At 37.4% G+C, this 72,089-nt stretch overlaps 1 pseudogene; it reads right to left on the bottom strand.

The window, feature by feature from the left end:
- Nucleotides 1-12,532: 12,532 nt before the first annotated feature.
- LOC145572366 (syntaxin-132-like) lies at nucleotides 12,533-60,765 on the bottom strand (annotated as a pseudogene).
- Nucleotides 60,766-72,089: the final 11,324 nt, after the last annotated feature.

The following is a 72,089-nucleotide window of genomic DNA, read 5'->3' as shown; positions in this document are numbered from 1 at the left end:
TGCCTGTCTGGTTTGTGCAGGCTGATCTGGTGATACCCTGAGAAGGCATCCATGAAGCTCAGCAGGGGATGACCGCTGGTTGAATCTACCAACTGATCAATTCGTGGCAACGGGTAGTAGTCTTTTGGACATGCTTTGTTAAGATCTGTGAAATGAATGCACATACTCCACTGGCCATTACTTATTTTTACCATGACCATGTTGGCTAATCACTTTAGATAATCACAAGGCTCAATGAACTTAGCTTCCAGCAGCTTGTCCACCTCTTCCTAGATGGCCTGATTTTTCTCCGTGGAGAAGCTTCGTTTTTTCTATTTGACTGGTCTGGTAACTTCTTTCACATTCAGCCTATGAACCATAACCTCCGGGTCAATTTCTGGCATTTCATCCGCTGAGAATGCAAAGATATCCTTCTTCTCTCTTAACAGCTCTATAAGGTGCACCTCCACTCCAAGGTCAATTTCTTTTCCAATTTTCATTGTTCTTGAGCTATTACCCTCTGTGAGCTCAACCGTTATATTCTCTCCGCTTGGTAAAACCTGGCTACCTCTTCTTTTGCGGGCACAAAATTCTCCATTGCTAGCTTCTGCTTGTCTTTCTCCTTATGGTACTCTTCTTACTTCCTTTTTCTTGACTTCCTCTCAGCCTGGTCCTTGGACTTTGGCTCTAGGCTAGGTTGTTGCCTAGTCCTGGCTGGTTGCTTCAAAGCTATGATATAGCATTATGGGGCTGTTATTTGGTTTCCCCTAAGCTTTGCAGATCTTCCATCATTGGCCGTGTATGCCATGGCCAAGGTGATAGGTGAAGACCACCTATAGGGAATATTTCAAGCATCCCACACTTGAGCCCCACTGTGATCATACACTTAAGCATGGTGGCGTCCAAAGGGAAGGAAGCTAGAGCAAAAGATTCGCCAACAAGTTTTAGGAACTTGTAAATCGTTCACAAGGTGAAGGTTACACCCCTTCACGATCCATGAGATCGCTAACTCCATAGTGGTCTTGAACCATGAGTGGATATTCGGGGATGAAGGTACAAATCCAACCTAAAAGAGATTGAACCTATCCTAAAATAGGCCTCTACCTTATTCTTCTCATATTAATGTGCGCTTTCTGACTAACATACAATCAATATATTAATCCTAAACCTGTTTAATCTATGTTGGCTAAATATTAATGCACAAACAAATCTATTATTGACGATCACTTAAATTAAAATCATATTTGCCTAAATAAAATTATTAATTATCTTATTAAGCGTGATTTCAAGTACAAATTACCTTTAAACCTGCGAGAGAGGGCGTGATCAAGCAATAACAATAATATCAAGTAACATAATAGTATTGATACAACAAATCATCATCATAATCACAATCTCATCAAAGCATAATAATAATAGCAAGATCATAGGCATGATACTAACCAGATTAATAACAAATCCTAGCATGTCACTAAACAATAAAAATCAAATCTTTATTCCTAAAATGATACTAAGATAATAGAAGAAATAGGAAACAACCTAAGAAAGATACTAGAAAGTAATAAAAGCATCCTAACATGATATTATGAATTAAAATAATCTAAGCATGCTTCCGATAAAAATATAACAATAAAACAACTTACTTTGTTGCCTCATATCTCTTTCTATCAAAACAATACACACGTTAGTAACTTCAATGAAAATATTAAATCAAACAGTTAATTTAAATAATTGAAAAAGGAATTTAGGACCAAACCCTCAGAAATTATCAACCTTTCACGTCTAGGGCGAAGGTAACTTCGAGCTTGGCTATGTGTGTCTAAGTCTCGTGATGGACATATGGTGTTTTGAAAATGGAAGGCTTGGAAAGAGGGAGAAAGAATAAGCTTCTAGCTTTTAGAAAGAGAATATAGTAGATGATTGTTGATGATTGTTTGTGATTAAAAACGGGGAAATATCGATCCTATTTATAGAGAAAAACGACCGAAAACAATTAGAAAAGAGCTAGAATTTGAATGGGATTAAAATTCCTTTTGACGCGGAAAGATGAAAAGTATCACGACGCGATAGGATAATTGAGGCGCGATAAGATTATCGCGGCGCGATAGGATTAATTTGTCGCGATAAAAACAGTTTTTAGCGGATTTTGATTTTATCATAACTTTTGATCAAGAAGTCCAAATAAGGAATATAATATGTCGTTGGAAAGCTCTTGAAGTATAATTTCCATCCCAATTGTAATCGGATTAAAATATTTTTTAGAATAAAATATATGGCTGAAATAGTGGTAGGATGTCAGTTTTGGATATAGTTTCGTATTTCTTTCATATCTTTTTCGTTATAGCTCAGAATTAATATTATAATATATCATTGGAAAGATAATTTCAAGATATATACAACCATATAATATTTGGATAAAAATTATGAGGAACGAAAATAATATCTGGACATATTCCATTTCTCACAGAAGAAGGACTCTAAAAAAGAGGAGTTTTATTCAATTTCAAACTCTTTGATCTTATCTTTTCAAAAAAGGATAATTAAAATCGCTTAGAGACTTGTAGAAGATTTTAATTAATCCTAATTGGTTTAGGAATATAATTAATATTAATGGACTCTCCACATGATCATTGGGTCGCAACAAAAAACTCGTTTAGACCCTGTTTAGTATTTTGACCATAACTTCCTCGTTATAACTCGGAATTGAGCTTATAATATATCGTTGGAAAGTTCTTTTCTATCCCCATCAAACTACACAATTATTGGACCCTGATTATGGACTATAATAAACTAGATTGGACGTTTTTCATAAATAGGATACGAAAAATATGATTTTCGAAAACAGAAATGAGTATTTTTATTAAAAACAAAGAGATTCACGAGACTCTTTCGCATTTCACTTTGTTTAATAATCAATGACGTGAAAGATATTCATCACTGGATTTGGTTTTTGGGGAGACACAATCAAGTGTCTACACCACCCCACCTATCTTATGGATGAGCGGCCTTCTAACAATCGCATTGTAGGGTGACGAGGAGTCTATTACTAAAAATTCAACTCGGTCATCCCGCCGCCTTGACCCCTCTCCAACATGGACTAACAGCTCCATTATGCCCTCAAGGACCAATCCGGACCCATTAAACACGGTGACTTCGTAGCTCACTTTTTCATGTCTCTCTTATCTAGTTTTAGCTCTTTGAACGCGCTGATGTATATTATGTTAGCTGAGCTACCACCGTCAATTAGTACTCTATCCACGTCCCAGTTTGCAATTCTCATTATGACTACTAGGGGGTCGTCATAAGGGTAGATTATGCATTTTTGATCGTATTTGTCCAAAATAGCTCGTGGCGGCCATTTGCACCATTCATTGTAACCTATCTGATGGATCTTTGCTCGCAAGTCAGCGCTTGCCCTATTCACGCTTCCTCCGTGCACCGGTCCGCAATTGATTACATAAACCCTGCCCTCTAGCTTACTGCCTCGATCTCTGCCCTCGGTTGGGCCCCTATGACCTCCTCTGCGGTAGTGACCTGACATATCCTCTTCCCTTCGGCTAGAGGAGTCAAAATGTTACTTGAATAGGTTCAGGTACCCTCTCCGGATTAAGTCCTCAATATTATCCTTCAAGTGTGTACACTCATCGGTGGTATGTCCATGGTCCTTGTGAAAGTCACACCACTTTCTAGGGTCATAGTTTCTATTCACCATTCTGGGTGGCCTCTGCCATTTGTCATTAGCTTTGTTCACGCTGAAAATATGAGACCTTGAATGAGTGAGCGGAGTATATTGATCATACCTTCTAGCCCTGACTCCACGCTTCTAGTATGATCTTCTTACTCCCACTGGCCTGTCTGCATCCTTGCGACCTTGTTCAGCTCTACCGGGCTAGTCCTTGCGACCTTCCGCCTTGACTATATTTTCTGCCGGGTGAATTCAGCCCGCTTGACTGGGTCACTTGGTGGTTTTTTGTTCAGCATGGCTCTGTTAGTTTCGTTTGCTATTATGAACTCATGCGCTTTGCGCAGCGCTTCAGGCAATGTTTTGAGGCTCTTTCACCCCATGTACGCTTTAAATTGTGAGCCCTGTAGTAGGCTGCTCTGCATTGCTAGCAGCGCTACTTTCTTACTCATATTTGGGATGTTGGTTGCTTCTTTGTTGAACCTGGTAATAAACTCCCGCAGGGGCTCATCCTTTCCTTGAACCAATGACATCAGCTCGGTGGTCATTTTTGTACGATCCACCAGCGTGACGAAGTGTTCCATGAACATTCTCTTCAGCTGATTATAGGAATAAACAGATCCCTTCAGGATGGCCCCATACCATTTGGCAGTCAGCCGTTCTAAGGTCGGTGGAAATGCATTCCACCAGACTTAGTATGTTATAGTGTATAATACCATGTGATTCTCAAAAGGTGAGACATTATTCTTAGGTGTTGTGGTATAGTTGTACTTGCAAAATGGGGAGTCATCTGGAATTACCTGGATTCGCGCTCGCTTCTCCCTGTCCAGACTAAGTCCCCGCTCAGAGGCTGATGACCTGCTGCGAGCGACTCGAGTCTCCGGGCTGCCCTTATCTTGGGATGCCTCCTCCACACTTAACTCTCGATTTAGATTTCGAGCTTCCAGTTCCAGCACCTTTTTTCTCAACTGGACTAACTCCTTCTTCTCCGGGGTGAAAGTCACAGGCGTTGCCGTCTTCACGGCTAAGTACGTAGCTTCAGATACTAGTGTAGAGCTCGTTCCTTTACCGAAATTGGTGAGGACAGCTGTCATGGTTTCCAGTTGCTCCTTGCTACACTTAGAGAGGTTTTGCAGGATGGCTTGTAATACCCCGTATTTTTGAAACGTATTTCTAATTATTTAATTAATTATTATTCTCTTAAAAAGGGTATTTTAGTAATTTATTTTACTATTTGAATTTTGGAGCCAAAATGATATTTGAATTTTGGAGCCAAAAGTATTTTAAAAACTCAATTATTATTTTTGGATTTTGGATAAGATTTATTTATATATATTTCGGATATTTTAACTAATCAAAATGATATTTTATTTATTTAATTAGGAGGTCTGAATTTCCTAAATAATAAGCTATGATTTTTGTATTTTCTAAGTGTAGAAAATCTGATTTTCTTAGTGAATTTATTTAGTGAATAATTTGTATTTTCTTAATTAGTTATTTTATACAATAAATATTATTTACACAATTATTTTTAATTCCTTAAAACTATCAAATTAATTCCCTAAATATCTAAAGGGAGGTCCGAAAATATGAGCTTAGGAAAGATCAAATTTTCGGCCACCATGATGGATTATTGGGTGATTTATTTTGGTAGATTGTATTTTCAATTATCTCCTCAAAATCTCTTATTTTCCTTACTTTTATTTTCCTATCTCACAAAGATTTGATCATCTTATTTTCCTACCTTATTTCATCTTTGATTATTCCCCAAGTAATCTCTTCTGCCATATTATTTTCATGACAAACACACTTTCCTAAATTCTATTATTCTTAATTACCATAATATCAAAAGTTTTCATATTTCTTTATTCACTTCTCCAAGTAATTCCTTAATTCTTTTTACCATAATTCTACCTACATTCTCCTACCATAATTCCCTCATTCATGAGCCTATAAATATCCCTTCATACCTCTCATATTCTTCACACCAAAAATCCAATTCTCTTCTTCTCTCTTCTTCTTCTTTTCCCTAAACCTTTTCATACTTTTCTTCTCCTCTTTTTATACAAATCATCCCGTTTATCTTTGAAACCATTTTTAGGGGACTTCTAGTTAGTTTTTGGGGTATTGACATTTCCCAAAAGATTGTTCCTCTCGAAAAATGCTTGAGGTTAGGCTCAAGAATCACCCAATTCGAAGTTATATTGAAGGATTTATGACCTCGGCAAATTCTGCCTATTCTTTCCAACGAAAATTCAATTCTCTTTAATCATATTCCTTTATCTTCTTCATGGTTAGTTTTCTAAAATACAAATACCTATTTTAAAGCTATAATTTTATATTAAAGTATTATTTTAAAAGAGTTTTATAGTCCATGCACATTAGATTTGAGTTTATGTTGTGATAACCTTATGGTTATATTATATAGCAAGGTGTATTCGTGATTGAACTTTGAAAGTGCGAAGTGTTGATTGATATTCGGAATCAAGGTTCTTGAGGTTCTTTTTGTGTGGTTTTTCTAGCACGGATCAAGGTATGTTTAGGTGGCTAGATACCTTTGAAAGTGATTGGTTTGAATAACATGTTTTGAATGATTTTATGATGATTGAATTAAATTGATTTGAATTATGATTTATAAAATAAATTTTATTTGGAGGTATTGACTTTAATATTTGTTCTAATAAAAGTATTTTGAATGATTGAGTTTTTAAATCATGTTTTGAATGGTTTGAGTTATTTATCATGTCTAAATAAAGGATTTGATTTGAAAAGTTTGTTGAAATAAATAAAAAGGGTTTTCAAAGGACGAATTATTGATTTTGAAAAGTTATTAATAGGAGATTTTATTCTGAAGTATTTATTAAAAGGTTGATTTTGAAAGCATGATTTAATTGGATAATAAGGAGTTTTGATTTAACCTATTATAAAGGTTTATTTTATATTAGGAGGAATTATTGAATTATTATTGAATTAAAGCTTTACAAGCATGTTAGTAATCCCACTATGCAGATTTGGTTTGATAAGGCCATAGACTTTGTATGACCGTGTCTTTCCCCAAGAATAGCCTTGTAATATAAGGAGACTAGCTTGGGGGGTGTGCACACTTGGGTGAGGAATTGGATTTAAAAGGAATTGGTTTTAATAATTATTTTGATTATTGAATCATTGGAATTGATTTTGGAATAATGAGTTTGGAATTATTTGATTAATTATTGGAATTGGTTTTGAAAGCATGTTTGCAAATAAATTGAGTTTACATTATCTTGCACTTATCATACTTAGCATATTTTGCTAATCCGTATTTTCTATTTGTTTTGGTTCGCCCTGTTTACTGTAATGGTAAGCAGTGTTGACTATTTTCAGGTGGAGTCATGAATGAGCATATGGGAGTCCCGGGATATGCTTCATCTAGTTTAGGAATGTTGGTTTCGTCTTTATTTTACGTACTCATAACAATGTTACTATTTTTATAAGTATTAATAAAAGAAAGTTGAGTTTCCGCTACAAGTTTTGTTATTGAGTTAAGTATTTTGAGTAGCCTTGCGTAATTACGCGGCGGTAATACGCCCAAGTCTATCTCTACGGTATAATTATACGTATTATACTAGTACTTTCGCAGAGGGAGCTTTGGGGGTGTTACATGGCTGGCATGTTGACAGGCTGAGGTCTCTAGGTTATTGGTGTTTAGATAATGGGTTCATTGTTCGCACCTGTCATTGACATTCCGAACATAAAGGAAGAACTAGATCCTACCGGATCTACTAGTTTCGTCACCGCTTTGATCGCAGCTAATGTCAACCCAGTGGGACTAGTTTTCTGAAAGATACCGGATGTGGGTTTTTCGGTTGATCCTTTGGGATCGATGGTTACTGAAGGTGTTTTCTGTGGTGTTTGATTAGTGTCGATAGCCTTGGAGACTGGTTTTTTTATAGCTTCCTCTCCGGCCGTGGTGATATACCAACTAGTCCTTTGCTTAGCTGGCGAACCTCAGGTCAGATGATCATTCCCTCCTTCTAACGCTAATTGTTCCAGATGTGGATCCAAGGGTTCTTGCTGCCACGAGCTGGGTTCAGTTGATGACCTACGCAAGGCAACACACGTGAACTGCCCTCGGAGGTGGCTCGAGGAACCCCCCCTCCGATGCCTAAGTTAGAATGTGTTTTTGAGAGAGAAAGTGTACTTAGAGAGATAGATAATGTAATAGATTAGGCATCTAACCTCTTTTCCGTTGTACTTTATACCTTATTTATAGGTGTACGATCTCGTTTGTGGAGAGTCTTACTTGGTCAGCCTGCTGGCTGACTCTGTCGGGTTGGTGAGCCCCTTAAGGCACTCTTCTAACAATGATTGCGCACCCTGAGAGTGGAGCTGGGAGCCCGGTGATAGCTCAGAGGGAGCTATCCCGTACAGGGTTGTTAGTTGGTTTGAATTTAGGGATGTTATTGGCATTGAAGTTCTGCGGAAGAAGTTCTTTGTCCACTAAGACCCCTTGTGAGCTAATCCCATGGAACTTGTAGTCATTGGATATTTGGTTAAGGATTTCCTCCATGCGCTTGATAGTATCAAGCTGTAGTTGTCTGCTCGGGTCATTGACTTGGAGAGCGAGAGTCTTGATCATCTCAGTAAGTCCAATGATGTTTTACTTGATCTCATCAACTTCCTATTGGGTAGCCATTATCACGAACTTTTTTCTTTACCGGTTAAGTTTGTCAAAAAGTAAAACTTGGACGAAAGTGTTGTCATTGATTAAGCGGCCTTCCCTTCTTGACCAAGTGCTTTCATATTAAACCATTGACTCTTTTAATGACTTGACTCAAATTGACTTTGAATTTTATTGGTTTTAAAAGAAAGACAAAAAGCAAAAAGTGGGCGCATTTGGAAGGCAAAACGATTATGTTGGGAGGATAATATTCAACTTACCCCCCCTAAAAATATGACGGAAGAAACGCGCACACAAGACTCTTAAACATGGTCGTGGTGACATATATACAAAGTGTACGTGTGCTTATATATTGATTAGTGAGTGAGAGTAGCATACTGGACACTTGTGTAAGACCATCGGACTAAGTGACTAGACTTTATTAATGACCGAATTACAACTTTGGTTATTAATTAATTAATAAACTAGACTTTATGCGAAGACCTGAACAGAAAACCGGACCATCGCGTGACCAATGGCACTGTCGCGTTGCGTCAGAACCATCGCTGCGTGATATCGCTATCGCGTCGTGATAGGCGGTGATGCTTTGCGTCACAAGCCAAACCTCTGCGTCAATATTGAAACGTTAGTTTTAACTTGTTTCCAGTGTTCTGTTTGAAAAAGGTGAGCCTATAGTCGTGTTAAGTCAAATTTTTTTTATACATTAATAAGTCGAATTAATGAAGCAAAGTCCTTTAGTCATTTAATCAATTTATTAAAACTTAATTTTTTAGTCACAAGTCAAACAAATGGTTAGTTTAATTTTAATCACACATAGATTATGTACAAACAAAAGATGCACAAGTAGTCAAGTAGTCACAACATTATACAATGAGTTTGCAACCTAACTATTCCTCTAGCTCTCTAAAGTTCAAGGATTATGGTAGTCAAAGAGGGTCCATGGTTATGAATCCGGATGCATCGCTCGGAAGCCTCATCTTTAGAAGGGTTAGTGTGTATGGATGGGACCCCTCAAGTTAAACTTGCTTCCATAGTTTAGTGAATTCACAAACTCGGATGTACCCTTCGTTGCACAGAGCGTTAGATTGGGTAGATGGAGCGTGAATTCACAAGGGATAAAGCCATATGTAGAACACATATGGGTTTCAGAAAAGAAGAAAAACTCAATTAGGAATAAAAAAGGTAAAACAGTACATAAATCGATCAAAACAAGAAGGCAGATTTCTGGCTCGATATTGGAAGAACTCGGCATAAGAAATTAGTATCCATCGCGAGGAGATGGCTTTATCGCGACGCGATAGCACTATCGCGCCGCGATAAGGCCATCGCACTACGATGGAACATGCTGTCTCGCTTTCCAATTAACATAAAATTATTATATTAATCCTATACCTGTTTAATCTTTGTTGGTTGATTATCACTGCACAAATAAATCTATTATTGGCGATCACTTGAATTTAAATCATATTAGCCTAAATCAAATTATAAATTATCTTATTAAGCGTGATTTTAATTACAAATTCCCTTTAATCTTGCAAGAAAGGGAGTAATCAAGCAATAAAAATAATAATATCAAGCAACATATAATTATTAACACAACAATTATCATCATCATAACAATCTCATCAAAGCACAATAATATTAGAAAGATCCCAGGCATGATACTAACATGATAAATAACAAATCCTAGCATGTTACTAAACAATAAAAATCAAAGCTTAATCCTAAACATGAAACTTGGAAGAAATAATAGCACCCTAACATGATACTAGGAATTAATAAATAATCTAAGCATGATTTCTATATCAAAAGAATAGTTAAGTAATCAAATTACTTACTTTGATGTCATGTACCTCGCTCTTTCTATCAGAACAATACACACGTTAGTAAATTTAATGAAAGACATTAAACAATAAATCTAATCAAAGAATTGAAACAAGGATTTGGGACCAAACCCTCAAAACTATCAACTTTTCATGTCGAGGTCTAAGGCAACTTCGAGTTTGGCTAGGTGCTTCTAAGTCTCGCAAAGGACCTATGGTGTATTTTTGTGAAAAGGTGTAGAAAAGGCTTAGAAAAATCAAGAAAGAGAGAGAAAAAATAAGCTTTACCTTAAAGAGAGAAGATATGATAATTCCGGGTGAATTGAAAATAGGGAAATCGTCCCTGTTTATAGAGAAAAAACGACCAAAAACGATCAGAAAAGAGTCAGAATTTGACTCGAAGTAAAGTTGGCTTCATCATGGCGCGATAGGGTCATCGCGATGCGATGAGACTATTGCGGCTCGATAGAAGCTGCATAATAAAAATTCATACGGAGTCCGTCTTCCAATAAAATTGGGTTAGCCGGAGTCCGTACTTATCCTTTGTTAGATCAGATTTAATCTTTTTAAAACAATTGTTTTATCCGATGTAGAATTCTTTATCTTTTCAAAGTAAATAATAATTATAATCATCAATCCTAATCCCTTTAGAACTCAAAATAACCTCTATATAAACACTGAAAATTATGAAAAATCCTAATGACTTTAGGAATACAATTATAATTAATGGACCCTCCACATGATCATTGGGCCCGTACATAAAACCTGTTTTAAGCCCAGTTTAGTATTTTGGCTATAATTTCCTCGTTATAACTCGGAATTAGGCTTATAATATATCGTTGGAAATCTATTTTCAAGCCCCATCCAACCACAAAAATATTGGACCCATATTATGAACGAAACTAAACATGATTGGAAGTTTTCATAAATAGGACACGAAATGAATGATTTTCAAAATAAGAAATGAATATTTTTATTAAAACATTTTAGAAAGAAGAAAAGGTAACGAGACTTTTGAACATTTCACCTCGCTCGATATTCAATAACGTGAAAGATACTCATCACTGGGTTTGGTTTTTGGGGAGACACAATCAAGTGTCTATACTACCCTCAAGGGAAGACTATGTCATAAAAAATTCATAGTCTTATAAACCAAATCCACATAGTGGGATTACATAACATGCTTGTAAAGCTCTAAATATTTATTCAATAATTCCTCTTGATAAATCAACCTTAATTACGTATTTGCAAATTACATTTCATGTAAACAACTTTTCCAAAATCAATAATTCTTCATTTCAAAATCAAAACCTTTTATTTAATCAAAAAGTGATATTCAAATTGATTCCTCAAAACATGATATTCAAATTAACACTTTGAAATAATCAACATGGTATTCAAACATATTCTAAAATACATTTTCACATAACACGTTTTATCATTGGAAAGCACTTTAATAAATTGTATATAGACACCTAAATGCACCTAGATTCTAAATCTCAAATCAACACTTTGCATTTTCAAAGTTCAATCACGAATGTTCTTTGCAATTATTATAACCATAAAGTTTTCACAACATCTCTAGACATAAACCCTAATCTATATGTGCATGGCCTACAACACTCTTTGAAAATAATAATTTAATACAAAATATATATTACCACTTTGAAATAAGTATATTTATTTTAGAAAACTAACCATGAAGAATATAAACGTAAATGTTGTTAAAAACTAGCTAATAAGGGTTAGATGTTGTAAAAAAATTACATAATAAAAGGTAAAATGTGACCTTTTATTAGGTAGTTTCTTACAACATTTTTTTTATTAGGTAGTTTTTCACAAAATTTAGGTTTCTATTCGATAGTTTTTGACAAAAAAAACCTTACAAAAAAATATATATTTACAATCACAATTTAAAAAGTATTGCAAATAAATAAAACAAAGAAGATATTACTTGAGATAAATGATACAAAGTACTTCACGCACATTAGATTAAGAATGAGAAAAACAAAATTGATATTTCCTTTACTTTTATTTAGTTACAAGTTTCTATTTTTTTCGCATGTCAATACATAAATTCAACTATTAAGGAGTAATATCTTTAATTTAGCTATCATATAAAAGCTGATAATTGAAAAATATTCATCAAAATGAATTAAAAAGAAAAATATTACATACATAATATTCCAAAGAAAAAAATAAAAGGAACATAGGATGAAAATAGGTCTGAGGAACAAGAAAATGAGCAAAATCTAAGTTTATACGTAGGTATGAGAATTACCGATTAATACAAAGTTGTCAAACTCACATTTTTTTACTTTTTCGGGAGGGAAAGAGGTTTTCACAAGATTTTTTCATGTGTAGAATGTACAAAAGGAAACAGCTGAATCATGCACCATTCTTGGTTTTCCATGGTTGGAGCACACTTTTTAGTACGACGATAGCAACAATGATAAAAAGGATTACAATTGCAAAATGCACATCCATTTACACGAGTTCTTTTACAAGCTCTTTGCCTTTTTCAATGCTATATTTCCCGAGTTTACGTAATATACTGCCTTTGAAACCTAAAAAAAGGGGAAAGAATGCCATGATGGATTACATTTAATCTAGAATTATAATTTTTTCCGAAAACAGAATCCTCCTAAGCATATTAGGGTATTACAAGGTATATCAAGATGTCCTAAAGCTATTGTCTGAATGCCCAAATGTCCTTTAGCTCCGCCGCTTGAGAGCTCGACCTACAAAACAGAGAAGGTTAGCTGCCCCGGGGGTGTGACCCGAGAAAGCCCCTCCGATGCTTAACTCAGCAATAGTACTTTCTACAGAGAGAAAGTAGAGAGAGTGCGTAGAAAGAGAAAGTAGAGAGAGAATGAGAGAATTAGGAAAAAGTTACCCTAATTAATGATTGGAGTGCTATTTATAGTTTTACTTTCAGGTGGCAGAAGCTATACTTAATTGGATAGATTATGGGTAGATCTTTACTTAGCAGTGATTAATGATGGGCTAGATCATGGAAGGGTATTTTCATAATTTCAGGTTACTAGGGCTAGGACAATAGACTTGGCCCAAACATTTAGCATCACGTGTAATGTGGAAACTATTTGGTTTTGAAAAGTCCAATTTTTTGCAGAAATAAAACCCGACCCCAAGACCCGCTCCCCAAGCATCCCCAACCGGCTCACTCACATGATGCCACGCGGCACCAGCCTTGGGCACCAAGGGGTGCTTAGCTGGCAACCTGGTGCTTGGCTGAGCCTGCCAGCGTGTGCGAGTACCACCCAACAGCTGCGCGCCAGCCCGCCCAACACACTGCCGCACGCATTGCATGCTTGCGGTGTTGCTGATGTGCTCGTGCTTAGCTTGGCCCAACACTCAGCATCTACGCACGCAAGGCCCATTACGCAATGCGGTTGGCCTTTCTGCGATGATGCGGGCTGGCTGCTAGCTACGCCTACCTTTGTGCACTTGGCTGTAGTAGCCCAGCCTTGCACGCAAGGCTAGCTCGGCAATGCTACGCATGCTGAGCTTGCGGTCGAGCCTTGCCTTGCGGCAATGGCTTTGGCTATCCATTTCAGTCACCCTAGGCATCGTTTGGCTAGGCTAATACGATGCTAGGATTTTCCAGAGCACTGACTTGTTGATTAATTGATTTTTACCGTCTCATCGTTATATTGAGTTGACTTCACTTGCGACGCTCGGTCTCGACACTCCTAGCTCGATATCCGACGTTTGTGTTCATAATCCTAGAGTGACTCATTAATTCCTTTCAGGTTAATTCGTCGTGACGGATCGTTAGTTTGCTTGGGTGTGACCCGAAGGGTTCAGTCAAGATTAAGCTGTAATATTAATTATACATTAATATTTCTGATCGGAAGCGGCCTCTACCTAAGCATTCCGATCACTTGACCTCACTAAATAATCCTAAGCATTCCGGAAGGACAAGTGGGAGATTGATAGGTCGATCCAGTATGGTTCAAAACTGATACCCGTGAAAATGATTTAAGACAATCATGTCCTTGTAGCACAAGAAACGGTATTATAAATCAAACAACACACTAATCTTAAGTGGTCATTAATTGTCCATCATTTAAATGACCTCAATTAGGGATACTTTTAGATTATAATATTCAATGTTCACTTAATAGGTGTTTCTTTATCCACGACATGGTCTTGATACCCTATTTTGAATATTCTCATAATCGAATGGACTCAATATTTAATCCCAAACCACAATTAAATAGAAACAGAGTGATAAAATTGTATGAAATTAAATTACTCCAAAATCTGAATGGTTCATCACAATGTTTTACATTAAAATATCCCAAAATTAATTAAAACACCTAACAAGGAAATCAAGGCCAATCACCAACGTGCCTGATTCCCATTGCCTCAACGTGCTTGTTGTGTTTCACTTGAGGCAAAGGTTTAGTAAGTTGATTGGCTACATTGTCATCCGTTCCAACTTTACAAATTCTGATTTCACCCTTTGACTTTCATTCCCTTATCATGTGAAATCGCCGCTTGACATGTTTGACCTTCTGATGTTCCCTTGGCTCTCTTGCCTGAGCAATACCTCCATTGTTGTCACAATAGAGGACTACTGGACCCTTAATGGAGGGTACAACATCAATTTCACCAACAAACTTACGAATTCAAACTGCCTCCTTAGCTTCTTCAGCAGCTGCCAAGTATTCTGCTTCAGTTGTAGAATCTGCAGTTGTGCTTTGCTTAGCAATCTTCTAACTAAATGCTCCTCCATATAGACAGAATACGTATCCTGACTGCGATTTGAAATCGTCTCTATCTATTTGGAAGCTTGCGTCGGTGTAACCTTCAACAACTAATTCATCTGAGCCACAATATTAATGGAATTTATCCTTGTTCCTTTTCAGGTACTTTAGGATATTCTTGGCTGCAATCCAATTCACTTTTCCTGGGTTTGATTGGTATCGGCTCGTAGCACTCAAGGCATACGATACATCTGGCCTAGTACATATCTTGGCATGCCTGATCGATCCAATAAGCGAAGCATATGGAATCTGATTCATCATTTCTTGCTCATTAGGTGTCTTTGGACACTACTTCTTGCTTAGGGTTATGCAATGTGATGACCTCTTTTGGCCTCCTCCTTATTGAATCGTGCCAGTACCTTATCAATGTAAGTACTTTGGCTCAATCCAATCATCGTTTTAGATCTATCCCTGTATCTTAATGCCCAATATGTACTGTGCCTCTCCCAAGTCTTTCATTGAAAAATATTTTCCAAGCAAGGCCTTTACAGAATCTAGCATCGAAATGCTATTTCCAATGAGCAATATGTCATCAACATATAAGACTATGAAGGCGATGTCACTCCCACTGACCTTCTTGTAAACACAAGACTCATCTGGATTCTTGAAAAAACCAAGCTAACTGATGGCTTCATTGAATCGCAGATTTCAACTTCTGCTTGCTTGCTTTAACCCATAAATGGACTTCCTAAGCTTTCATACCTTCCTACCATTGTTTTGGTTGACAAAACCTTCAGGATGTGTCATATAAATAATTTCTTCCAAAATTCCATTTAGGAAGGCAATTTTGACGTCCATCTACCATATTTCATAATTATAATATGCAGCAATCACTAGGATTATTTGGACGGACTTAAGCATTGCGATAGAAAAAAAGGTTTCATCATAATCAACTCCGTAAATTTGCCTGTAAACTTTTGCTACCGGTCTAGCTTTCTAAATGAATACATTGCCATCTTTATCCATTTTTAATTTGAAAATTCATTTACATCTGGTAAGTGTGTAACCTTCGAGTAAATAAACCAAGTTCCATACTTGATTTTCAAACATGGAGTACATCTCAGATCTCATGGCTTTTTTCCATTTAGCAGAGTTAGGGCTCGCCATAGTTTGCTTGTAGGTTGCCAATTCGTCTACATCCACTACTAGGATGTCCTAATTCTCAGTTAATACGACACCAAGATATCTATCAGGTCTACACTTTGGCCTCTGCGACCTACGCAGGGTAATGGACTGAGCATTTGCATTGTCGGTTTGACCAACGTCAACAGATGCTGTTTGAGCACTTTGACTGTCAATTTGATTTTTTTGCTTGTCCTCTCAAACTTCATAGAGTTCGATTGTCCTCCCACTTGCCATTTTGGAAAGGTGTTCCTTCTCCAAAAAGACACCATCGCAAGCAACAAACACTTTGTTCTCGAATTTGTTGTAGAAGTAATACCCCTTGGTTTCTTTTGGGTAGCCTACGAAGAAACACTTGCCAAATTTAGGGTGAAGTTTGTCAGAATTTGACATATGCTTCACAACCCCAAATCTTGAGAAAAGATAACCTAGGAGGTTTCTTCGTCCATAATTCATATGGAGTCTTTTCTACAGCTTTTGATGGAGCGCAGTTCAGTGTTAGTGTCGCGGTTAGAATTACATGTCCCCAGAAAGAGATAGGAAGATCATTAAGACCCATTGTTGATCGTACCATGTCTAGCAAGCTTCGATTTCTCCTTTCGGATACTCCGTTCCATTATGGAGTTCCTGGAGGTGTCAATTCTAAAAGTATTCCATGTTCTTTCAGATGGTCATCGAATTCATGGCTCAAGTATTCACCGCCTCGATCTGATCGAAGGGCTTTGATTTTCTTTACAAGCAGATTTTCAACTTCACTTTGAAATTCTTTGAATTTCTCAACCGATTTAGATTTGTTCGGCATAAGATAGACATATCCATATCTACTATAGTCGTCCGTGAAGGTTATTAAATATCGATGACCGTTCCTTGTGGTTGTGCTCATTGGACCATATACATCAGTGTGTATTAGGCCCAATAAGTCACCTTCCCTTTCTCCCAACTCGGAGAATGGCTTTTTATCATCTTGCCTAATAGACTGATAGGAATGATGTCCTTTAAACATGTGTATTATTCTGATAGAGGGTTCGGAATTATTAGAAAGCTTTCAGTGAGCTCAAGTGATTGGAATGCCTAGTTTGAGGTCGGTTCCAATCAGTAATATTAATGTATAATTAATATTACAGCTTAATCTTGACCGATCCCTTCGGGTCACACCCAAGCAAACTAACGATCCTTCATGACGAATTAATCCAAAAGGAATTAATGATTCACTCGAGTGTTATGAACAAAGACGTTGGATTTCGAGCTTAGATGGGCGTGCTGGCTAGTGGTCGTAGCTTCATGACGAATTAATCCAAAAGAAAACTGGCCTTATGCGAACTAGCTAGTGGTCGTAGCACAAGGCCTAGGTAACATGCTAGGCCAAGTGGGATACCAAGCCACCCAGCACGGTGGCTGGCCTTTGTGTGGGCTGGGCGCACAGCCTAGCAAGGCTAGCTGCTAGCCGAGCCTTGTGGCAAGGCCTAATAGCAGCCCGCTAGCTCGCGTGGGCTTGCGGCATGCTAGCATGCCCAACCGAGCCTTAAGGCCTAAAGGCATATGGATTGGTCTTCCCTTGTTTGACCAAGCTAAGTGTGCCATGCACATGGGGTTTGTGGGTCTATACTTCCCCTCCAAGGATGGGTTTGTGGTCCATACCTATTCCCTTCCACATGTTTATACTTGTCATTTGATTATTCCATAGCTAATTTAATTTAATTTGGAATTAAATTAATAGCTTATTTTTCTCATCATATTATTTCTCCCACATGGAAAGATTATTGGAATTTTTGGGAGTCTTTGCCTATAAATACCAACCTTAGGAGTTGGGATTATTTACTTGATTTGAACACAATAAGGCATCTCCAAAAGTGAGAAAACTGTAAGTTCATAAAACTCAAGTAGTGTATTTTTGGTCTAGCTCGGCTAAACTCCAAGTAAGGGTCGGACGGGTCATGTTGCGGGTGTATTTCCGTTGGAGGTCTACGCACTTGCGGGACTCGTAGCTTTAGAAGTAAGAGCTCATAAAGTGAGCGAAGCACGCGCCAAGGGTAATTTAATATTATCTTTCTCCTTGTCTTGTTAATTTTGCTTATTAGTTATATTAATTATGAGCGGGTCTTGGGGTAGGGTTTTGTTTCCGAGGAAAGTCGGAATTTTCGAAACTCAACAGCGGTATCGGAGCCTTGCTCATTTATTTTTGTAACTAATATTTTAATGGTGTTTAAAATGGATTTAATGTCTGGTTGTGGTTGCTAATTAGATTAGTAGCTCGATTTTATTAATTTTAATCTCATTTTAATTAGAATTGTGGCTCCTGAACCCAGATTTTCACCCATGACTAGTGAATTTTGGGTGGAATCGATGTTCTGGAAACATTCTAATCCATTTAGGGTTGTGTAAAAAGATAAATTCTGCCTGGAAATGTCTGTTTCGAGTGAATTTTCGTTTTGACGAAATTTTTTAAATCTTTTAAACCTTGAATCTTAATGGCATATTAATTGTGATTATGTGTTTGGTTCTTTCCTTTAAGCGTCTGCAATTTTAGACCACTTTTTAGCATGATTACTATGTAGTAATTGGTGCTTAATGGTTGGCTTAATTTTTCACATAATTGCAAATAAATTGCTTTTAGTGTGAAAAGTTTGTGTTTTGAGGCTCTTAAGTACTAAAGATCCAACCTTTAATTATTTTAGTTGGTTGGAACTTTGTGTTACTAAATCCTATGATTGTTTATTGAACCTTCTTGATTTAATCATTTATTAAGTTGATTAGAATCATAAAGTTTCAAACTTGTGATTGAATTTTAATTAATCTTCATATTGGAAGATGTGATTTTTCAAAGATTCACAAGTTAAAGTTGGAATTTTTCATTGACTGTTTATGTTCATTATTCCAACTCCTTTTAATTTTGTCAAATCTCATGATTAATTTATGTTGCTTAAATTAATAGTGAGAATAGCCCTTCATTTTGTAGCATCAAGTTGGACCAAATTTTATTTAAAGAATAGTTCTTGGATCAATTTGGTTTGTGCAATTAAATGAATTTTATTTAGTTGGAATTATTTTAATTTTCATTTTTCTCAAAATATTAATTCTAAAATTAATTTAGAAATGATTATAAACGTCACAAAAATCAAAAAATTTCTGAGGCACGAGCACGCAAAACGAGGCATAATAGCCACGTGCACATCTTCGGTCAGCCGAGCTACTTGCGTAGCCCACATGTGGTTGCCGAAGGGTGGTGGTTGATGCCTTGTGTGTGTGCGGTGCTCGAGCTAGGTGTGCGGGGCAGTAGCATGGTGCGGTTTGGGTATGCGAGGGCTAAATACGCGTGGTACATTGCTCAAGTAGCAATGCGGTGCGATGCATGGTTTCGATGTGCATCTAAGCGATGCATGAGCTCGCGCAAAAAGGCTATTATGGCCATGACTTGTTGTGTAAAAGTTCGCTGATGTGGTCGGTGTAACGCGCAAGTGACATCATAACCCTCTCCCACGTTCATTGAGCATCAAGCAGTTGACTGAGAAGTGGCCATGCAAAGCACTCCGAGTCTTAGTGCTAGGCATTTAGATATTATTGGACTACATAATTTTGCGATTTTTTTCCGATTTAATTATTTTATTTATGTTTATTTAATTGAGGCTAGGCCTCGGTTTTGACCGGCACTTGTAAATTTTAATTTCGCAAAATATTGGGTTTACCGGCTTAATTAATCGGATTAATTATGTTGGATGCGAAATTTAGTGGGAGCTTCATAATTTATTTGAGGTACTTTTATTGCTCTTAATCACATAATCGGTTAACAACTTTGACTAGTTTTAATTAGGCGCTTTAATCGGATTAATCACCTAAATTAGTTACTGGTTTACGCATGTTGATGCATTGTTACTTGTTTTTCGTTGAAAAATGCATGGGCCATTCACTTATAGTGAATGGATGAATGTAATGTATATTCTCTCACAGGTTTTATGAAATGGCAACTAGTGGGACCCGATTAAGATAGAAAATACGGTCTACGGTCCGTAATGTAATTTTGTAAATCTAAATACGGTCTGTGAACCATTGCGTATTTTTGTACCTTAATATTTAGATTAGTCCTAATTATAGATACAAGTAGTTGCATAATTTTGGTTATGTCTTTAAGACGGAGTTTCTTGGAAGACGAAGCCGTGAAGTTGCAAGAGAAGGCCCTTGGAGACTTGAAGACTCAAGGGGTCATGCTAGTTGCCAAATACATCATTTACTTAAGTTTTCGATATATATTTAGGCTCATATATATGAATGTTTTGTTATATTCATGTTTAGGATTTCGAATCTTGTGATGATTAATTAAGTTCACTTAAATCAACCAACATAGAAACCCTAGGTCCGGAAAATATTGAGTAAAACTTGCCATTCCAAAACAACACTTGCCGAACTATTGAGAATATTGATGGGCTACGCCAAAGTGAGACATCACTACTTTCTTAGTAACATAAGGTATGTTGATGGGTTTGCCAAAGCAAGACATCATAATACATGATGGTTTTTGTTAGAGTCAACGATATGAGTGATGGAGTCCTAACATGTCATGGCAAAAGAGATAAATTGTCACGAGAGCATTAGATGCGACGATTTATCAAACCAAGAGTGGCTTAGAGCCATTAGCAAAGAATTGCCTACCTTAGAGAAATAAGTGTTAAGACAAGCCAAAGCATGCTTAATCACTCATTGATTCTTTGGATCTTGGAATTGCCTTATTCTCGCCAAATGGGGACAATTTTAAGACGCCTATTAAGATTGAAAGTTTGCATGAATGCATTTAAATTTCAAACTTATGATGTTGTTATCTTAATAAATGGTTATAATTTGCACTTATATTTGTAGAATTCTAAATCAAATTATTTTGTTTTCAATGATTGGTAAGGGAAATCTTTGAGAATAGTTCTCAAAGAAAGGAAAGGCATTTCTAAAATACAATTCTCACTAATGACTTTTATAAACTAAGTTCGTAAGCACGGTTGGACACCATGTATTAAAAATACTAGGTAGTTTTGATAAACATGAAGTATTGAGTTAAAAACTCAAATTGTCAGAAGTTGACAACCAACATATCTTTTCTCTTCATACACTAATGAGTACAACTCATTCATGTAGTAATTCTAGTACAAATTAAAGGAAAAGATGGAACTTTGTTTTATGGCGCACTAGATGCTTAAATATGCCTAAAAAAGTATAAAAGTCAAAACAGTTAAAGAAATAGTTCTTAAGGATTATGAGATGATGTATGATAAGAAATATAAGAAACAAAGAAAAGGAATAAGATTCCATTTCTACTGAAGAGTTCATGTTATTATAGTTAACTTAGCAGCTCATTATCTTCACAAGTATCGGATAATGCTCGAGTGTTCCACTTTGAAAGTGACCTCAAACTATTGAAGTTAAGCTAAGTTATTGACTTACAAGCTTAGAATGAAGTAAGAAGAGCTACATCAGTTGTAAGGTCGTATGGTTTGTTTAAAGACCTTTTAAGCTAAGGCTGGAACAAACAAATTGTTATTATGTTCCACAATTATCAAACAATCCGTTAACACACGGAAAGACTCGCATTCAAATTAAAGAGCAATAGTTGCGAATTCATTTGAATGGCATGGTTATCTAAGCCATGAGTCAAGATTGCTTGATTATAAAAAAACATTTCCCTAACATGATAAACTCGCAAAGTTCAAGTCATGGGCATGATTTGTGCTCCAAACATCTTTAGCAATGTCACATTGACAAGAACGTACTCAGGCTTTATTAGATAGGCTCTTGATAGTTGATCGATTTGAAATCATTCTAAGACAAGCAAGTCATACTTGTTTAAAATCGACAAAGTAAAGAGCTATTGATCTTGTCATAGACAATTGACTCCAAAAGCTAAAGAAGATTCAATTACTTCAATGTTTTACAAGAATTTGAAAGAATATGGCTATATTCATCAAATATGAACAAACTTGACCTTGAGTAGCTCAAAAGCTCAGTGAAGTACAGAACCAACTTGGCAAGATATAAAAAACGTCTAGATCGAGCGATGTTTGCTTGAGCCAAGTGTGACCATCTCAAAATTATGAAATTGAAAAATTTCATAAAATAACTCCACAAAGAACATAGTATGTCTTCACGGAGACCTCGATGCCATTTGAAAATGACTCGAACGATGATGGATCACATCCCTTCCTATAAAACTCTTAAAGATTTGCACAAATGACTAATTTTACACTAGACAAAATGTCAAAGCTAAGAAAGGGCACCATATTCAGTTATGGATAGAAATAACTTCTAAACGTCTTTTAAAGTATATGTCTAAGGCTCTTAGCCTCAGCGGGAGCTCACTGGCTCAGTGGGAGCTCACTGGCTTAGTGGGATCTAGGTAGCTCAATGGGAGCATAATGGCTCAATAAAGGCTAAGATAGCTCAAATGAGAGCTAACTGTTTGTTTCACAACGAACTTTTACCCAAAGACAATATACATGTCTCTTTGTAAGCATTCAAATAAGACTACGGGCATTACCTCCACAACCTAATTGAGAACATAATATTTATTGCTCTAAGTGGTGTCTTTATGGAAAATAACACATTTCCAAAACGACAAGTGGGAGGAAAATAAACTCGATGACAATTGAGCTTAGCAACAAACTATAACCGAGAATCTCGGAAGACTCAAAAAGCTTCGTGAGAATGATTAATCAAGATTACTCAAAAGGACATTACAAATAATGCTAGATTTGAAAGCTAGCTCAAGAAATCCATATGGGATTGAAGGAAGCATTGCATAAAGGATTTGAAACGTGTTCTTATAAAATTAATCAAAGGATTGGCTTATGGAGAAACATATAAATTCTTATGGACAAGAAGTTTAGTGGGAGCAAGAGTCAATCTTGTAAGGTCCAACAAGAAGTTTACGAACTCAATTGTAAATTAACTATCAAATGCTAAATGCTAAAATTTGAAAGTATTTTCGACAATGGACCAAGCTAAAGGAGACACTTAGTACATATTAGGAATTAAGATCTATTGCATAGACTTAATAAAATGTTTGAACGAGTAAAGGAATTTACCGTGTTAAACATGAATTGAAGGACTTTGAAAGGCTTTCGACCCATATGTGTAAAACTAAGTAACTGTTTGAACTGAGTATGAGCTAGGCTAAATACTAAGTCAAATGAGAAAGACTCTTATAGAGACTTTCAATCGTATCACATAGCAAATGGTTTAGCAAGACTCGGTGAAACTAGATGAGCTAAAAGGTCACATGAATGGAATAAAATAGAGAATAATTCTGCAATTGAAACCATCATGTATGCTATGGAGTCATCACACAATTTACATGTTTAGAGCATGAGAAGAATAAAGTACCAATCAAAATAAATCTAAGTCATGGGTCGTTAGATTATGATCAAGAACATCCAAAGTACTTAGATAAGTAAAAGGGATGGGTTCTTGACGCATGGAAACAAATGTAATTTGAGAATTGATGTTGCAAGAACATCCTTGTGAAGGATTAAGATTCTTAACAAGGAAGCCATTTATAAGCACGAGCTAAAATGCGTCGTGGCTTGAGAATAGTAACATGGACGTGCATCCATGTGTAATGTGCGGAAATTTAGGGTAAATTTCCATGATCACAAGTGACTAGGCTATCCCAAATCACTGTGACGCGTTTCGAATAAAATCCAAGCAAAGCACCATTAGGGAATCTACTGAAATTTATGTTGAGAATATTCTTGTTGCCTTAAAGGCAATAATAGGAATGTTGTTCAATGGAAAGTTCCTTGTTGAATGTTAATGATTGTAGGTTGTCAATTTGAAGATCTCAGATCATGAAAATGAGTGGGAGCCATCTCTTAGACAATAAATCCTATATCACATATAATCCGTAACACTCTCAAATTTTATCATCTTATTATGAAAGTGATCGATAATGAAGATGCTGGGATTTACAAAGTAATCGTAACTAAACCTATGCAATAAGTGAACAAAAACATTCACAATTGAATGAAAGAAATCAAGCATATTAATATGGGTGTGATTTCTATAAATGTTTTATGAAGAGTATTACTCTTAAAACATTTTGGGAAAACCATTTATCATAAGATGAAACGTTGTAAAGTTTCATAGTGGAATAAAATTTTTCTAAATATTCCACAAACCTATTTAATTATGGTTTAGAATTAAAATATTGAGTCCATTCGATTTTGAGAATATTCAAAATAGGGTATCAAGACAAGTCTAGGATAAAGAAACACCTATTAAGTGAACATTGAATATTGTAATTATCCCTAATCGAGGTCATTTAAATGATGGACGATTAATGACCACTTGAGATTAGTGTGCAGTTTGATTTATAGCACCGTTTCTTGTGCTACAAGGACATGATTGTCATAAATAATTTTCACGGGTATTGGTTTAGAACCATACCGGATCGGCCTATGAGAATACTTAAAGATATTTAAAAATCGTCATAATTAAACCTCACATTATGGCTATCGGAACCTCTTTCCTCGACCATGAGTATTGTGAGTTGTCTTATTTGAGTACTAGTCCACTTTGATATTCAGAAAACGTCTATCGTACATGGAGATTATAACGACAACACTCGGGCAGCAAGGTCCTCTTAGTACGAGAAGCTGACAGTACAAGACTGGGAATGTCCCCTTATTAACAATAGGGAACATGTCTTCGTTGTTTACAAGGCCTCTCCAAAAGCGAGACTGTGAAAACGCATGGCCGTGCTCAGAAAGAATTTTAGAAATCATCTACTTATTGACAGTCGAACTCGGATTTTGAGAAACACTTCTGGACATAATAAGGATGACGAATAATCGTACCTTATAGTTCATGAAGAGACATTAAGTGACATAGGAAATAGGCTACACACTAAAAGCGCACTTGTCTGGAAGGATAAGTGGGAGATTGATAGGAATTATGTCCTTCGAACAAGTGTATTATTCCGATAGAGTGTTCGGAATTATTAGAAAGCTAATTATTCAGTGAGGTCAAGTGATCGGAATGCCTAGTTGGAGGCCGCTTCCGATCAGTAAATTAATGTATAATTAATATTACGGCTTAATCTTGACTGAACCCTTCAGGTCACACCCAAGAAAACTAACGATCCATCATGACGAATTAATCCGAAAGGAATTAATGAGTCACTCGAGTATTCTGAACAAAGACGTCGGATTCTGAGCTTAGAGCGTCGAAACTAAGCGTCATGAGTCAAATCAATTATGAAAGTTGACTTAATTAGTCAAACGGCATATTTAACTAGGACCGGATGCCTAGTGTAAAGGTCTTGATATACCACGATGGTAGGACTAGACTTAGGACAAGAACATCTGCTAAGAAAAAAAACCGCACCACTCGTGCCTAACATGTTAATTGGCCTTGTGTGTGCTTGCTGGTGGTCATACCACAAGCCCTATCTAGCATGCTAGGCTAAGCCGGCTGCAAAGTCGCCCAACACTAGGCTCAGCACGATGGCTGGCCTTTGCATGGGCTGGGCGCATCACCTAGTAAGGCAAGCTGCTAGTTGAGCCTAGCGGCAAGGCTTAGCAGCGACCCGCTAGCTAGCGTGGGCTGGCGGCATGCTAGCATGCCCAGCTGAGCCTTAAGTCCCAATGGAATGTGGATTGGTCTTCCTTTGTTTGACTAAGTCTGCTATGCACATGGGGTTGGTGTGTTTATGCTTACCCTCCAAGGATGGGTTTGTGGTCTTTACCTAATCCCTTCCACATATTGACACTTCTCATTTGACTATTTCATAGCTAATTTAATTTAATTTGGAATTAAATTAATAGCTTATTTTTCCCACCATATTATTTCTCCCACATGGAAAGATTATTTGAATTTTTGGGAGCTTTGCCTATAAATACCAACCTTAGGAGTTTGGATTATTTACTTGATTTGAACTCAATAAGGCATCTCCAAAAGTGAGAAAACCTTTAAGTTCATAAAACTCAAGTAGTCTATTTTTGGTCTAGCTCGGTTAAACTTCGAGTAAGGGCCGGACGGGTCGTATTGCGGGTGGATTTCCATTTGAGGTCTACGCACTTGCGGGACTTGTAGCTTTTGAAATAAGAGCTCATAAAGTGAGAGAAGCATCCGCAAAGGGAAATATTATCTTTCTTCTTGTCTTGTTAATTTTGCTTATTAGTTTTATTAATTTGAGCGAGTCTTGGAGTCGGGTTTTGTTTTCGCGAAAAGTCGGACTTTCCGAAACCCAACATAGACATCCTTAGCAATTTTCAAACGATTGTAAATCAAATGAGTCAAGAATAACTTCTTTTAGAAGTTTCTTGATGCGTTTTATGTTAATGTGGCCAAGACGACAATGCCACAAGTATGTCTAATTCAACTCAATGGTCTTTGGTTTCTTTGGTGATATCATTAACATTAAAAACATGTTTGTCTAAATAAAGCATATTTGGATGAACGTGTCATGCCATAAAATATATAAACAAGACTTTTAAAACAATCACAGTTATAGTCTTATGATCTAACAAGCCGACGTCCAACGTTAAAAGATCAAAATATGTTCTACAATAAAACTAGAATAAGTTCTATTTTAAGACAAACTATGCAATTACAATTTGATGGATAGATTGTCTTCTTCTTCCGCTTGCAAATGCACATCCACTTGTGAAGATCTTCTCATTTAGTTCCTGAAATAAGAGCATATAGTGAGTCATTTATGGTATCTAATACCTTTATGAATTGCTTATATTCAAGTGATGGTTTATAAAGAAGATACCTGAGGTGAGAGATACTTTTCCTTTTGCCTCATCTTCTAGGTACTCGGTACATTCCCTTTTGTAGTGGCCTTGCCTACTACAATAGAAGCACCGCATCTTTGCCTTGTCTTTGAACTCCTTCTTCTTAGGCCTTAGAGAGAACCTATTACCCTTGCAAGAATCGGCTATGCGAAACTCTTCAACAACCTCCATCAATGAGAGTTTATCTCTATTGGCCGTCAAATGCATTTTAAATGCAATATAGCTGGGTGGAGTGAGCTTAGTAGCATATGAGCCGCTTGTTCATCCTCCAATGGCTTCCTAATGAGCTCCAAGTGCTTGAAAAGCCTTGTCATTCGAAGCACATGAGGTTGAAGTGGCATTCTAGGTCTAAGCCTCGGATTGTAGACCTTGGTCCACACTTCAAGCCTTTCTTTAGGAAGGCAACCTTCCTCCGGGATCTTGATCTTCATGTTCATGAATGACTTGGTCAAGTTATGAACATTCAAGTCTCTTGTCTCGGAAGACATAGTGACAAGCTCCTTAAGACTATTAAGAAGCATGTCTGGAAGGTATGAGATAAATCTCCTCTTCCAATCCTCCGGAAGGGAATTCCTCATCAAAAGTGTGACCTTGTCACAATCCAAAAACCAAGTCTCATGAGTCTCATCACTCATGATTCCCTTGGCAAAGAAGCTTGGAATGGGAGTGTCAAGAATGTACTCCATGGAACAATTCCAAATAGTTTTCCGGAGTTCTTCATCCCATTCCTTGAAATTTGTCAAATTTAGACAAAATGCCAATTTCACTTGGAGTTCGGGGCACATGTAGTCGTTGTTGGTATTAGTTGAAGACATGGTTCTACAATTGAAAGAATTTGAAATGAAAAACCATTCATAATACTAAATAAGATTGAATTCATGCAAATATTTCAAACTTATTTAAACGTCTTATTCACATATTTAAAATTGTCCCTATTTGGTGAGAATAAGGTGATTCCAAGATCCAAAGAATTAATGAGTGATTAAGCATGCTTTGGCTTGTTGTAACACTTACTACTCTTAGGTAAGCAACTCTTTGCTAATGGCTCCAAGCCACTCTTGGTTTGATAAATCGTCGCATCTAATGCTCTCGTGACAATTTATCTCTTTTGGCACGACATGTTAGGACTCCATCACTCATATCATTGAGTCTTACCAAAACAAACATGCATACTCGGTATGCCTTACGTTCCTAGGAAAGTAGTGATGCCTCGCTTTTGCATAGCCCATCACTATTCTCATTAGTTCGGTAAGTGTTGTAATTGAATGGCAAGTTTTACTCAATATTTTAGGGACATTGGGTTTCTATGTTGGTTGATTTAAGTGAACTTAATTAATCATCACAACATTTCAAAATCCTAAGCATGCACCTAACATATCATTCATATATACAAGCATAAATATATATTGAAAACATAAGTAAATGATGTATTTGGCAACTAGCATGACCCCTTGAGTTTTCAAGGGTCTTCTCTAGCAACTTCATGGCTTCGTCTTTCAAGAAACACCGTCTTCTAGACATAACAAAAATAATGCAACTACTAGTATCTATGATTAGGACTAATCTAAACATTAAGGTACAAAAATACGCAACGGTTCGCATACCGTATTTAGATTTACAAAAATAAATGACGGAACGCAGTCCGTATTTTCTATCCTTATCGGGCCCCACTAGTTGCCAATTCCTAAGACCTGTGAGAGAATATTCATTCCATTCATCCATTCAATATATATGAATGGCCCATGCATTTTACAACGAAAACCAAGTAACAATGCATCAACACGCGTAAACTAGTAACTAACTTAGGTGGTTAATCCGATTAACGCGCCTAATTAAAACTAGTCAAAGTTGTTATCGATTATGTGATTAAGCGCAATTAAAATAGCTCAAATAAATAATGAAGCTCCCACTAAATTCCGCATCTAACTTAATTAATCCGATTAATTAAGCCGGTAAACCCAATATTTAGCCAAATTAAAATTTACAAGTGCTGCTCAAAACCGAGGCCTAGCCTCCAAAAATTAATTAAATTAAATAAACATAAATAAAATAATTAAATCGGTAAAAATCGCAAAATAATAAAATCGAGAGAGTTAAGGTGCATCGGGTTGGCCAAGGCAAAGACCCGAGCACTCGCACGCACGCATGTGCTGTCCGCTGCCTGGCAGCCTCGCACACCATGCATGTTGAGCTACTGTTGGGTGGTGTCTGATTAGCCCGCTCATGCAACATGCTATGGCCGCAGCTGCTGCTGCTGCGCGATGGCCCTTCCTCGTATCCCCTTTCGCTCACCAAGCCATGCACTACCCCTACGCACACCCTTCATAGCACACACCAAGCACACCATCCCCATCCCTCAGCAGCCACATGCGGGCTGCGCGTGCAGCCCAGTTGGCCGAGGGTTGCTCATGGCTATTTTGCCTAGGTTTGCGTGCTAGTGCCTCGGGATTAATTCCCGTTTTTGTGTGACATTTGTAATCAATTCTAAATTAATAGAATCAATGTTTTGAGCAAACAAAATTAAAATGAAAACAAGTCCAACTAAATAAAATTCATTTAAGTGCACAAACCAAATTAATCCAAGAACTATTCTTTAACTTAATGCTACAAAATGAAGTGTTATTCTCACTATGAAGTTAAACAACATAAATTAATCATGAGATTTGACAACATTTAAAGGGAGTTGGAATAATGAACATAAATATTCAATGAAAAATTCCAACTTTAACTTGTGAATCTTTGAAAAATCACATCTTCCAATATGAAGATAAATTAAATTTCAATCACAAGTTTGAAACTTTATGATTCTAATCAACTTAATAAATGATTAAATCAAGAAAGTTCAATAAACAATCATGGAATTTAGTAACAGAAAGTTCCAACCAACTAAAATAATTAAAGGTTAGATCTTTAGTACTTAAGAACCTTAAAACACAAACTTTTCACACTTAAAAGCAATTTATTTGCAATTATGTGAAAAATTGAGCCAACCATTAAGCATCAATTACTACATAGTAATCATCAAAAGTGGTCTAAAAGGCAAGGAAAGAACCAAACACATATTCACAATTAATATGCCATTAAGATTCAAGGTTTAAATAATTTAAAATTTTCGTCAAAACGAAAAATCCCTCGAAATAGGCATTTTTGGGCAGAATTTGGCTTTTTTCACAACAATCTTTCCTAGAACGTCGTTTCTACCAAAAATTCACTAGTTTTAGGTTAAAATATGGGTTTAGAAGCCAAAATTCTAATTAAAAGGAGATTAAAATTAATAAAATCGAGCTACTAATCTAATTAGCAACCTATATCAGAAATTAAAGCCATTTTAACACCTTGAAAATATTAGTTACAAAAATAAATGAGCAAGACTCCGATACCACTGTTGGGTTTCGAAAAGTCCGACTTTACGCAAAAACAAAACTTGACCCCATGACTAGCTCACAATTGATATAACTAATAAGAATAATTAACAAGATAAAGAGAGAGACAATATTCCACTTGGCGCGTGCCTCACTCACTTTACGCGCGGAAGGCCCAGCACGCAATACGGCTATCCTTGCTGCAATGATGCAGGATAGCTGCTAGCTACGCCTGGCTTTGTGCTTGGCTGCGGTAGCCCAACCTTGCACACAAGGCTGGCTCGGCCATGTTAGGCATGCTGAGCTTGCGGCCGAGCTTTGCATTGCGTCAATTTCTTTGGCTATCCATGTTAGCCACCTTAGGCATCGATTGGCTAGGCCAATACGACGCTAGGATTTTCCGAACACTGACTTGTTGATTAATTGATTTTTACCATCTCATCATTTTAATGATTCGACTTGACTTACGACCCTAGGTCTCAACGCTCCTAGCTTGATATCCGACGTCTATGTTCATAATCCTCGAGTGACTCATTAATTCATTTCGAATTAATTCGTCGTGACTGATCATTAGTTTGCTTGGGTGTGACCTGAAGGGTTTAGTCAAGATTAAGCTGTAATATTAATTATATATTAATATTATTGATCGGAAGCGGCCTCCAACTAATCATTCCGATCACTTGACCTCTTTGAATAATTAGCTTTCTAATAATTCCGAACCCTCTAACTGAATAATACACTTGTTCGAAGGACACTATTCCTATTAGGAACGAGATCGCATGAAGTTTGAATGTCACGCGGAATTAGTATAATTAAGGGTGTCATATGAGCCAAAATGGCTTTTTAAGCATACTTGAGGGCTTAAATGAGCCCTAAGTGTACCTATAGGCTAAAAAGAGGCCCAAGCGACTTGCAAGGGTGAAGACCAGCTCCAAGGAATGCATTAGAAGTACTTTAGTTCACATGACTTAGCGGTTTTGAGAGCTAAGCCTGATGATGGATGACGACTTATAGAAAATTGAGAGTGTTTCTCCTTTTTAACTATCTTCTTTGGGTTGAGCCCCCTATATATTGCTAAAGGCATGACTTGTCTTGATTTTCGGCTAAGCTTTGCATTAAGAGTTAACTGATGACAATTGAATGCTAATTAAGCTTGAAATTAAGCTTAATCCTTCTTTAGAGATATTTTGGGCTCAAGTATTACCTAAGCCCATTTGAGCCAGAGTTTTGAGGAGTTCACTTCTCCTAAACTTTGAATATATGAATTCTCACCTCACTTAATTTGCTTTTCATTCTTTCATTTTCCTTAGAGAAATCCTTAAATTTTCTCCTATCCTCTCCCAAATTCCTTGAGAGTTTGAGTGTTACAGTTACATCGCTTGGTGTTCATCCAAGTTCATCAAGATCTTCGAGAGGTAAGTAAAAATTTCTAACTTTTTGATTCGATTTTGATAGATTCGAAAAACATGTTTGGGTTTGTGTACTTGAAAATTTTGAACTTGAAGTGTTTGAATTTCGAATTTTGAATTTTTGGGTGAACATAGCCATGGTCAAATTTTGGATTTAAGTAGCGAAGGGAAGTAGTTTTGTGTTTAGGGTTAGCTGAGTGAGACTGAGGTGCACACCTTGATGCCGAGAGATTTTAGCAAATCTGGGTGGGAGCTTGGCGTGCGTCTTAGGCCGAGCAAGGAGATGTGAAACTGAGCGCTCTATTTGCGTGTTAGGCGTATGCCAAGCGGAGAGTAAGATGTGAATAGGAGTGAGGAAGGCGAGAGCTAAGGGCTTGAGGGAAATCGAAGGATGTGTGAGGTGCCGATAGGGTAGATCCGAAAGGTTGTTAGTGCGGGTAGCAGGCTTTGTGTTTGGATGAGAGAACCGAGGGAATTGTTGGGCTGAGTGCTCGACCGGTGGGGGTGCTGCTGGGCCGAGTGCTCGGCTTGCTGCCCTTATACGAGGATGTGTCAAGCTAGCCGGCTTTGAATTAAGGCGAGACATGAGGGCCTATATTTGTGAAGGGAAAGCCGAGAGGATTAAAAGAGTGTTTTCTGAGAAGTATGGTAGAGGGAATAAGAGAGATGAGTGTGAGGTGTGTGTAGAGCCGAGCGCTCGGCCTATGCCAAGGGGGTACAGAGTCGAGCGTCGTGATGGGGTTTGATGCTTTGTCCTTGGATTTAGGATAGGAAAGCCGAGAGATTTTAGGGGTAGATTGAGCTTGCTGAAGGCTTGGTAATGGAAAGCCTAGCTCTCGGATTTAGTAAGTAGATTGAGTTTTTTTTTATTAGGTTGACAAGCCGAGGGCTTGTTGGGAAAGCCGATGGCCTAAGGGCATTGTCGAGGGCGCACTGCGATGGCCGAGGGGGGCTGTTGTGCGTGCACCTAGCCGAGGTGGTGTTGGCCGAGGGGATTGCGGGGTAAGCCGAGGGCTTGCCAGGTGTGCCGAGAGCCTGGTGCGCGCCGGTTAGGCACTCGGCTTACACATGCTTGGTACTCGAATTGCGTGTGTTGGGCACTCCGAGTCAAAGGATACACTCTTGTTGTGTTTGCCGAGAGCTCGGATTGTCGGCCAACGGATTGTCGTGTGCGAGCGTTTCGCTTTGCCAAGAGAATTCTAAGTGGACGTAGCGTGCAGGCCGAGAATAAATACGCCGAGGGCCCGACCACACATGATGAGGGGCTGGATGTGCGGGTAGAGTAATTGAGAGCTCGGTCTTGCTTGAACTCAAGGGTAGTGCTTTAAAGGGCTCAACTTGCAGTTCTTGGGACTAGATTGCAAACCAGTTTCGCTTTTTCTTTATATTGGGCCTCACTTCATTTTATTTTTCTTTTGAGAGTGGTGATGAGAGCCTGGCTCGTATGAGGGTTTGCATATGAATTTTTTATCTTCGTCCGGTCTAATCTTTGAGAATTTTCTAACACTTGAATATTTGTTTGATATTGTAGGAGTACCTTGGCCCAGGGTGAGCTAGTCTTGCTTCAAGAGAATTCCTCCAGCCTCTTTGACCACTTGGTGAGCACTCTATACTTAGTTTTTTATGCATTAAGTATCACATCTTCATGTTTTGTAATTGTTTGCTAATTTTTTTCTTGTATGCTTGAATGTTCCTCGGCTGTGCTATTGATGATGTTAGGCTTAGAGATACACTTGTTGTGTCCTTGTATGTATATTAGAACATCCTTCGAGTAACCTTGAGTTGAGCTTTACATGTATTATGAACGACCAAGTGACTCAAGGTTATTCGGATTCTCTCCCAGGCCATATGTCGTATGACTTGTCAAAGGAAATCTGGTCAGATGAGAGGCTTGTAACAAATGTGATTGGTAGTAGTGTTGATATGTCGATTACTTCAGGTTTTCCACCATCTTACATGCCATACCCTTCCCTTGAGCATGATTTAGGCTTTGATTATTACTTACCTCCTTCCCCTAGGAAAGTTTCTCTTGCACGTAAACCAACTGCTAGGGGTTGTTCGAACAAATTGCTCGTTGATGGTGTGGTGACTATGTCGAGTTAGAATGATACATCTACTTCTCTTGGGGCGCCGGTGCATTTTAAGACACCAATTAGGAGGATTAGTCCCTCTATATGCTTCCCTTCCACCGCTTGGCTTAGATCTTTGTCGGAAGGGACTAGACACTTTCAAACCCAATATCATATTAAGGAACCTTTTCTCATTTCTTCCCCTGGGGGTGATAGCATTGTAGATAACCCTCTGCCCGGGTATATAGCTGTATATAAGGATTGTTTAGATAATGGGTTGAGGTTTCCCTTATACCCCTTTATTGAGGAATTGTAGATAGAGTATAACTTAAAGTATACTGGGCACACCTTGTACCATAATCGCCATTACGAACACCCATAGGTTTCAGTAGATCCCGGGTAATGCAGATAGTTATGGGTGGTATGCTTTTCATGATAGGGAGTTCTACCTCACCATACGCATAAAGCCCTCGAGCCAAAAGGGTTTCTGCCATGCATTTCTTTTCATTTTTCATGGGGGGGTTGGAGGATACCCCGACATCAACATCATAGCGGCCATGGGTTGGTTTGAACTACAATGTCCCTGCCATGAGTGTTGAGGAAGCTGTGGGAGCTATTTGGTTGCAATCCTTTAGGGAAAAAGGATCGAAAGAGAACCGTCTAACCATGTGGATTTTGAAGGATAAGCACTTCAAGAAAGGGCGTTTTTTTAGTGTCGTAGGCCTGAGCCAAGCTTACGATAGGGGTAGGACTTGCTTTTGTTTATTTAAATTTTTTTTAACTCTTTATATGTTTTTCCCCGGGTTTTATGACTAACGTGTTTATTTGCAGGTGTTGCATACAGCCAGTTGAAAGGCAAGCTTCAACGGAAGATGTCAAGCGTGAACTTTCGAGCTGGGAAGATTAAGTCCTCCTTGAACAAAGGAGAGATGAGCATTCCGCCTCCTCCCTTGGTATGCACCTCTTCATAGAGTTGATTTTTTTTAATCGATTGTTTGTTTTTCTTAATAACTTATTCAGTTTGCGTTTTTCCTTTTTAGAATCCGAAATCCATGAAGAAACCAGCTATGAGGGGCGAAGGATCTTCCCAAGCTACGACTGTTGCGGTGGATGATTAGAGGTCTCTCCATGCCTCTCCTGTGGTCTCCTAACATACTGATCTTTTTGAAGCTGGAGGAAGCAAGCATCAGGGGAAGCTTCCTCGCATTGAAAGTGAGGGCGAGGACGAGGCTGAAGAGGAGCATGAGGGTAAGGTTCCCCCCTGTTCCCTAAGTCTTTCTTGACTTTGACTCAAATAGGTCGTAGGCCTATGGTGAATGATCTCATGTCCCGCTTTGCTTCCTTAAATGATGAGAGGGCAGTGAGGAAAAACCCGGATAGATTCCTTGCTTCTACTTTTGATGGCCTCTTGAAAGTAATTTTTATATATTGCGATTGTTTTCCCTGCCCTTGGGTGGTTTTATTAATCGTTTATTTTTTCATGAAAGTCGGCGTGACTTTGAGTGTGCTGGCTAAGCAGTATAAGAAGAGTACTTAGTAGGATATGGAAGGACTACAGACAGAGCTATCGGAGGCTCGAAATCAAATCCACCAACTGAAACAGGAAGCATTGAAGAAAGCCAAGAAGGACCTTGCTGATGCCAAAGAGGCTGGGAGTACTCACATCCAGACCCTTGAGGCCAATATTGCTAAGGCCACTGACGAGAAGAAGAAGGCGACCGACCTGCATAAGAAGAAGATAAACTAGCTGACGGTAGTGAAGAAGGAAATGACTGAGGCTCGGGAGAAAGCAGAGGTGATTGCTGAATATAAGAAGTCCCCAGCCTTTGCTGACTTACAGGCTGAGTTAGGATATCAGGCCTTCGAGGTCGGTATTGTAGATGCTCGGGGCCACATGGAGACAGCCTTTGTTGCTTTCGGATTGCAGTAATCCTATTCTAAGGTGCGAGATAAAATTAGTGCTCTTATTGTTGAGGTTGAGGCGGAGGAACAGAGGAATGTTTTAGCTGAGCAGAATCAGTAGGGCGAGACCGATAAATAGCTTCTCAGGCTCGGGTTTTTGTATTTGATTTGCTAATGTTTCTTGGGATGTATTCAACTTGTGGCACTTTGTCTTAGATTTGATGAACAACTTAACTCTTGACTTAGCTTCATTGACGTAATGAAATTACATGTTTTTTCTTCGGCTTTATTTGTTGAATCGCTGAACTTTAGGGGCCAAAAATCCCCAAGTACTTGACGAGTGACTTCGATACGCCATTCTTGCTTTTTCAGAGTAGGGTGACGGCTAAACGATCCCCATGTTATTGATTCATGAGTGACTTGTTTCCTTAGTTTTCAATCAAAACTTGATTTTGTATTTTAAACAGAAGTCGAAGGGCTAAACGAGCCCTTAGTTATAAATATTAGATAGACTATTTTATAATAAAGATAGGTTAGGGGTTAAAACGAGCCCCAAGTTGGTAGTTGTATGAGAGATGGGCTATTCCAACTCTTAAAATAGGCTTGAGAGCTAAATGAGCCCTGAGTTATTGAGAGTCTGAGAGTTGAGCTTACCCCTCCTTTGGAGCAGGTTGAGGGCTAAACGAGCCCCAAGTTATGTTAACGACTTTGCCAGGACTCTATCTCAAATGTTCGAGTATAGGCTAGCATCTTGCCCCAAACATTGGAACAAACTTGTTATTGATAACTCAGCGAACCGGAATGCCCTTTTTCAGGCATGCAGTGCTGTTAAATGCTTGTCGGTTATGCTAATAAGCGATATAAAAGATAGAAAATAAATTACAAGTAACAAAACAACAAAGAATGCAAAATATATGGGGCTAACATCCCAGTTGAGGGGGGTTTTTTCATTATATTAACATAAAGCAAAAATATTACAATGATGCACTATAAAAATTGATCTCTTCTTATCGGTTCTTATTGCCCCTAGGGGATCATTGTAAGGGAATGCCATTCTTAGATGTAAAACCTTCTTAGGTTGTCCGCATTATATTCCATGGTCGGGGGAGGTCCTTGCCATTAGGAGTCTGTAAGCAAAAGGTCCCTGGGCGAATGGCTTCTTTGATCTTGTAGGCCCCTCCCAATTTGGGCTCAGCTTTCCCAATGCAAGGGGTTTGCTAGCAGCTTCACATTTTCTGAGTACCTAATCACCCTCAGCTAAGGGTTTAGCCTTGACTTTATTGTTGTAGTAACGAGTGACCCTCTGCTTGTATGCTATGGAGCGAAGTAGAGCATCCCCTCTTTTCTCTAGGAGTAGGCACTACCACAAAATAGGGAATAAAGATCGCCTAAAAAAGGGAATAGAGGTTGCCTCAGAAGCGTTCTTCTGAGGGGGTGCCCTATAAAGTCTACATACGCTTTATATTATACTTAATATAGAGCGCCTATCTAAGATAACAGCTCTATATCACATGTATAAAATAAATAAAAAAAATAAGGAAAAGAGAACAGTCATATTAGGATAGGCGCTCTATATCCACATAAATAGAGAGCGCCTATCTTAGATAACAGTTCTCTTTTCGTAATTTTTTTAAAAAAAAATTATAAATAATAATAATAATTCAAAACAAATTCACAATTGCACCCCTTAACCCACCCCCATTGCTCCCTCTACGACCCACCAGCCCCCACCGCCACCATCCCCACGACCACACTGCCACCTACAACACACTACACAAGAAAATCGCCACACCACCACAAAGTTAAACAAATATTAACACAAGAAATTACAATAAAAACTAAAATCATATCCAAGTAATAACAAAAACAACAGAAATTATACACTACAAAATGTCCAAAAACAACTTATAAACTAAAATTATACATAAAAAAACATCCGAAATTCCAAAAATTCGCAACTATACAATTATGAACCTAAAATTAAAATTACATAAACAAATTAATTCTAATCGGAATTTGAATCAAACAAAATAAGTAAAACTAGATTTATATTCAAACCTAAATTATAATCAGATCTAAAATTAAAAAACCTTAAAGCAAAAAGGTTTGCGATGGCGGTGGGCTTCCACGGTGGCTGAATTTTGACTCGATGTTGTGCGTGAGAAAGTAGTTTGGTGGTGGCGTGAGAAGGCTGCTAGATGATGGACTGGTGGGCGTGAAAAGCTCGGTCAGAGAACTTAACCTTAACAGTTGCTAGGTGATGCACTGGAGGGCATGAGATGCTGGGTCGATGGTTATACTTTTACAGGCGTGATTTCACACCCTCAATGTTAGGAAAATGAGCCAGAGAATTGGACCTCGTTGGACGACGTCAATAGTCTGGAAAATGAGAAGAATAGGGGGGAAGAGGAGAGAAAGAAAAATAGATCAGAGAAAAGGAGAAAAAAAAAGAAGGGAGATGATATGATATTCTGATCTAAAGTAGGGGGCGGCTTTGTTATGTTTAGGGTTAGGTGATGGGCTTCAATTGGGTTATGATATTTTCTTTTTGTATTTTTTTAAAAAAAAAATACTTATAGAACGGTTACATAGTGGGGCGATCTATATTGTGTAGGTAAAATTTGGATATATTAAATAGAGGGGTTAACTTAGACAGGCGCTCTACAGGTTTCAACATACAAAATGCTTATCTAACATAGGCGCTCTGTATAATTCTAGTGATCGCCTATGCAACTTGACAGTTGTGTATTGTGTGTTGCTTATTCCTTATTTTGTGGTAATGAGGTCTTAGGCTAAGGGCTTCAGTTCAGCATCTTGGGCATAGTCATAGAAGGTGACTAGAGGAGATGGGATTCCGACCTCTACTAGGAGCACCACATCACTTCCATACACTAAGGCAAAAAGTGTTTTCCCTATAGCCTCTTTGGTAGTGGTACGAATGGACCACAAAATCCCGCGTAAGTCATCCACCCAAGAGCCTTTTGTACCCTCCAACATTGTTTTTAACCCCTTTAAGATTGTTTTGTTCGTTGCTTCAGGTTGCCCATTTGTTTAGGGTCGGCATACAGACGAGAAATTTGTTTGAATTGCAAACCGCCCACAATATTCTTTAGTTGGCATGCTGTTTAATTGACGACCGTTGTCAGAGATCAAGATACATGGCACCCCAAAGCGAGTTATGATGTTCCTTCATATGAACTTTTGAATTTTCTTATCAGTGATTGTTGCCACCAGCTCAGCCTCAATCCACTTAGTAAAATAATCAACAACTATTATCAGAAACTTTGTTTGTCCTGAAGCCACAAGGAAAGGCCCAAAGATATCCATGCTCCACTGATCATAGGGTAAGATCGATTGAATGTATGTGAGGGGGTTGGCTCGGAGATGAAGGAAGTCAGCGAACAATTTGACATATTTCACATTTCTTTACAAGTTTCACGATATCATGCCTTAAGGTTGGCCAATAAAACCCAGCCCTCAGCACTTTTCCTGCTATGGTTCTTCCGCCTTGATGGCTACCACATGCCCCTTCGTGAATTTCTCTAAGGACATAATTTTCTTCCTTCGGGGTGACACATTTGAGCAATGGGTGAGTGAAGGATTTCTTGTAAAGGATCTCATCATTTAGTATGAACCACTCAGCACACTATTGATTGTCTAATAGCCAGGGGTGCCAGTTGGCAATTTCGCCTTCAAGTAAAGAATGATTTGATCCACCCAAGTATCCCCTCTATCAATTTCCACAATGGCGGGCTCATAAGTACTTGGCTTTTCCAGGATCTCCCACATAATGTTTTGAGGAGTTGCTCCCTCAGCTGGGCTTGCCAATCGAGCAAGTACATCGGCTTGCTAATTTACCGAGCGGGGGATGTGTTTGATTTCAAAGTTTTCAAACAACTTGGCCAACCTCTCAACCTTCTCAAAGTAGGCCTTCATGTTTTCTTAGCTTCCTTCACTTCAGATTCTTTAGTCATTTGCCCCACAATAAGTTGGGAGTCCGAGCATACTTGAACTAACTTGATCTTCATGAATTGACACAAGTTTAGCCTCAACATAAGAGCTTCGTACTCGGCTTCATTGTTTGATATGGAAAGCGAACTTAACAGCATATTCGAACTTTTCTCCCTTCGGAGAGGTGATGACTAACCCAGCCCCACTTCTATCCTTACTAGACAACCCATCCACAAAAAGAACCCGGGGGCGGAGGTGTCCATCGGGGTAAGCCTGTGGGTGCACTCGGCTATGAAGTCAGCTAAGGCTTGTGATTTTATGGCTTTGCGGGCCTCGAATTTAATTCCAAAATCAGCCAATTGATCTAACCAACCTCTCATTCGGGAGGAGTGATTTTTTCTTTCTAGTACTTTCTTCATTGGCTGGCTAGTGGGAACTTTAATCAGGTGTGCTTAAATGTATGGCTTGAACTTCCTGCTAGCCATCACTAAAGCATACACTACTTTCTCGATGAGAATGTATCGTGTCTCTACCCCTCTTAGGGCATGGCTAATAAAATAGACGGGTATTTGGCCTTCTTCTCTCTCAACAACCAGAACTACACTAAGGGCATAGTTAGATATGGCCAAGTATGCAAACAATATTTCCCCGATAAGGGGCTAACGAGCTTTGGGGTATTCATCAAATGCTCTTTCAATTGCTAAAAGGAATTTTCAACTTCCTCATCCCACATGACTTAGGCCGCTTGGGGGCCTTGGAAAAGAATAAGCTTTTATCAGCTGACCGAGATAAAAACCATCCCAGCACAGCTAAGAAACCTGTGAGACGTTGCACTTCTCTCACATTCCGGGGGGACTCCATGTCAAGGATTGCTTGGATTTCATCCGGGTTGGAATTAATGTCATGTTGATCCACCATAAAGCCGAGGCACTTTCCCCTTGTACCTTGAAGACACATTTGCTTGGATTGAGCTTCATTTTATATTTTCTAAGGGTTGTGAATGTTTCCCTTAGGTCTACAATGTGATCTGAGCTCTCTTTGCTTTTAACGATCATGTCATCAACTTAAGCTTCAATGTTTCGGCCCAGCTGCCCTTTAAAGATTTTGTTCATCAAGCGTTATTATGTTGCACCGGGGTTTTTCAGGCCGAATGACATAACATTATAGCTGTATACCCCTTTGCTGGTGATGAATGATGTGTAGGCTTGATCTTTTTAAGACATGGGTATTTGATGGTGCCCGGGATTGGCATCAATGAAGCTTAGGAGGGCGTGACCAACGGTCGAATCCACCAACCTATCGATCTTTAGGAAAGGGTGATCATCCTTTAGGCAGGCTTTGTTCAAATCTGTTGAGTCCACACACATACGCCAATAGCTATTTGTCTTCTTCACAAGCACAACATTTGATAACCACTCAGTATACTGGCATTCTCGAATGAAACCCACTTTTAAAACTTTTTAACCTCTACTACTGCTGCTTGATTGACAGGCTTTAGCTTTTGCTTGACAGGCTTGTAGCCCTCTTGGATATTCAGCTTGTGCGTCATGACCTTGGGGTCTATGCCCGGCATTTCATCTGCTGTAAAAGCGAAGATATCTTGGAATTCTATAAGTACTTCGATGATCTTTTCCTTGAGCTGGTAGTCTAAATTCTTTCCCACTCTCACAATTCGAGTGGGGTCATCTAGGGATATGCTTTCATCTTTCTCAATAGGCTTAGGCCTACCATATTGCTTGGGATTCTCAGCCATGTAGATGTTCATTACGGAAAGTTCCGGTTCATCTACGTCCATTGCCTTTAACTTGGACCCCTTAACCTCTTGATTAACCGAGGTTTTGGGTTGTTTCAAGCTATCTATATAGAATTTCCTCCCCTCAAACTGATCTCCATATAACTTTCCCACGGAGCCATCATCAGTCTCGAATTGAAGAAGCAGATGATAAGTTGGGATTGCGGCTTTAACCTTGTTGAGTAAGGGCCGACCAATGATCATGTTGTATGGCAGAGGGGTGTCCACAACTAAGAATGTGAATACCAAGCTTCTTCCTTCTTTTTCTACCCTAAGCGGATTGGTAGCTTGATTGTTCCTAAAGGGTAAACATGTTGCCATCCGAAGCCGAATAATGGCTTATCTAGCGATATAAGGTCTCCTCTGCCGAAACACATCTGTTCAAGGCATTTCCAAGTGATTATGTCAGCTGAACTCCCACTATCCACCAAGATCTTTTTGACGTTGGCATTGACAACCTTCATATGGATCACTAGAGGGTCATCATGGGGCCTTTGGATTTTCTTTGCAGGGTAATCCTCGAAGACCATGAGAGGATCCTTCAGGATGGATGAGGGGGTGCCGATATCGTAGATTGGCTCCCAAGCAACTGCAAATGACTTTTGTGTGGCCTGTAAGAAAAGACCCTGGAGGCAAATCCCCCGGATATGACATTCATGCTCATGTTGGTCTCAGCTGAGCTATGATCTTCTTGCATAACTCTGGAAGCCTTGCTCCTCTGTTTCTCTTTTGGGGGGTCTTTGAGGTATCGGTTAAGCTTGCCTTAATATGCTAGTTTATCAAGTGCTCTCTTGAGTTCCCGACAATTCCGGGTGGTATGACCACACACCCGATGGTAATCGCACCAGAGTTTTTTGTTCCTTCGCTATCGGCGTGTTCATTGGTATCGGAATAGGAAGGATAGTCGTGTTCTTTATGTCCATATAGATCTCACGCCTATCAGCATTGTATCTAAGTCCTTCATCATCACTCTCGACCTTTCTCGGCTTTCTGTTTCTATTCTCATGATAGTTGTATTCGTGCTTTCTTTTCCTCTTGTCCTTAGCCAAGGGAGCCTTGCACACCTCGCTGGCCTAAATGATCTTTCAACTCTCTCCATAGCTTCGGAGAAGGTAGTAACTTTATCATACACAAGCTCGAACTTCAGCTTGTTATACTTGAGCCCGAAGAAAAAAGCTGTGAAAGCAACATTTTCCTAGAGGTCAAGAATGAGTTGAGACTTAGTGTTGAACCTCTTGATGTAGTCTTTAAGACTTGCATTTTCTCCTTGCTTCAGAGTCATCAAGTGAACGCTAGTCTTTGTTTGCCTACTCCCAACGATGAAATGCTTTTTGAATTGGCTAGCTAGCATGTCAAATGTTCTGATGCTCCTTGGGGTAAGGTTGTTGAACCATGTCTAGACTATGCCTTTGAGAGTGGTGGGGAAGAATCTGCACCAAGAGGCTTCACACCTGGTTTGGACTCCCAGTTGTGCCTTGTAAGCGTTTAAATGGTCCGTTAGGTCTGTCTTTCCATCATATGGCTCTAATGTAGGGATTTTGACCTTCGGGGAGATAGGTGTGTTCATTATCTCCTGGCTAAAGGCGGTGATATTCTTGACAATCCCAAGCCTTCTTTGGCCAGGGAAGGGAGGACGCTCGGGGCTTCCACTTGTTGAGCGGGTAGGCCGAGGATAGGCCCCTCTTCTTTGCCTTGAAGTAGCTAAGTTTACTAAACTATCCCGGTATCTAGTTGAACCATGCTGAGAGTGAACTCTAGTTTGACCTCTCTAGGATGGATCATCTTCTTCGTTAGAGTTCTCCCGCCTTGAGTTGATTATCTGATGGGCATCTAAAGTTCCTTCCTTTAGCCTTCGCTCATTGATTATCTCTCTAGCATCTCTTGGTCAACTTGGCTGCCTTGACTCCTGCCGGCAGTTGGGAGATTGATGTGGTCGTGAATGACGGGATTCTTGGCACTAAGGTAGGGAAGAGGCTTGATGGATCTGGGACAAGTGAGGCTGAGAATTAGGCTGTGGAGCGTCCCCCAACCTACTTTGTCCCTCGCCCGGGTTGACAAGTGCCCTCAGACTTTCTTCAACGTTTCTATTGATTTAGGTGCCAGCTGCTCCAAATCCTAAAAAGTGACTACATTGGGGCTCATCACCTCTCCCGCGGGCTTGCTTCGAGCATGGGGTACTATTTCCTCAACTACATGGGCATGCCTAGCCAAGAGAATCGGAGCTTCTCTAATAGGATCTTGATATATGCTGCGGGGACGCCTAGTGTTCACCGTAGCTTTTTGTTTGCTATTCCCACAGACGGAGCCACCTATTTCCGGAAACAGAATCCTCCTAAGCATGTTAGGGTATTACAAGGTATATCAAGATGTCCTAAAGTTATTGTCCGATGCCCAAATGTCCTTCAGCTCCGCTTAGCTAGGGTAAGTCCGAGGGCTCTGCCTTGAGGTCCGAGAGCTCGACCAGCAAAATAGAGAAAGTTAGCTGCCCCGGGGGTGTGACTCGGGAAATCCCCTCCAATGCTTAAGTCAGCAAGAGTACTTTATAGAGAGAGAAAATAGATAGAGTACTTAGAGAGAGAAAAGTAGAGAGAGAAGGAGAGAGAATTAGGAAAAAGTTACCCTTATTAATGATTGGAGTGCTATTTATAGTTATACTTTCAGGTGGTAGAAGTTGTACTTAATTGCACAGATTAAGGCCTTAAGGGTAGATCTATACTTTGCAATGATTAATGATGGGCTACATCATGGAGTAGTATTTTCGTAATTTCAGGTCATTGGGCCTATGACAATGGACTTGGCCCAAACAATAATAATCAAAGTTTGCATAGTAATCTAGTACATCCTTTCTTTTTTTCTTCTTCTATATATGAAGTATATTACACCATTTTCCTTAAGGTATAGTAATTACAACATTTCTATATTTTGTACGCTTTTACAATTTTTCTTGAGAAATGAATGAATAATCTAACCATCTTTGCAATCTTTTAAATATGATTTACATTCAACTATTATACACTTAATACTTTGTATAAAACATTAATTTAATAGCGATTATTGTTTATTTATTCTTAATTATATAGTTTATAATTATATGGTTTCGTTAATTATCATTGTTCAATTTTTTTTTTAAGAAAAAATTGATAAAAATAAGGAAAAATTGACATTTACTACCAGCGAAAAAACCTTGTGTCACATTTGCTACCTGTTTAACTTTTTATTTTATTTTGCTACCACCTAAAATCACATAATTAAAATTTCACTACCACTTAACGGAATCCATTAAGGTTCCGTTAAGTTTATTCAAAAAAAAAAAGAAAAAATTAAAATTAAAAAAAAAAAAATAACCTAGCCACCTCAACTGCCACCCCTCCACCTCACTACTACCCCCTCCCCCACCCCGAACCGAAAATCACCCCCTTTCCTTTCCCCCCACTAGAAATCGGCCCCCCTCTCTGATCCCCCCACCGAAATCGACCCCCCTCCCCTTCCCTCTAAAATAAATAGTGTTTAGACAACTATACCTTCTGAAATATTTATGTACTTTTATGCTTTCATAAATGTTAGTTGTCTTGAACATTTATACCACCTAAATATAGTTGATTACATATTTTCTCTTATTGTTTTTTTTTTTAGGAAAAATTTCTCTTATCGTTAATTTAACTAATTTTGTGATTTAAAAGCCAAACCAAAAAAACCTTCAAGATATGGCTAGCTATGACGCGCGCATCGCGCGCGTTAGCTGCCCGAGTTAAGAAAAAAATACAAACCCAGCCCCATCCTGCCCCATCGCCAACCACAACCCCTTCCCGTCACCCCCGTCGGCACCCAAAACCAACTCCCCTGCACCGGCGTCGGTAACTTCGAAACAACCACCATCTCCTTTTTTTTGATTGATTTTTACTCCAAAAATCTGTTTATCATGCTTCCAAAATCAGTACATTCCCTGCACAAATTACAAGAAATTGAGCTCAAAATCAAAACATATGGAGTAAAAATCAATAATAAAAAAAAAGGAGATTAAAATCAAAGGGGTACCATTTGAATAGGGGAAAGATTGAGAATTAAGAGCTTGAGTGAGGGAGTTGCAATAAAAATTGCAGCCTGCATCACCACCAAACAACCACCATGGTCGCCCTGTCGTAGAAATCAGCCATCTAAACTCCTGGCGCAGCAACACAACAGTCCCGCAAACCTCTATTCACATCGCAACCGCCGCACAACCCCAACAACAACCACCAGCCATCGTAATGGCGCAACCAAAGCAGCGACAACCCAGCAGCCCCGCAACATCCAATTCACCATCAAATACAGAGATTCGGCACCCAATTACAACCATTCCGGCGAGAGATAAGGGCTAGGGAACCTAGTCTGGCTTTAGGAAAGGGGGTTGCCGGAATGGTGGTGGTGGCCGGTGGGTTGCGTGGGTGTTGGACTGTTGGGTGTGGGAATTTTTTTTTTTTGTATAAATAAAGTTTTTCAACCTATGAAGTTCTGGCACGTGTCACTTAAAAAAAAAAAAAAAAAAAAAATCTCTTTAACAGGTCACCGGTCACTTGGAACCATATTAAGCTAATGACCCTAAAAGTTCGGATTATTAAAAAATAATTCAAAGTTGGGATTATTTTGGAAAAAATTTGCAAATTATAGTCATTTAAAGTTAATATTTTGCAAATTGTATCCATTTAAAAAAAATTACAAATTGCAGTCCAAAAGTTCTTATAAATTGTAATTGCAACACGATTCAATTTTTTCATCGATTTACGTGTCAAAAAATATTCGGTTAAGGTTTTTGGGGCCATTTTAGTCCTTGAGTTACCGAATTGAGATCGGAATTAGCAAAAAAATAACATAAGTTCACGGAGCTTTAATTAGTTTTAATACTTAACTTTTTATACTTAGGGCCTATTCTTTTCAGGTTAATTTCTGTTCAGTTCACTTCAATTCAGCTTCAATCAGTTCAGTTTTGCTCAATTCAGTTCAGTTTAGTTTTTAATTTCCTTCTCCCATAAACAATTCATTTGAGTTCAGTTCAACTCCAATCAGTTCAATTCAGTTCAATTCATCTCAGTTCAATTTAGTTTAGTAAATCACAACGCAATTGAAAAAATAAAAAAAATAAAAAAAAAAGTTCATAGAGGAAGTATTATTAGTTACAATCAGAATTCCCATGGAAATAATTGCTTTCTTTCTATTTACCTCTGATTCAATATTGTCAAGCAAATCTCCCAAGACATCGACCAAGACAGCCAAATCTTGAAAAATCTGCATACATAAATTGACATATACTTCAATTAGCCCATTGTAGAACCTAAAATTTCATGAGCATGAATCCATGGCAAATATATATATACAATGCATCAGTGGTTGCTTAATGCGCTATAGACGAGAAGAGCAGTTGGTTGATTGGTTTTGGCCTCGTTCTTTTGAGCTTCTAGGTAGTAGAGCAAAACAGATTTCGACATTATTATTATTATTATTATTATTATTATTATTATTATTATTATTATTATTATTATTATTATTAAGTGCACACCATTGATTTAGGTGAGTGAAAACATAAATAAATGTGTATCATATTTCACATATGTTAATAGTAGAAAGATAAAAGACAATAATTTAACATCTTAAAATTATTACAACCGCATATCAAAATAGGAATATAATTAGATAAGAGTTTAACATCGTGGTGAATTAACCATCTACTTCAATATGATTGTCATTTTCAACATCTTCATTTGTCGCTTTCCGATCGATTAACCCTCCAAATTCGGAGTGCTATACGATGAATATTAAGTATTACTATTTCCTAAAAAAATATATTAAGTGTTATTATTATGCTCCTTAAATATTAGAAATTGTTATTAGTTTTCTTTAAAAAAAAAAAAAGAAATTGTTATTATTATTATTTTTTTTTTTTGGAAAGAATTGTAATTATTATTATTAATTAATATTATTATTAAATATTAATTCTTAATATTTTGAATTATTAATTATTATTATAATTATTATTATTGATAATTATTATTTATTATTATTATGATTAAAAAATATTAATTATTATTATTATTTTTTAAAACACATAAATCATTATCATCAATACAATATTAATTATTATTAAATATTAATTATTATTATTTGAAAATAGAACATAACAAAGAAAAGAAGAGCAGATTAGATTTGAGCAGAGCAGAGCAGAAAAACCGGGCCTTAGCACATTATAGAGGATAAACAGAACAAATTACTATTTGGGTATAATATTTTACGGCAGAAGACATGTTCTTTGGACTTTGGTGCAAGTGTAATCATCCGATAGACCTTATTCCCGCAACAAAGGAAAATTGAACCAACCTAATAATTGAGGACATGAGACTTCCTAGGAATTTTTAACATGTTTTTGGTTGGCTTGAGTTGGGGAAGTGGATTTCCTTGAGGAGTTGAGAACCGTTGTCCCTTGGTAGGTCACAATCTTCCCTGTTAATATCAAGTTTTATTACCTTAAGCTTTAAGAAAAAGCAAACCCGAGTATCTTGTTTCTTAGAAAGTTCACTACGGAGATGATTTTTCTTAGAACAAACTTCTCATGGTAGATTAATTCCTATGTGAACCAAACATGCACCAAAAAGTTTAGGCTAATAGCGAATTGATATACTTGTTGCAGCTCAAGCATCTTTCTCTCTACATCTCTTACAGCATCATGGCGTTCTTGTATTTCTGAAAGTGTGTCCATTATCTGCAATCATAGATATTTAGATACACGATTGATTCATTATAAAGATGACATTATTGTTAAGGATTGCTATGAGAACAGATAGATACGTGTGTCTGTTATTTGAATTTCAGAACATGGCTGTCACAATGTCTAATATTCAAGATATTCATAATAAGATCAACTGGTAAGTGTGCAAATGATTAAACTATTATATGAATGTCTTTCAAATTAATCATATCAAATTCTAATTATGAAGAATTGGGATTATGTGACACTAATTTATGGCCAAAGAGAGTACGAGTTAAAATTAATAATTTCGTTCAAATATAAAGCTGTGCATAACATATGCTTCTCATTCAACTGACCAGAGCCCACCTATGAGAAATTATGGCACTTAGCATGAACTACGAAGTAGTGTGGCTAACCAAGGTTGGCCTTGACATGCAAATCAGGGGCTATTCCACTAATTTAGCCTCACAACCTGACCAAAATGAGCTCGTACAAGGTAATTGTTAAACTGAACTGCAGTAAAGGGTAGCCTAGAGTCAAATGCGGCTAAGAACCAGGTTATCCAAGCAATTATATTGTATTGACCGGACCTTACTGCACCACTGCACTATAAATTTTGCAGCTAATATTTTTTTTTAAAACGATCCAAGAGGCTGATTATGCATTTATGCGTGCAATCTTCTGACTCCACCTAGATTTTCTCCTCATTAATAGAACAAAGAACATATGAGAGGAAAGAAAACGGAAATCAGGGAAACAAGACACACCTGACCACGACCTTGTTCTTGTATTGCTTTCTGAAAGATCTGTTCACTATCACCATTCACCAGTTTCGATTAATTGATCAATTGTCTGAAAGCAAACATGAGCATAGCACGAGTAAGCAAAAACAAACTTGCATCTTCGCAGGTCATTAGAGTTTTGTCCACACAAGAAATTAACCATTCACCTCTTCATCAGCTCTTTGACCCGTTACTATGAATTTAGAAAATCAAAGACATATCATCAATTATTGTCAAGCTTAAAGCACAAATATGAACACATTTCTTTTCAGTAAGTTAAAAAACCAACCTGTATAAACACGACGTTCAACAACTTCCCGGTACTCTTGATGAATATTTTCACGTAATGTCTGCAAAGAATTGAAGTAAGCAGGATACCAAACATGTAAAAATGGCTCTTCTATTAAAAATTGACATTTACCTAAAACTCTGCCATTTTGTCTCTCAATTTCTTTTTTAATGCACTGTAAACAAAGATAACAAGTAACACAATTGAGCACAACAGACTTCATAGAATCACTATAGAAGAATTTGCTAGATGCTAAACTTGGTTTACTGTCCTTTACACACACGGGTATTACCTTAAAATAACAAAGGAAATTACCATTCATGTGCATGACTAAATAATATTCTAAGTCCTTAATTTCTTCTTCGAATAAAATATTCAGACATTTCTGTTTTACAGGGCATCCAAAGCTCAATCGAACATATATTACAAACCCGCATAATGGAGGTTTTAACCACAATTGAATCCTGTAATTACTCTAAGTGCTTCAGCCTACATCATCTAACACTTGATGACATGATTTACCATAGTCCAAGACTACAATACAGGAGCTTAGCTACTCTAGTTTCTATTAATGAAAATCACTGACACGGAATACAAACCAACAAATTCAATGGAAATTTGTGGAGCAAAAAATGAGTGGGAAAGAGGCCAAGAAATCATCATATCAACCATATCACCCATGACAACAATGAGCATTGCTTTGACGCGTAGAACTTACACTGTCTGTGTTGACCTGGTACGCTCAATAGCTGTACCTTTTTTTACATTGAGGCTTCTGCAGGCTTGAATGATTCTGGCAGAAAATGAAAGGTCAATAGTCAGCTCAGATGTTCAAAGATATAAAGTCAACCAAATTAATCAAAGCATTTTATATCTCTATCAAGGTCCTCTATGTTTGATTTAATAAGCCGGGCAATCTTTTGGACTTTATCTACATCTTTCTCCATGCGCTTCTTGATAGCTTTAGACACGGAGTTTGCAAAAATTAGGTTGTATGTACAAATAGTTTCAGATAGCAGATTGAATAATAAGCATGATCATGTTCTGTTCCTAGCATACAACAGAAGGATAAACTAAGCTTTATTCTGAAATAATGTTACAAATGCCATCCAGAAAGTCCTTACAGTAACAATATGCAGACTACAAAAGCATAAGAGCATGCATATATGTTAAACTCAAGAAATATTGGAGAAAACGGCTTAGCCTTTGCATTGATATTAATCACATGTATATACATAGTACAATAGGAAACCTAACTTGCCTAAAACTCTTAACAAGATAAACTTAACAAATATACAAACTCAACATAAATACACCAAACCGACTCTAATACTCCCCCTCAAGTTGGAGCATGCAAATCGCGAATGCCCAACTTGCGTAACAATAAACCAAACTGCTGACGTCCAAGAGCCTTGGTAAGAATATCTGCCAACTGATGACCAGTCGAAACATATGAGGTAGAAATATTACCGTTTAACAACTCATCACGAACAAAATGACAATCTACCTCAATATGCTTCGTACGTTCATGAAACATCGGATTCTTAGGTGTATGCAGGGCTGACTGACTATCACAAAGCAACTGCATAGGCTAAGAATGATTAACACCAAGAACAAACAACAACTGCTTCAACCATTTCAACTCACGAGTAGTAAAAGCCATAGACAGGTATAGATTCAGCCGATGATGTGGATATGGTAGTCTGTTTTTTAGTCTTCCAAGAAACAAGGGAACGACCTAAGAAAATAAAATATCCTGACAAGGAACGTCGAGTCAACGGGCACGCCGCCCAATCACTGTCACACAAAACGTCGTCAAGCGTACATCCTTCATAGGTCGCAACAAAATACCTTGTCCCGGACTACCCTTAAGATAGCGCAAGACACGAACAGCCGCATCCCAATGAGAAACTTGTGGAACACTCAAAAACTGTGCCAAAACATGCACTGAATAACTCAACTCTGGTCGAGTGACCGACAAATACACCAACCGTCCAACCAAACGACGATACTGCTCCGGTTGAGCAAACGACTCACCGGAAGCATGTGCAAGACGATGATTTTGCTCCATCGGAGTGTCAATGGGTTTACAACCCAACATTCCTGCCTCAGTCAAAATATCTAGAGCAGACTTTCGTTGAGAAAGAAAGATTCCCTCCGGACTCCGAGCAACCTCAATGCCTAAGAAATACTTAAGCAGACCCAAATCCTTCATATACAAGCATTTGCAAAAATAGGCTTTAACCGAACAATTGCATCATGAGAGGAGCCTGCAATAATAAAGTCATCGATATATACAAAAACATACAAAGAAACACTGCCTTGTACATAGCTAAATAGAGAGTAATCAGCATATGAATTTTTAAACCCAAAACCTTGTAGAGCACTAGAGAACTTTGAAAACCACTGTCTCGGGGCTTGTTTTAAGCCATATAAAGAGTTCCGCAACCTGCAAACTTTTCCAGGTGTCGGAGTACCATACCCTGAAGGAAACTGCATATATACTTCTTCATCCAAATCACCTTGAAGAAATGCATTATGAACGTCCATCTGATGTAACTCCCAATTCAAAGAAACAGCAACAGCTAATAAAAGACGTACTGTACCCATCTTTGCAATAGGGGCAAAAACGTCTCATTATAATCAAGACCTTCAACCTGTTGATTGCCATGAACAAATAAACGAGCCTTGAGACGTTCCACCTTTGATTTGTCGGTATACTCGATTTTGTACACCCAACCACTACCAATCGCCCTCTTACTGGGAGGAAGATCCTCAATGATCCATGTGCCATTACGCTCTAGAGCATCAATCTCATCTAGCATCGCCTTACGCCATCCGACGTCTTTAACCGCCTCTTTAAACAAAGACAATTCCTTTTCCTTAGTGATCGTCGCCAAAAAACACCCGTGTCTCATAGAAAAAAGATTATATTCAACATGACAAGCTATAGGGAAAGGTTTACTGAGGAATGTGATTGAGGAGGGTAGACAATTGATGTAGTAGGGTCTATATTTTCAGTGATGATAGTATGAGTAACATAATTCCAATGCCACGAAGGAGGACGTTTCTCACGATGACCACGACCAAAATTTTCTCACAAACTCCCCCTCAAATACAACGTCAAAATTTCAATATTTTCATCAAGAATTTCTCGCTCAAGAACAACACCCGAACGTGTATTAAAATCACCAACCTCATCGGAGGCAGCCGGAAACTGCTCCGGCGAGGCAGCCACCTGCGATGGCTGGGTAGGTGGCCGTATAGTAGCCTACCGCAGCTGGCAGGGGCTGCTAGCAGGTTGAACAAGGCCTGCCCCCTGTTAGGCAGTGGCCTCCGCGGCCTGCTTGTCACCTGGCAGGTCCTACCGCGGGTAGGTTGCGGTGTGCTCTTTTGTGGGGCTGGAGCAGCACCACAGGCTGCCTCGCAGCCTGCCTATGGCCTGGCAGCTGCTGCCGTGGGCGAGCTGTGGTCTCGGCTATTTCGGGGGGTGGTTGCAAGTCACGAACATCTTTTGACCCCACCGCCCCCGCAACATCATCAACATCGTCTTACGAAGGTGGGTTGGAAAAATATCGTTCCCATTGCATTCTTCGTTCATCCGGAAGTGATGCAAGATAAAGATATTGATCTTTAAATCCCGACTCACAAAAAAATCATTTGTCTCCAAATCATAAAGACGCCAACCCTTCTTTCCGTGAGGATAACCAACAAAATACACCTTCGACTCCGAGAATCAAACTTGTCCTTAACTCGAGGACGATTCGCATCATAAGCATGACAACCAAAAACCCATAAACTATCATATAAAGGCGACTGACCAAACAAACATGCATGAGAGGTTTTACCTTGTAACATCGGAGTAGGAGTGCGATTAATGAGGTGCACCTCAGTCATAACACTCTCACCCCAAAAATACTTGGGCAACTTTGCCTAAAATCGAAGAGCACGAACCACATTGAAAATGTGACGATGTTTCCGTTCAACTCTACCATTCTGCTGAGCCGTGTCCACACACGACGTTTGATGCAAGATGCTCTTGACCATTATCACTACGAACTACATTCACCTTACGACCAAATTTAGTTTTAGCCATAGCACAAAACACACGAATCAACTATGAACCTTCGTATTTTCCGACCATCAAAAATACCCAAGTAGCACGTGAAAAATCATCAACAATGGTTAGGAAATACCGAGCACCAGTTCTAGAGACAATTTTATTCGGACCCCAAATATCACAATGAGTCAAATAAAAAATATCAGATGCTTTATTCATACTTAACGGAAAAGAGTTTCAGGGTTGCTTCCCCATAAACCAAATGGCACAATCAAAAGAACAACTAGAGTTGCTACTATGAGTACTACTACTAGAAACTCTTGGAAGAGAGCTCGCAACTTGCATTGACGGATGCGTAAGATGCCTATGCCATAACAAACTTGCATCTGAAACAACTACTTTGCTCGCCTGCAGATTCCGAGCACGAACCAGACAAAAAATATGGACCCCATAATATTGTACACTCGCTCCAATCAGGTTCCTCAAACTATGGTCCTGAATAATGCATCGCTTGTCAGTGAACATAATAAAATAGCATTGCTTTTCTAACAATTGAGACACATATAACAAGTTGCATTTAAGAGCAAGAACATATAAAACATTATCAAGACTTAAATTATTAGATAAAATAACTCTTCCTTCCTTTGTAGCTGTCGTGCTCTTCCCATTGGGTAAACCAACAGGCGAGGAAATGTCATGTAAATCAATGAAAAGATCAATAGTACCAGACATATGATTTAAAGCTCCAGTGTCAATGAGCCAATCAGTGGAATTATACGTACCAAGTTTATTGCCATCTGACAAAGAACCAGACTTGGCACCCTTTACAGCACACATGAGTTCCTTCCATTAAACATCAGAAATCGTAGGGACGCTCCCAAATCAGAATCAGAAACCGGCTCATTATTACCACGAGAGCTACCAGCAGCACCAACAAACTCACCCTTACCCTTACTAAACGACCGACCACCACGACCTCCACGACCACCACGTCCTACACGCCCCCACCCGGGAAGCCATGAAGCTCATAACAATGGTCCTTATTGTGACCAAACTTCTTACAGTAAGTAAACTCCATCCGTTCAGAAGTTTGACCGGAAGCCGTACCTATTGCATTAAAACCAACAGTCGCTGAAGAGGAAGAGGTCTCATGTGCCTCAGACACAGATTGCTTACGCTCATCAGCAACAACTTTAGCATAAGCAGCATTCATAGAAGGAAAAAGATCACTCATCAACAAAGTAGAAACAACCGAACCAAACTTCTTTGGTTCCAAACCAAGACAAAACTGATCCAACAACTCATTCTAATGCAACTTAGCATATTCCTTTGCAGCTGAACAAGTACAAGCAGGAAATTTCACATAATTAGATAATAAATTCTGCAATTTATTCATTCACCATAATAAACTGCAACTGAACGACCTCTTTGCTTACAATCGGCAATATCATGTTTCAATTCAAAAATACGAGGACCGTTACCAAGAAAATAACGATCACGCAAATCATCCCATAAAGTTTTAGCATCATCAGGTTTAATAACAGTAGAACGAATACTAACATCAAGAGTATTATAAATCCAAGCAACAATAGTATAATTAATAATAATACCCCACTGACGATAATCTGGATGCATGTTTGACATCGGGCATAACAATAGAGCCATCCACAAACCCAGTCTTGCTCTTGGACCGAAAGTTGTTGTGAATTGACCTCGACCACTCTTCATAGTTGTCGACAGTAAACAGCACATGACAAATCATTTACTGAGAACCCTCACTAGAATGAAGATAATAGTCGGTGAACGACTTGTATTTTGGAGGAGGAGGAGGAGGGGTGTTATCATCGCCAGCCATCCCACCAAATCACGAGCAAACAACACAAAAATACTACTACACACAGACTACCTACACAACACACACGAGCGGCACCTAGCGCAACACTACACACCCAACACACAACACACAAGAACAACACTGAACACAGCATCGCATGCACACAACCACGTACACTAGTAGAAAAAACTAAATGGAAAGCCCGAAATGGCAAGAGGTTTTTAAAATCCGCTTTGAAAAACCCACCAAAGATATGTAATGGAAAGCGATTTGGGTTGAACCGCTTCCAAAAATGTAATGGGAAGCGGTTCAATCCGCTTGCCATTTAAAAAAAAAAGCGAGATCTATCAAAACCCTTAGTCGATTTTTTTGGCCAAAAGTTTCACACTCCCGCTTTCACACTCCTCTCAATTTGCACCACCTCCACGCTACTACTCTTCATTGTTGCTTCACCACCAATACCACCACCACCAACACTCCTCTCGTTACTACTATTCGTTGTTGCTGTTGTTGTTCCGGTTGCTGCTCGCTGCTCCTTCATTCACCGAAGCTGCTACTCCATCACCGAAGCTGCGCGACCACTGCACCACCACAGAAGCTGCTTTGTTGCTACTCTTGCTTTGCGACCACCGCACCACCACCGCTGCCTCCACCACTACTTTGTTGTTGTTCAGGTTGAAGCTGCTACCCTTCTCACCTCCCTGCTATAAATACTTCAAACGCACCACCACCACACCTCTCCCTTTCATCCTACATTCCTTCTCTTTCTCACTCTCAAATTAGGGTGAGTTTATGCTAAATTTTACTTCCATATCTATATGTTTTCAACAATTTCCCAAGCTTTAAAGTTAGGGTTTCAAATTTAGTTAACACAATTTTATCTTGATTGTTTTATTAATTGTTTGTTTATTCCATAATGTTAATTGTTAATCTAATTGTTTTGTTTATATATATATATATATATATATATATATATATATATATATATATATGTAGTTTTAATTTGAGTAGATTTAAAGTGATTTTTTTAGTAGAATAGTTATTAGTTAACTAGTTTGTTTGTTATATTTGGTTAGTAAAATATAATGTATGAATGTATTATTATGAATGAATGGATGGATTGTTAAGTAACCTTAGTTAGATTGTAGGTAGTTTAATTAGCACTTTATGAATGAATGAACTTGTGTATTGTTGAATGTCAAATAAATGCAAATTATTGAATGCTTGCATCATCATTTGCGTAGATACCCGTTCGAGTCTTTCTCAATAGGAGAAAGTCTTGAATAGTCCTCGGTTGGGACTATTCTTGGATGTTTAACCTCACTTAGGTAGTGAATGTATGTCTCTTTTTCGATTTTAAGGAATATCTCGGCTTATCATTTTCTCACCATGTTCTCTGGGTTCATACGTAGGTAAGTAATTACCTACATTGTGTACTTGGAGAACTGGGAGGAAATGCTGCTGGATTTTCCTTAAAATTGAAAAGTTGACATACATTCACTAGTGAGATTAGACGTTCAAGGATGGGTTAGGTTGGAGTGATAAGGACCATTTGGGAGAATTCATTTTTACGCGATATGAATGATATATATGCTATGTACTTTGATTGACATAATATATGTTACATTTATACATTATTTTGTAATGTGTTGGTATGTTTAAAGGCTATTTAAAACTTCAATGGATCACGGTTTGATGTATGGTAGACGTGATACATTGGAATTCTTTAATGGGGTTCAAGAGTTTTGCTAGAGTGCTTCACAATATCAGCTCAAAACGGGTGTCAATTACCTTTATTATCCTTATGTCAATTGTAATAATGTCACAATGGTCGATAGCGTTGATATCATCATGGGTCATGTACAATATCATGGGTTTAGGCCTCAATATCATGTGTGGGTTTGGCACGGTGAAAAGGGATCATATAGTGAGAATATTGTTGGGAATGAGACGCATGATAAAAGTGCCAAGATTTGTGTGGAAGAGGAATATGGGAGTGATGATGGTGGAGATGGGGATGAGGAGGGGGATGAGATCGAGGATGGTGGTGGTGCAGCAGCTATGGTAACAGCCCAGCCAGTTGTAGCAGCCATGGCAGCAGTCCAGGCAGCTGCAGCAGCCCGGGGAGTAGCCGAGCCATGGTGATAGTAGGGATTATGTCGAATTTTGGTAAATTTGGTCAATTTGGTAAAATTTTGTGAACTTGGTGCGTAATTGTTAGTGAATTTGATTAATAACTCATATAGGCCGATTTTTAGGACATTTTGGATAAAAAGCATCCTAAAACATAGTAAAATGCTCTTTTGATGTGATTTCAAACCTTAGAAACCTAAGACTAGGAAATATGGGCATGCTATGAGAAAGAAATTGTTCATTTGATAGAAAATGTAGAAAATGGGAAAAGTAGAAGTCATATATCACTTATTTGTCCTATTTTGGATAAAAAGCGTTCTAAAACTTAGTAAAATGCTCTTTTAATATGATTTCAAACCTTATACACCTAATACTAGGTAATATTGAAATTTTATGAGAAATAAATAGTCCATTTGATAAGAAATGTAGAAAATGGGCAAAGTAGAAGTCATATAGGCCTTATTTGGGCCATTTTGGATAAAAAAAAAGCGTCCTAAAACTTAGTGAAATGCTCTTTTGATGTGATTTAAAACCTTAGACACCTAAGACTAGGTAATATTGACATGTTATGAGAAAGAAATAGTTCATTTGATAAGAAATGTAGAAAATGGGCAAAGTAGAAGTCATATAGGCCTTATTTAGGCCATTTTGGATAAAAAATTGTCCCTAAAACTTAGTGAAATGCTCTTTTGATGTGATTTAAAACCTTAGACACCTAATACTAGGTAATATTGACATGTTATGACAAAGAAATAGTTCATTTAATAAGAAATGTAGAAAATGGGCAAAATAGAAGTCTAGGCCTTATTTGGGCCATTTTGAATAAAAGCATCCTAAAACTTAGTAAAATGCTCTTTTGATGTGTTTTCAAACCTTAGACACCTAAGTCTAGGTAATATTGACATGTTATGAGAAAGAAATAGTTCATTTGATAAAAAAATGTAGAAAATGGGCGAAGTAGAAGCCATATAGGCCTTATTTGGGCCATTTTGGATAAAAAAGTCCTAAAACTTAGTAAAATGCTCTTTTGATGTGATTTCAAACCTTAGACACCTAAGACTAGGTAATATGGGCGTGCTATGAGAAAGAAATAGTTCATTTAATAGAAAATGTAGAAAATAGGCAAAGTAGAAGTCATATAGGCCTTATTTTGGGTCATTTTGTGAAAGAAACAAACCTATATAAATAGCCTTTGAAATATTTGACATATATTTGGTTTGAATTTTTTGTAATACGCATGATATATAATGTTTGGGTTTTTTTTCCCAAAGGTTTGCAAGCTTCAAAGGGAAGGTCCGTTAACAAGCAAAGAAATCGATGAAATTCGTGACATGTGGGCTTTTTTCGTGACATTTGATGGCATCTAGAGTTTTCGGAGTGGTGCACGTACACCAAATTAATTAGTGAGCTTGAGTTTAGTTATTATGAACAATATTTTAGTTATGTTTTTTGAATATTTACATTAATTATAATTTGTACGTAGTATTTGTGAGTGTTATCTTTATGTACTTACATATTATTGTTAATTAAATATATTAATGATGTTACTTTTGATATATATATTTATTTCATGTTGTTATTGTATTATTCTTTGTAATATTAATATTACTATTAATTAATAATATTAATTTTATTGATAATTAATAATATTAATATTATTATGACAGGTCACTGTTATAATTAAGACAGACCACTATTTATATTAAAACGGGTCACTAATACTATTATTATTAATTAATAATAATTTTGAAAAAAATAAATAAATAAATGGGAAGCAGTTTGGCGCCAAAACCGCTTCCCATTATACTTGACATAATATTATGTCAAATGCAAATGGCAAGCAGTTTGACGCCAAAACCGCAGTTTTGAACCGCTTGCCATTTAAAAAGCCAATGGCAAGACCCCTAAGCACATGCGGTTCAAAACCGCTTGCCATTAGGGGGTATGAACCGCTTGCCATTTGGTTTTTTCTACTAGTGGTAGCACCCAATTGAGCGCCACACAACGTACCACAACACGAGCTGTTGTAGCACACCATGCACCACACACTAGCACACGCTAGCACACCACACATACCACACACACCACACAACTGCACATCACACACAGTGACACCACACAGTCGCAGCACCTCACTTGAAGCACCACAACACAGCACACCACACGCTAGCACACTACACGCACTGCACAATTGCACAGCATGCACAGCAACACCAAACAGCCGCAACACCTCACTCGAAGCACCACAACACAGCACGCACAAGAGATGCGCACAAACCAAAAAAATTGAACCCAAAAAAAAATTGGGGTTTGTGAGCCCTAATTTTGATCAAACAAAATTTATGTGATTAAAAAATAATTCAAGCCTAAATCCCACAAACACATAATAAAATTGCGGAATTAAATCAAGAACCAACCAAGATCGAATTAAATCTCTAGAAATTAGAGAGGCCTAATACCATGTTAAACTCAAGAAATATTGGAGAAAACGGCTTAGCCTTTGCATTGATATTAATCACATATATATACACAAAACAATAGGAAACCTAACTCGCCTAAAACTCCTAACAAGATAAACTTAACAAATATACAAACTTAACATAAATACACCAAACCGACTCTAATAATATACAAACCAAGAGAACAAGAGTTTACCTTTCATAGCAGCAGCCTTTGTTACAGTTTTCGACTCCTCGTGAGCATTCTACGTGCAAGGTTTTAAAACGAATCAGAACAAAGGCATAACAATTTCTATTCCTAGCTTGCACAAAATGTAATCCATGGAAAAATTCGCAAGCAGTGTTGAAAGTGTAGCTAAGAAGTTGTATGCTTACTTGGAGCTTTATTAAAACCTCGTCGAGCTTCTCATGTTGTTTTCCTATCTCTTGGACCTGGAAAAAGACGAAGTAGTTCAATTGTAAAAGCAATGAAGAAAAAGTGTACCTTAACATATTTCACCTAAGAAAATTGAAAATTAGAACAAAAATATTTACCTTCTTAATGAAATTTTGCAGACCCAATTCTCCTGATTGTTGGGGATTATCCCCCATCTCAAGATCAGCACCTCAAGATGATTTCCTATGTGGAATCTTAAATGAATCCTACAGGGTCTAACCAGAATTAATTCAGGAAAGAATGCAGAACGTTGTACATAAAAACAAAAAATTCCAGGTATAATATTTTAGCAAACTTAATCAAATACTACACTGAAAAATCAAACAATAAATCAACATAAAAACTAGAAGAATTTTATATAAACAATTGAACCAACATGATATGGGATGTAGAAAATTAGTTGTTCTCTAATTTTGAGCCCAAACAACTTTTGGCGCCAAAACTGAGAATAACAGAAATTATGTTATAATTTTATTATAACAGTTTTCCTGTTTACAACAAAAGATAATCTTGCAAAACTTGTTACAATGCGAAACTATTCAATTATATACACAATTAAACTCAAACCGATCAACCAATGAGTTAGTTGACTTAGATAACAATTGATTTATATAATAGCATGATTATATTATAACATCATTAAAAAATAAAATATTTTGCATCCCACTTTTAATTCAAAATTCCAAAAAGTTGAAAACAAAATAAAATAGAAATTACCGTAAGTAGATTGTTCATAGTATTAGTAGACAGTAGTTGATGGGTTGAAACTTGATGAAATACGGTGTATATATGTGTGTATATTTGTATAGCTCAGGTCTCTGGTGGTTAGATGTGAGGTGTCCTTTGTCTTGTAGTGTAAGTCATAGCATCATCTTAGGGATTGCTGCCTAGGTTAAAAGTGTGCCAGTGTATATATACCTCTCCTGGTATAATTGTAAGGGGGGAGAAACAGAGCAATAATATTAATCCTTGATTACAGCCGCCACTTCTCTTCATTCTGCTCAATTATTCAAAATATTGCATTGAGAGTATTGTTGTCTTCATGGTATCAAAGCCAGGTTACGAGGCTCAAAGTTTTTGATTGAGAGTGAAATTATTAAAAGATTTGATCTTTTCTGCAGCAGTTGCATTTTTACCCTTTTCTAAGCCTTAAAGACTCGATTTTTAGACATAGTCTGTGAAGATGTCTAAGATCTCTTTGGATGATATGCAAAACCCTCTCTACCTTCATCCTTCCGATGGACAACACTCCTTGGTTGTGGAAAAGCTCACTGGAGGCAGCAACTACAGGGAGTGGAGGAAGTCTATGGAGATTGGTTTGGCTTCAAAGAGAAATTTGGGATTTGTGACTGGTCTGATTAAGAAAGATGTCGAAGATGAAGCTAGAGCTGATCAGTGGGATACCTGCAATAGCATGGTGATAGCCTGGTTGACTTGATCATGAACGAATCTGTTAAACAGTCAGTTATATTCTTGAGTACTGCTAGTGAAATCTGGAAGTAGTTGGAGGTGAGGTTCTTGTAGACCAATGGTGCCAGGAAGTATAAACTCAATAGAGATGTGTACGAAATCAAGCAAAAAGGCCAGTCTGTGAGTGATTACTACACTCAAATCAGAAGCTAGTGGGGAGAGATTGATAGCCTAAATGTTCTTCCACCCATCATTGAGATGACAAATGAAATAATAGCTTTTGTCAATGCTTTAAACCAGCAAAAGGAAGAACAACAGTTGTTCCAGTTCTTGAATGGCCTAGATGATGAACATTCCGCTTAGAGGAGTCAGATATTTATGTAGTCACCTTTGCCTAGTATTGAGGCTGCATGTGCTGCTCTGCAATAAGAAGAATCTCAGAGAAAAACTCTCCAAGGAGTTGATGGTGAGGGGGAGCCTGTTGCTATGTATAGCAAAGGTCAGGAAAATGGGAGAGGATGCAGTGTATGTGGTCGCAAAGGCCATGTTGCTGAAAACTGTTGGAAAGTTCTAGGATACCCTTCATGGCATCCTCAATACAAAAAATAACAGATAAAGGCAAAAGGAAAGGAGAAAAAAAGTGGAGTTGGAACCAGATCTAGGAAAGGTAAAGGCACTCAAGCAAGAATGGTTGCTAATGCTCAGACAGGAGAAGAAAATGTATCCATCACTGCTCAACAATTGGAACAACTTCTCAAACTGATTCTATCAAGCTCTAAGGGTGGAAAAACTGATTATGACATAGAGGAGGAGATTAACATGAACTTTGTGTAGACACCTACTTTTTGCCTCTTGTCCTGACAGGAAGTGCGATGATGTTACAAAAACCCGTTCTTCATGCTAGATCAAAGTTGAAGTGTTTATGGACTATGAAATGCATTTTGAAGTAAGTTAAAACCAATATTTGAGACCAAGTTATCTTAGAGCCTTGTCCGATTACTAATTAGGCCTAAAACGTTCTCATACATGTTTAAAATTGATTAATAGCGGACCCAAATGCGTTAAATGCAATGATTAGATCCAATGGATCTTACATTGTAAAAAACCAAGCCAATTAGATAAACCAACCATCCAATTTCCGGCATGGCACCCATAGCGACTCCTAGAGTTGCGAGTGCCACCTGACGGCGCGGCTCTAAAACCCTAAACCTAGATTCCTACGCCTTTAAATAGGTGTCTTCGTTCAACCCAAAAGGGGACCGAAAAAATCAGAATTCTAAACCCTAGTATGCTTGAATCCCTAATCTCTCAGTTTCTCTTATTATCATACTAGTTTTCTTCTCTCTTCCCAAATACTTTCCAACCCTAATTGAATCTATTGAAGTCCTTGGAGGTACGAAGAAGAAAGAAAGTCCATCATTGCATTAAACGGAGATTTAACATAAAAGAAGAACGGTTAGTTTCTTGAGAACTTAGATAAATCACTTCTCTTTTACTGTTTAAATAACCTTAATTGAATAAAGAGTGTTGTTTGATCACTTTAAACAAACTTTTAATTAATTTAATTCACATAGTATTCTTGTGTTAATCAAGACTAGAATTTGAATAATTAATTGATTGTTTTATCACTTAAGACAAGGCGAACATTGTTTATTTCTTGTTCTTTTCCCGAATATGAATTAAATAAAGAATAATAACTTTTGCAATGTAATTCCTACGTGATTAATGCTTGTAAATAAAATCAACAAACTTACATTTTAGGTATCACGTTGCATATATTGTTTGGTAATGAAATTGTGAAAAAGGAAGAGCTAGTAGAGACCACATTAGGGCTAGAATAACGATTCCCCTCTAAAGGGAACGTTATTTTAGTACCCTCGCTCCCGAACTCATTTCTGGTATAAGTAGACCAATTTTGGCATGGGTAAAATTACAATTCGTGTTAAATATCCCTTGAAATCTACTTGGGAGAAAGGCATGAACGAGGTTTATGAGTTTTCCTAAAACTCATTGGCGACTCCTTACTAGTTTCTTACAAAAAAGCATGATGATAGGATCAACTCTAATTTAAGGTCCCCCAAATAGTCAGGAATTCAAATCCTAAGACACCCTAACAAGTATAAATTCCTAGGCTTTTAAAGGGTCATGGGAATATAAGGAGAAGGATAGGGTCATGGGCATATAAGGAGAAGGATCCCCTACGATGGGCACACCCTCCTTACAGTGGCAACTCCACTGGGGACTTAGAGGTTGCAAGATTAGTTCTTAGTTATAATTCAAGGTTTCCAACAATAGGTTACCTATGGGTTGTAACAAGAACTAACTTGCATAATATCTTCCTTTTTCACAAAAGTAAAAGCCTAACAAGTAACATTGCATCATGCATAATCATAGCATAATTTAACCATTGGGAATTGGCTCATTTACTAGAGGTTGCCAACACTAGGCTTCTATCCCGAAATCAATAACAATCGCCCCACCCATATCGCCAACAAAATGTTGGGAGGGCTATGTCATGGGTTAACACGTTGAGTGATTGATTTGTGCATCGTCCCTTAAGATATGGTACCATTGGACACCCAAGCCTTGACCTTAGAATAGCATTGTATGTTTTTACGGTTCCTTTTATGTGCTTATGCGACTACATTAATATGTGCTTATTATGTGCTTCGTGTCTAATCTACTTAATTCCAACTTGTTACCTAGAGATATTAAAAAAAAATCGTAAAAAAATGTCGTTCGACAAAAAAAAAAAAAAAAAAAAAAAAAAAAAAAAAAAACTTCGATTTTCGCAAAAAAAAAAGATCGAACCTACCAGGTGGCACGCACAATTGTCAAAGTTGTGCGCGCCCTCCAAGCGCAAGTCCAGGAGTTGCGCGTAGCCCTTCCACACAACTCTATGTCTTGCGCGCGGCCCTTCCGCACAACTCTATGTCTTACGCGCGCCTACTATTCAACATTGACTTTAACTCGTTATGAGCAATGTTATACGAAGAAAACGATATAACCGTTTCAAGGTTAATCGTTAAGTAGGTGCTAATAATATCTCTTTAGCTAACAATGTTGTCTAACTTAGTTATTTTTTTTAATTGTTCTTCTTTTCGTTTTTTTAAAAAAAAATCTTTAACCATTCTTTGTTTAAAAAAAAAATCAAAAAACATGTCTTTTAATTGTCCTTTTCATTTCTCCAAAAAAATGTCTTTTATTATTCTTTATGCGTTTTTTCGCAGGAAAAAAAAAAAACACGTGTGGCAGGCCTACTCTCGAAGTTGCACTTTCCACCTTAGCGCAGGACGGAAAATTATGCGCGATACTGTTTTCGATTATGATGATTCATTACATACTTTATAATCAAACTAATGACTTTACTTCTCATTAGGTTCGTCATTAGAAGTTCGCATCTCTTGATAGGGCATCATCAATATTCCCATTCTTAAACGTGCCTATTTTCATGGTCGTCATCTTTTAGTTGTAATTAGTCAACCTTGACTTAAGAGCATAATTTATTTACCTCTTCTATGGTTTAAAAAGAAAATCCCGAGAACCTTACATGGGATGATTGCCTCTCAAACAAAAAAAAAAGAAAAAAAAAGAAGCAAATAAATGGAACAAAGAAAAAATCAAAATAATCGTTCTTAAAAAAAAAAAAAAAAAAGAGAAGAGTATGATACAAAAAGATTATTATCCTAAAAAAGAGAGAGAGAAGATAATGAATGATAAAACCGAGAAAATGATTTAATTATTTTTTGGATTTTACATTCGGAGGCCATCATTCTTTTTAAGTAAATAGTAATACACTATCCTTTAAAGAAAAGCAATATGAGAATTTTTTTTTTTTTTTTTTAAAAAAAAAAAAATAAATAAAAATAAAAAAAAAACCCTTAAGATCTCTATTATAATCTAAATGATCAACAAATACCATATTTCTAGTATATTGATCATTTTAAGGATTGTACTAAGGTTGACTAATATTTCTAAAAATTTGATGAGCACGTCAATCCAACTTTCCCTTTCTTTCTCTTCTACCTTTTTCGAAAACAATTCATTTAAAGTAAAATCCTTAGATGATTACCTTGTTGAACTTAACACAAATCATGACATTCCATTGTTCGTGAATTTTTTGACATTTTTTCATCAACAAACTTGCTTAAAGTGAATTCGTATTACATGGATTAAAAAAAAATAAAGAAAACAATCATTTTGACTTTTGATTGTTGTTTGAATGCTTGGTAGAAAAGGTTTAAGTGAACGCGCTCAATTTCTAGTGATGCACATTACTAGATCATTTTTCACATTCGCATACTAGTCAAATCATGGGTGACAAAGCAACATTGGAGAAACTTAGAGAGGAACTCCAAAACCTAAAGGCCCTACAAGAAGAAGAAGCCCAAATGAAGGCTCATAAAAAAAGCAGAAAATGCTAAAATAAAAGCAAAGAAAGAAAAAGAAAACATTCTGCAAGAAAAAGCAAGAGTCGAAAAAGTAGAGGCCTTGGAGAAACTTATCCTTCGAGCTAGCTAAGGGAATAAGTACTTCAATTATGAACTTGCTCCACAACCTAGTGGCAAGACTCTCCCAGAAAAGTTCTTGACTACGGATTTACCAACCTTTTAGGTTACAGACAATCCTAGGACTCACTTAATAAGCTTTATTTGAATTATGGCATCGAAAGGGGTTGAGAATAGCTTATATGCATGTACTTTTCCTCTTTCATCGGACCCAACTGCTATATCATGGTTTTATAATCTCGATGCAAAACAAACTTCCACTTGGAGTGACGTTGTAAAAGCGTTTTTAGCCCAATATGGAGACAACATCAAGCTCACAACTACCTTGCACGATCTTGAATTGCTTAAGCAAGAGGAAGAAGAAGGCTTTATTGACTTCTTTTCTAGGTGGTGATCAAAGGTTGCTCTTCTTTCACAAAGACCTCCAAATCATGAACTTGTCCCAAAAGTTCATAGAAAATATGTCTCCACCATACAAGTGTCATTTACAATACCTTTGTTTAGACACATTTCGAAAAGTCTATACTGTGGAACATTAATTGAAAGGGATTTGATAAATGAAACCATGAATCATATAGATGGACTAGATTTTTAGAGAGGATTTCACCTATGTTGGAAACGGACAAAGCTCAAAGACGCATTCTCAAGAAGTTGTCAATAATTCAAGATGTAGCACCCTAGGTCTTGTTTTGTTTCTTTTATTTTGTTTATGATGGACTAAGAGATTCATGCTGTCGAATCTACTTATTATGTACTCTCATTAATTAATGAATAAAAATTATATTTTCAAGTACGTCTATCTTGTTTCTCTTTTCAATCTCTTTGTTGTTATTAGCTCGAATTGAATAAAACATATACATGCAAATAGGCAATATCAAAAAAAGGCATTAATACTCAAAACTTTAAGAATCTTGATGAGCTTTGGCTTACAAGATGTATTGGATGAAAAGAGGCCCATCTGTTGGCCCACAAAAAAGAGATATGATGACTACACCAACACAGGAGGCCTTGAAACTCCACGTAGATAATCCCATGTTAATAACCTTAGAACGATCTGTCTTTTATCAGCCCTTTTGAGCTTCGTCAATTGAGCCTTACTTATTCAACCTGCATTATTCCAAACCTTGGGATGGGAATGGTGCAAAGAGATACAAATGAAAAAAATGTGGGAACAAAACATAAGAGGGGGACACAAAGTTAGTCTAAACCCAAAAAAGGAAAGATCAAATGCAAAATCGTTCTAAACCCAAAACCAAACTTGTCAAAAAGGAGAAAAAAAAAAAGAAAGAAAGAGAGGGAAGACAAGAAAAAGGCACCTAATGTAGGAGTTGTCACACAAAGTAGAAAGGTTTTAATTTGAGAAGCAACAAAAGTAAGGGATTAAGGGAGTATACTTGAGCCTGACTATTTTTCATAACCTTGAGCCTAGCCACGTTACAACCCTGGAAAGGCCCTACTTGAGGTAGACCATAATCATGTACCACAAAAATCATTATTCTACAAAAATATGGCCCACCTTAGGCCTTTGCACACATGGACCTACTATTGAGTAGTTATGCCATACATAAAATGCATGAAGTGTTAAGTAAATGATTACAAAATCATATAAAAAATTCAAATAATTTGGATGATTTGATAGCCGTTGGCTTGATTACATCATTTTAGTAAAGCAATCGAATCAAATTAAATTCGATGTTTTCCATATCTTTTGGCAAGAAAAATGAGATGACTATCACTTTTAAAAAAAAATCATCTTATTTTCTTTTAACAATAGGACTATTTATTACCAAGGTGATTCAAGTTCTATCTACTCTTCCTAGAAAGAAAACGAGTTAATATGGTAAATTGATTTGATATATCGACAGCCTCGACGTCAACTTTAGATATCTTTTACAACTCTTGAGCATCGGTCTTCTCACTTATCATGAGAAACTAATATGTCCGCATGCGTGGGATATCTTCATCCTCACTAATCAAGGAACATTGATTAAACATGATCGCTACATGAAAAAATGATTGTTATCGCTATCACACGTATACCTCACTGCCAAATCATCACGATGATTCAAATATTAAGTCAATAATCCTTTCTTTTTGAAAACATATCTATTTCTCTTTTTTATTCTTATATGGGAAAGTTGGATCCCTTTCCTTTTCATGTAAATCCATCTTTTTTGTTCATTTCTTTTTTAGGAGGTAAGTCGGGATGTTTACTCCCATTTAACAACTAAAATACTTGAAAAATAGTATAAATTTTTTTGCTCTTTGCCTCAAACTGGGGGCTAAATAAGCCAAGACATCCCCACTTTTCTCTATTTATAGATTTGAACACACTATTTATGCTACGAAATCAATGTCATGCAAAGCTTATTACGAATCATCTTAATAACTTTAAATGACAAAGCGAAGAATACCGCTTCCTATTATTTGACCAAGATAATTAATTATGTTACTTGATCAAACAGTTCGTGATAAACATATGCAATATTCCACAAATTGAAAATACGAATCCTGGGGCTCCAAATAAACACGAGACACATCCCCTAGAATATGAATACATGAATTTCGAAAGTCACCTAAGTCTACACTTGGGAGCTACAAAAATATAGGTTTCACCTTAACTATCGTGAGACCACATTTTGGAAAGTGATTCGAATGATTTTATAAATTATTCTAACACTCCGTCAAACCTAAGTTTGATTCTCAAACTACGGTGCTTATTTAATTGGAAGAACTTTACTTTCAATTAGCAAAATATGACAATGATGACAAACACTAAAAAGAAAAACATAAACAAAATTAGATATACAAAAGTTTGCTCACATTTTCATAGCTTTGTTGAAATAAGTTGCAAATTACAACTTACCTTTATTAATCATGGACGGAAAAGTCACACTTAATTACAAACTAGATTTTTCTTTCATTTTGGGTCCAGTTTACGAAAATAACATTATTATGTATTTTGCGTACTAGAAAAAGTTGCTTCATTTTATTTTCAAAACAAACTTTTATTAAATTTATTAGACCCTCTCCAAATTTTGAATTCTAGATCGAAATAACATGTTTCCTACTCTCTAAAAAAATAGTCTTCAAAATTTCCTTTCTGAATTTTTGTTTCATTTTCTCAAATAAATAAATTTTTAGATTCTCAATAACCATTTGGATAATACATGTATATACATATATATTTCCAAAAGGAATGAACTAAGATTCGACTTCTTCTTGACTCGAACTTGTTCTCGCCTAGTTATCGTGCGAATATGGGCTTAGGGATGGTAAACGAACCACCTACAGACCAAAATCAAAGATTGATAAGAATAATGAAATCGTTTGATGTTTTAAATCAATTTTGAGAATAACGTCACTGTAAGGATCTTTACGAACGTTTAGACATTAGGTAAAGATTACTAAACCTTAACTATAATTGTTTTGGGTTTAAAAACAAGCGTAAGCCATGTCCTTATCCTAAAATGTTCTCAAAAACACAAAACATGGGATACATAGTCTCATTCCTTTATCATGATAAATGGCCTAAACAAAAGCAAATCATTAGAACTACCCCAAATTGGGGGCTCTAAGACTTGTGAAATAGCAAGCTTGCGCATAACCCGACACATGGGGGCTCCAATATCCGCTATAAACAAAATAAGATATTCATGCTATTTGAGCTACTTTCAAGAATCGCCTAAACTACAAATGGTTTGCGTAGGTCTCGAGCCTTACAATTTTCAAATGCATCATGATGATTTAGTCTCGAGCCTTACAATTTTCAAATGCATCATGATGATTTAATAATCATTTTGTTCCTTTGAAAACTAAGTTCGTAACTAAACTTGGCCATAAAAACAAACTATAAAAATATAACGTATTTGGGCCATTTTCAAGTTCAACTTCAAAAACTAATCTTAGTGCATAATTGTTGTCTCAATACCTCAATTTAATCTAAGGATTAGAGAGTATGACTAGTATGGAGCAAAAGGAACAAAGTCATGAGTATCGAAATAATGAAGAACTCAAATGCATACAACATACTTGCCCATACGAAAGTTTAGTACTCAATCATTCATCATGAAATTTGTATCAAAACACTTCAAACATAAGACAAACAATTTCATGTGTTAGAATAAGAGACTCCTAAAATCAAAATTAAGAGGTCTTCATTTTTCTCCATTGTTGCACACAAGGAGGATGACATCTACTTTCTCGAGCTTCAAATCAGTAACAAAATTTGAACTCAAAAGAAAGAATTTGAAAATAGCGAGAATAGAGGAAAAAATTGAACAAGATTTAATTTTTCCTCTTACTTGTTCCGATGAACGACCAATATTACTAGACTTGACAAATTTCATTTCTTAAAACTATGAATGGTTGAAAACATTTTAAACACACTCGTTTTTAATTGTTTCCAAGATCCTAGTTGTTATCATAATAAGACGAAACATAGGATTTCTAGACCCATTTCATGCAACATGAAAGGGTCCAATTATTAAAAACAAGCAAGTCATCGAAGTCACCCAACACTGGGGGATACAACATTCAGAAATATAAAATGGGGGCTTAAAAGTTCGAGATATAGCCAAATTACACCAGTTCGATGATGTCTTCAAGAATTTCCTAAATTTACTAGTTTATGCAAATCTTGAAATCACAGTTTTATAAGTGAATAATAATAACTATCAGTTATTTTTATCATTGTTAAAACCAATTTTGTAATTTAGGCATGACAAAAATATACATGAGTCGCAAGAACAATTTCATGCCATTATCAAAGTAAAAAATTTCGATCATAATTTTAGTGCATTATTGTCTTTCTAACACTTCAATTTACATTAAAATTTACAAGTATAGTCCATGTGAGCGAAAAAGAAAAAGTTCAATTACAAATTCAAAAATTAAATACGTATATGCTTGTATATGCTCATACAGGATCAATACTTTACCATTTCACATGAAATTTGTTGCAATACACTCTTTAAACATGTCCCAATGACATAGAACAAACAAATTCATGAAAACAAGTCGGATCAAAGACCCCAACTTCCAAAAGTTAGAGTTCTTCATTCGGCTTTCTCCATTTATTGACCAAGTTCAAAGTTTGGTACAATAAAAGGAACAAGATTTACTTTCCTTAGCTTCAAACGACAAACAAAAATGGAAAGAGATCGAAAATGGCGAAAGAGGAGAAGAAGAGAGTGAGCTGCAGATCGTGCTTCTCCAACTCTTTTTACTAATTCAAATGTTAGGCGCAAATTATCAAGTTGCACGTGGCATCCCAGTTTCTTTCGTGTGCCTGGCCAGCGCGACCTACTGAGTTGCGCGTGGATACTGGTCACTTAAAAGACTGGTTCTTAGATTTTGATCCGTTTTGAAATTTTTCCAACGGCTTTGTGCATCGTTAGACGTAATAACTCGCAAATCATCAAAATCCTTTAAATTGCTTTGCATCTAGTAGTTTCTTTTCTTTTTGTTAGCTTTTTGCATTATCTTGCATGCACAATGTGCTTTGTGCCTGCCCTAAGCATATGTTTTGGACGTTTTTCATGAGCGTGTCTTAAAACGTTCCGTAGTGGTGCTTTACGTAAAAGCTCCCATAGACAGGTTTGTCATTTTACTGTACTGACTTTAGAAATGTCACTTTCTTTTCTTTCTTTTTGGTGTCCACAGCATAAAGACTAGCGTATCGTACAGCGTAAAATTGTATGGCGTAGGTGTTGCGTAAAATTTCACCTCTTTCCAACAACATGATCTACCTCCCGTAACAAAAACGGTATAACTTCTTTACAAACTTTAGGCATTAGCTAAAACGAGTCGACTGGCGCACCGAACCATCGAGAATAGGCACTTCTCGATTGGAAGCAAATACGATAGTTAGTGAGCATATTGGCTTATCGGACAGTTAGGGTGTCCGTCCACCACCCGTATAAAGAACGACATACCGAAGTTGCACCTTTTAGACACGTGCCCCCAGTCCTGAGACGCGTGTTTTCATCTTGTGGACAAAACTGCTAAGAGAGTTGTCGATTTTCTTCTCTCTCACTGGATTTGGATATATGCCTCCAGTCGTGAGACATGTATTTCTATCTTGTGGACCTTAAATACTGCATTTTGGCAAGCGAGTGTCAAAACCTCTATTCACGTGTT

This window comes from Chenopodium album, chromosome 12 (genome assembly GCF_948465745.1).
Source record: "Chenopodium album chromosome 12, dcCheAlbu1.1, whole genome shotgun sequence".
Lineage (NCBI taxonomy): Eukaryota > Viridiplantae > Streptophyta > Magnoliopsida > Caryophyllales > Amaranthaceae > Chenopodium > Chenopodium album.
This window is presented reverse-complemented; position numbering and strand designations above follow the sequence as displayed.